The sequence below is a fragment of the Zosterops lateralis genome, assembly GCF_965231275.1.
Source record: "Zosterops lateralis genome assembly, chromosome: 3".
In the NCBI taxonomy this organism is placed as follows: Eukaryota; Metazoa; Chordata; class Aves; order Passeriformes; family Zosteropidae; genus Zosterops; species Zosterops lateralis.
The window spans coordinates 104,899,520-104,971,608 of NC_139764.1; the positions used below are offsets into that span (position 1 = coordinate 104,899,520).

A 72,089-nucleotide genomic window follows, 5' to 3' on the forward strand; every position below is an offset into this window, starting at 1 on the left:
GATGATTTTTAACTTTTCAAGGTGGTGAGATACCTGCACAGGTTATCTAGAGAACATATGGATGTCCCTTTATTGGAAATATTCATGGTAAAGTAGGATAGCACTTTAAGTAACCTGGTCTAGTGGAAGGTATCCCTGCTCACAGTAGGAGGGTTTGACTAAATGGTCTTTAAAGGTTCCTTCCAAGCAGGAGCATCCTGTGATTCTGTTAGGATATCCATCCATAAATGTTCATCCTGAAGCCTGGTGACAATTTGTAACATCAGCATGTGATGGACATTGATCACATGGAGGTGTGATGGATATGATGCCCAATTGATGAGTAGGAAGAACACTAAATTTTGTTGCTACCAGCATGGTTTCTTATCTGAAGGCAGGTCAGATTTCAACTTCTGGTATTGAGCTTTTCAAGGTGGGTCTCAAAGGTCTCTGTGGACAATGTCTCATTATGCAGACACTGTGAAGCAGCCACTGCCAGTCATGGGGACTTTACAAGGCACATTAGAAACCATGTTAGATGTGAGGAGAGACAATTTAACTTCTCATATTTGGGAAATAAGATTTTTACTGTTTTCTTTTCTTTTAGAACAAGATAAGTGCTAAGGTTTTTTCTCTACCACCTCATAAATATTAGATAATTCTCAAAACTATCCTAGAAAAAAATTCAGAATGAACCACAAGCAGTAAATAATATAATAATGTTTTTAAACCATGTTTATTCCCATCTGTAGAAGACAGAGCAGACAAGCAGAGAGATGGACAAGTAATACTTTAACAGTGACACATTCACAAATATTCCTAGAAACACAGAGATTGAAAGTGTGTTATAAGTGTGCTGTTAAAAATGCTGAAAAGCCTGCTCATTTCTTGACACCATATGTCTGTTTCTTGTATTAAAGGGTTCAGAAACATTGTTTATGGATATTGCATGACCATGAATGCCAAAAATAATAATCCTATTAAGTTTAGTCCAAATAGCATGTAATGAGATTCAAAATGATATGTTAAATACACATTCTAATAATGAAACTCAAATTGCTTTACAAATAGCATCGGAGAACATTAGCCTATTTTGATTCTAATAATTACTTGCATCCTGTGTTCCAAATCTATTCAATATGCTTTGCGTAAGAACAAATATTTGTTCTACTAATTGTTCTGCAATTCTCCTGGTTATTTTTAAAAGGCTAAAGGGCTACACAAGACCAGCAGTTGTCTGTTAGAATAAGATCTGGTTGTTTTTTTTACTTTAATCATCTTACAGAATTTGAAGAAATTAGGTTCCCTAATACCTCTGTCTTTTGTCCAGATTTCAGTTGTCTGTGTTTTGTATACTATCATTAAACCACTTTTCAAGTGAATCTTTGCCAGACTAAACATAATTTTTCCTCGTAGAACATTCCATCCAAACCACATACAACCACCGTAGCTCTTTCTGGATTGTCCTAAGATATAGATTGTTGATTTTTAGGCTAGGCATTATTTCTAGTTTACATATTAATTCTTCACTATTAATATATTATGATCGTATCGTATTGTCAGTTAAAAAGGAGCTATCGATACATTTTTGACTGTAGAAAAACGTAAACTATCTATAAAGAAACTATATGGTTTAAATGTTTCAAAATATTGTTTTAAATAGAAAGAGAACAACTATGAATGGGAAAGGAGCTCAGTTTTCGTTCACTTCTGGCTTCACAATGAAACAGCCTGGGATCTCAGTGGGTATTAGAAATGGACCAGAATTGTATAAATGCTACTTTATCCACCCCTTGAAATATTTATTCAGGTTTCTCTCCTTAAGTCTTTTACAGATGTGAAGTCGATTAGTCTTCAGTCTCACTGCCACAAACTCAAAGACCCAGTGTGTGGCCTCCAACACATGGAAAGATGACCAATGTGCAAGATGCACAGGGGACTTTTCAGATCTGAAGCCAGCAGTCTGAAAAATAAAGTACCCAGGGAAAGTGTGTCTTCTTTCCACTGACAGTGAGATCAGGTTCAAGGAGAAGCTAAGCATGCAAGTTAGACATCAAGACAGAAGTTAGGCAGACAGAACACTGTTGTCTTTATTTTTCACCACATCGTATTTGTGTTTTGTTCTTTAAAAAGTACTTTAATTTTGTTTTGTACCATCCAGATCAAGATTGTCTGAAGACTACTTAAATCATAATTTTTTGATATCTTCATCTCTTTCCAATTTCCCTGCATTCTACTTAAAGAAGGAGAGGAGAAATATTCAGATAGTAAAAATGCCCATTGCAATATCCTGCCCTTAAAAATATCCTCTGTTTGAATGGCAATTCCTTTTTTCCTTAACTGAGTTGCGTGTAATTCTTTTCACATATATGGAATAGTCCTGGGTATTGAGTACAGCTGGGATTTCTGAATACAAATTCAACCTGACTGCATACCATTGAAACAGAACTCAGTTGCTTGGAGAGTCTATTGGAGAATTCCTTAAGTCTCATTAATCACGTATGTGGTGACACTGGAGGGGGCTCTTTATTTTTTTATTTCTCATTTGTCTCTGATATTCCCTGTTTATTACAAAATCCCTTCCTTTGCTGGATTTATAATATGGCTATTTTCCAATACAGTTGTATCCTTTCACTCCCAAGTGGAGCCACCCATGTGTGAGAGCTGGGAACCTGGAGCTTTTTGATGAATATTCTTATTCACCATAGAGCAAAGAGACCATGACAGACCTTGGAGATGCTTGATGGTGTGGCCCACCAGGAAGATGACAATTACAGATGGAGTTTGCTGATGCTGCTCTGATTCCAGTTCCCCCTGCAGCAGAATGTGTCTGTCCCTCCACTATTTTTCTCCAAGAAACTTGTCATTTTTTAAAAGAAATATGCATGCGTAATTAGGGAATTTATGAATGAATCCTGTTTGCAGAATAGTTTATCTCTTTTTTTATTGATGCTAAGATGAAAATTTACAAAGATATTTAGGTTCCAAGATGTCCTTGAGGGTCAGGCCACGATTGCCTTATGGCATCCAGCTACCGATCCCTTGAACAAATGATCTTTCCCATTTCCAACTTGCCCATGCCTTCTCCTGCTCTCTAATCCAGATTCCTCTCTTGATTTGTGCAGTGGCCACTTACTTTGAAGGTCAGTTGTTCCAGTCAGCTTTTTTCACAAAGGTGAGATGCCAAGTACATAGAAAGGATTTGCAGAGGGGCTTCTCCTTGTGTTGGCAGTGTGGCAATTGAAAACCCTCCAGAGGTCTGCAGTACATGCTATTGATACTGTACAGTTAGAGCTCTGAAACTCCACTTGATTCTATGTGTAGAGGAAAAATTTTCAAGGGCACATGAAAAATGTTACTTTTTGTATGTCTAGTGTTCATACCTCATGTGTCCAGAGACATGAGAACTGAGCATGAAACCATAATTTGCTGTTAGGAGGCACCTAAGGTTCTTTTCCTCAGCTCCTAGCAAATATTCTTTGTTTGGAAAAATGTGATATTTCAGATGAAAAACTATGTGAGGGTACAGAGACCAAGTAAAAGTTGCAGATGTACAAAAACTTACTAACCTTGGAGAAAGGAAGGACTAAAGAGGAATTTTAGTTCTGTTTTAAAACATGCACTGATATATATGCAGCATATGGAATGTCTAAGCATTACTCATATAAAATCACCAGAACAAATAAATTTCTGACAGTATTCATGGAGCCTGACACCTTTTCCTCTCATTCCAAACAATACTTAGGCAGTGTTTCTTCTTTTCATTTGATGTGGCTAATTCTCTTTCTGGTTTTGTGGTAGGAATTTGACATAAAAGAAAAATCACCACTGCAGTGATTTTTACTAATTGTCATGTTAAGTAACTTGATGCTAAGAGCTACCTTAGGTGTTAACAAAAAATTGCTTCCAGAACATAAATGTGTGCTGCCAGCAGAATTTAACCTCAGGCTGTAAGAGTAATACTGAGACATGAGGAGGCTGAAGTGGAGTTCTGCCAGATTTCCCTGTGCAGATTATGCAGGTGTTTCCCTAAAAAGGAAAAGTTGATAATAGATACGATGGCAATTTATTTCCTCCAAATGATAGCACAGGCAAGTAGACTTTTTGGCATGAGTTTTGACCAGGAAATAATTGTGATCTCCTCAGTATTACTTAAATACATTTTTATAGAATGCATAAGGAAATTTATGTTAAAAATATATCGTGTGTCAAAATCCCTGTATTTGATAAATGAAAAATGTTTGTGGCTGCTCCCATAATGCCTTTTGAATTATAAATATGGGGAAGAATCAAGAAAATGGAAAAGAGAAATACTTCAAAATGAAAATATTTGAAATAGAGAAGGTTTGGGTTTTCTTTTTTAGCAGCTCTTCTTGGCAATATCAGGAAGATTTTGTTAAAACTTAATCTGCTGACTCCGCACTCTAGGATGGAAGATTATCTTCTACTGCCTCAGTTGTCAGGGTCAGGCCAAATAGATAAAGGACTGTCCCACCCTGTCCTTAGTTACAGTAGTTTAAGACACCAGCTGAAGTCACACCTTGGTAGAGAGCAGAAGTGTAACCTGTAGAGTGGCTTCTCTCATTTGTAACTGTGCAAATGAGTTAAAAGCAATGGAGGCCTGATTCAGAAATGGTAGAAAGTAGGAGCTGAGCTTCTAGATTTGACCCTCCCCAGAAGCCCATAATATTCATAACAGAACCAGATGACTCAAAGTTGCTAAATTCAGATGCTGAAGGACTCAGTAAAGCACACACCCAGCACTTTGCAATGACAAGCACTCACTCCTGGAGAGACAGATCGACAGGGTGGTATTTGAGGGCAGGGTAAAACAGGTGAGATCAGTAGCTGAGTGACCCAGTGAGCGTGGACGTGGCCCTGGCTGAAGTTACACCTCACTCAGTTCACTCACACCCTCACCCACCCAGCCAGCTGCCACAGACAGAGGCAGACACAACAGACCCCTCAGCCCACTTGAGCTGTTTTTATTGAGCAAAGCAGAATGCAGTTCAAACCCACTGAGAAGGCTCCCAAGCATCTGTGTGATATAGGATGAGGAATACAGAAGTGGTTTGCTTTTGGAAACAACATTACTGCATGAATGTATCCTGGAGTGAACCAGCTTGGAATAAACAGTCTCACAGCAGTGATGTTTGAGTGGGATCTTCCTCTGCACCTCCTCATCTATTCCCTCTCCACCCTGCCATATATGTACTGTAAAAGACAATTGAACTCAGTGTTGAAAGCTTGGGAATATTGTGACAAACATTATTCTTGGAAGAACATATGTATGCATTGAGGGATGAGTGACTGTGTTCTAGTGTAGGGTTGTTAAGGGGGCTGCAACCACATTTAGATTAAGGCCAGATTTAACCTCAGCCCATGAACTTGCATGAACATTTGATTCTTGTTTGCCAAAACTAAAAGCTGAAATGGAGGACAGTCACAGAAAAAGAGGGAAATCAGCACATTTACAATGTTAAATCTATGTGGGGTATGAATGAATAAGGTTAAAAATGGAGGGGCTTTATTAGTAAAAAATATAGATTGAACATTGGCCAATATTTGCTATAAATGCAATCACAGTTTAACAGCATTTTGAACTGGGCGATCTGCAAAGCAAAAGCAGGCCTGGGGCTCTTGTCTGTGTCCAGGTTTCATCCTGTCTTTAATGGGAGAATAAACGTGTATCAAAGTCAAGGCATAAACTCTGCTAATTCTTCAGTATAACCTTTTCACATCACTTGGCAACTGCCCATTTAACTGAAAACTGCTTTAGAAATATGCTAACAAGGAGATTTAAAGGTGTTTTTTTATAAGATCAACATATCTCTCCTCCATATAAACTCTGGGAAAAAGAGTAATTTTTTCCCAGTAAAAAGAGTAATAAATAGAGCTGTAAATCCTTCTCAGTTTTTGAATTAAAATTTTAGCTTTAATAATGCAGCAATTTTTCCTCTTCAAAATATGACAGAAGTACTACAAAAAGTATGATAATTTTATTTTGTTAAAAAAAAAATTTTTGGGGTTCTTTCAGATGTTGTTTTACTTTCTTAAAAAGGAAATTGATTATGAGTGGTACTGTCAAAACTTGCTTGTCTTTAATTTTTCAATGCAATTGTAAAATCGAAAATGTTTTTCATGCAAAAATGTTGGCCAACTATAACAATGCAATGTTTAAATAACACCTTTTTTGAAAAGAGCAATGCCACTCATGATGATCAGTCAGATACTGATATTCCTTGCTGCTCCTTGTTTTTGCACTGTGTGGCATAGGAAAGAGGACTATTAAAATTCAGCAGATATTCTAGAATGATTCCTGTGTTTTATCCATAGGGCTGCAGATAAAGAGAGCTTTGATGCTGCTAAGAAACATTTATCTTGGATTGTATCAAGCCAGGTAACTTCAAGAACTAAAAAATAAATCTCTCAGGCTCTGCTGAAATGTTTTTTTCCCTCCAATTTCCTTCACAATAAAAACCCCCACAAAATGGAGAGCCTGAGTCACGCACAAGTTCAGTGAAAAGATACTTTTTAGCTATAGGAACCAGCTTGTTGCCAATTTCCGTCAAAATAATTCTCCAGGTTAAATCCTGGTCCTATTGAAGTCATTGTCCAGATGCTCATTGGCTGTGAGGGGAGATCAGGATTTGTCGCGTTCAATTCATTAGTGATGGTATGAACCCCAAGTAGTATTACGCTTCCTTTAAAGAAAGAGAAGCTCCTACTTAGTGTTTATATACTAAGGTTATTTCTCACACGTTTATTGTGTTACTCTCCTTAATTTGGTGCCATGCTGGGTCCCTGTGGGATGCCACTCAAACATTATGTCAATGTTCTCAAAATTGAACTCCAGTGCTTTATTTTACAAATGGCTTCTAGCAGATGTGTGGCACACTTTATTAACTTAAGTACCCATTAGTTGAAAATTTCATTAGTTTGGGGGAAAGGGATCAGTTTCATCAATAGATCTGGTATGGGTGGACCCTTTGTGTCAACCTGACCCATATCAAAACGGATTATTGTTGTAAGTGAGACAAGTGACCTAATGTTCTGCCTATTATGCACACATGATCTATAACCTTTTAAAATACTAGTGTGGGAAAGGAGCACACTTCACTGCGTCCCCGAACCATGGATTCTTAACAGGTGGCAGTCCCTCTCTTAGCAACGTTTGCCATGGGCTGTCTGCGCCAGCGTATGAATTATCAGGGGGTACAGTTTCTAACCAGGTAACCAGGGGAAATCTGGGATGGAGAATGAAACCAGAATAATGAACAACCAAGCAGAAGTTTTAATGAGTGCAGTGGGTGGACCTGGGTCTGTAGTGCCATCATCTGACTGACCAATGCATTTCAGCTGAAGCATTCTGTGTGCTGCCTGGATCTGTCAGGCTAATAAAGCCCCAGAGGTAAGGCTGGATGTTGTTACAACAGGAACATATGGTACATTTTACTCCACAGTTTTAATGTTTTGATGCTGTTTGTTCTTTGAATGATGGCAGCAGTAGTTTCCAATGCATTCCCTTGACCTTGTTTTGGAAACCATTTTAGGGCCAACTTGAAAGTCCATGCAAAAATATTTGGTGGGACCACACACTGAAAGGTGTGCTATACAACCCTCTGGCTGTTTTGTGCAGCAGTTCTCACACCTGCCTTGAACTCATTGACCTTCTGAAGAGGAAAAAGTAAATCTGTCTGGAAGCGATGAATCATAGAATCACTAAGGTTGGAAAAGACCTTTAAGATCATTGAGTCCTGCCATTAGTCTGACACTGCCAAGTCCACCACTAAACATGTCCCTAAGTGCCACATCTAAATGTCTTTTAAATACCTCCAGGGATGGTGACTCAGCCACTTCCCTGGGCACTCTGTTCCAGGGCTTGACAACCCTTTCTGTCAAGAAATTTTATACAAATTGCCAAACTAAACATCCCCTATTGCAACTTGAGGCCATTTCCTCTCGTCCTTTGCTTGTTATTTGGGAGAACAGACTGACCCCTACCTGGCTACAACCTCCTTTCAGGCAGTTGCAGAGAGTGCTAAGGTCTCCCCTGAGCCTCCTTTCCTCCAGGCCAAACACCTTCAGCTCCCTCAGCAGCTGCTTATAAGACTTGTGCTTCAGACCCTTCACCAGCTCCTGCACCTTTAGGATCTCCCTATTTCAGAATTTCCACTCTTCCTGCACTTCTTTGCCCTTCAGGACTGCCTGCTGATGCAGGGAAGGTCATACTGCTCACTTCTCCTGAGCTCTGCATTGTGGGGTGGGAAGCAAGAGTTAGGCTGGGTGAACTACCAGTGCCATCCTTGGGGCAGACATTTCCCTGCCATATATTCAACACCAGAATGCTGGTGATGTGATTAGAGGTGTGAAAAAACCAGGAAGATACCAGCTGGGATAAACTGGAGTGATCCTGTTGCAGTCTTTGACCTAATTTACAGCCAGTTCCTCCCAGCATTGTCTGGGTAGCCCACAGATGGGATCAGCCAGACAGAACTGATGTGGAAAAAAGTCTTGCTTTCAATGTTCTGAATTTGGAATGCAAAAGGAGGGTTGTGCTCAGTGTTTGTAGAGAGAAAATTGGTCATATGCTCACCTTCAGTAATAGAGATAGATTTCCTCTTCTCTCTGTTGTTAATTAAAATCAAAGGCAAAACATCGAATCAGTGGACTCCAAAATCAAAGGAACTGAGATGAGCAAACTAGATTTCCTAGTTTTCTGGTGGCTTCCTTTCTCCTTCTGCCAGCTTTGATTGATTCTCAAAGTTTGGGTTTCTGTCAGTCAGCTGAACCGAGGTTGTCTAGCTGCTGCAGACCTGACAGGTATGCACTTATTCCTTTAAGAGACACAGGTTAGGTACAGAAAAAATGGCTGAGAAAATCAGAAGGATGGAATATGTACCTTGACCAGCATACTCCCAGTTTCTAAGTGGTTGTGAATCTAGCTGGGACACTTAGTTCATTTTTAGTTGCTCACACTTGTTTTCCTTCTCTAAAATTTAGGTCTATTTACCTCCCGTGAAAACACAGAGAGTGTTTTCAGGTAGACTGAAGAAAATTTTATGAGAGAATGAAGTATGTCAATTCTTATACAGTGTCACATCGCCATAAATCATGTTCTGAATCAAAACCATGCTAATGTTATTATGTTTAATCTTCTGTGTAGCACTGAACAGACAAAGAATTTATGGAGATTTAATTCCAATCACTGATTCTGCTGACAAGTTGAGGTCTTCCCTCTCTCAAGTCAGTAGGGAAACACGCAGTTGCTTCTTCAGCTCAGGTTTATTGCAGTAATTTCAGTATATTTTGCTGGAAAGTGCTTTCTTACAGCCAGGTCTCCCGTGATACCAATATGAAGTGTACACTATATTCTTTCCCTGTTTCCTCTAGAGCCTAATATATCCTTTGCAGCACTTTCAGCTTGAAATGAAGTGTATGACCTAAAGTCTATAGAATAACATGAATCACTGTACAATAATTTATAGGGTCACCTCATAATTACTATTGAGTATAACATGACTCCATTTATTGGAACATGTACAGGAGAAAGGTAATTCTTGAAATTTTTCTTGTTTATTCAAGCCAACATTGCTCCAGATTTGAATGGATTTATTGACAACACATTAAATGTAATCATCGTCAAAACAGCTGGGTGAAAAAAAATAGAAAAGGTAGAAACTTCCTGCTCCTGAATCTTCCTTCAGAGAGGTGGGGAGCAATCTATGGCCCTTGGCTTTTCTGTGAAAGGTGATTTTTTTTTTTTAATATCTAAAGAATTGAGATTTACTCAAGGATTGGTAATAAGAATGGACTAACTGAATGATAACAGAGCGTGTTGCATGGTAATGTTCCAAAAAATCGTGTTTTATTTGGAGGGAAAGCAGATTAAAGTGAAGAAGAAGCCAATGATTTAAAGGAGGAGAGTTATATTTTGGGTTTGTTTTGCAGATTTTCAGGTTTCTACACTAACTATCCCTAAATTATAATTCTCCATGCCTTTGTCCATGGGAAAAGACAGGGAGGGGTAGAAGTGTGCTCTAACCAGTGGTGCCCTTGGTAGTAAATGGAAAAATCTTCAGGCAATTCCAGAAGTAGTGTTGTATAAAAGGTCTACCTTTGGCACATTTTTGTGGGACCAGAACCAGAGACCTTGCTGAATTTTACCAAAATTTGATGGGTTAAAAGGCACCCATACCCTTCACACCACAGTGGTGTCTGTAGAGGTTGACAACCAGAGAATATCAAAGCCTGTGCAATAAATATAAGTGCTGTGTTCAGAAGCCCAACTTGTTGCTCTTCTGGTATTTAGGATCTCTTAACGCCATCACATATTCCAGATGTGCATTCCAGACTGTGCCAGTTCTGAATGTATGCTTGGCTTGACCAAACATGGAGGGTTTTATTCCAAGTAGAAATGTATTCATTTGCAGTCATCAAAAAATGTATATTTATGGAGACAATTTTGGGTGCTGTATGCCAACACACCAATTAAGAGTGTGTAGAGTAAAGAGGTCCTGTCAGGCTGCATATGTTTCAAATATATAAATTCAAAGACCAAAATACCTAGAGACAGAAGATGGATTAGTGACACATTCAGAAAACTATGGGTACATGTATTCTAGTAAATTAAACAGTGTCAAGGCATGGGCACAGGGACTGGGATTTACTCATCCACACTATTCAATTGCTAGAAGAGTGCCTGGCGTGGTTTTGGCCTAGATCAACTGACAACCTCCCAAGCTATTCCTGGGTATGCCTTGTGAGCTAGTTCAGGCCAGGGACCATTGCCAGCAGGCAACATGCAGGCAGCTGTCCTGTGCTAGAGGTTAAGAGAGTTTAATATTATGGATGCGTCAGATTGTTCCAGATGGCTTGATGGCCCTGACACTATTTAGTTTACTAATATAGATTTAACCTTTAGGTTTTTATTCTCATCCACTTGGACCTGTGACTCACGCACACCAAACAAGCAGCTGTGGTGATTTAAGATGTTATTGCACCTGAGCTCTTTGTTACTGGCTCTTGCTGGAGGTTGCTGACCCCACTGTACAGCTGCCAAAAGTAAAGTACTTCAAGTGTTTCAGGACCAGTGAAGGTCAAGCCACGATGTGAGGTCTGTACATGTACTGACTATGGGGAAAAGATCAGTTTAAGATTCTTTCCCCACGCCTTGAATCCATGTAGAGCCCAAAGTAAGACCAGGGCTCTCACTGCTGCTCTTGCTCTCTCACTCTTCAGCACAGGATGCCCTTAATCATGAGTGGCTGTTTGGATAATGACCCTGTCCTTGAGCCACTATTTGGCTTCCATAGACTGTATTGCTTTTTGTGAATCTGTGTTTATCTGTCCTTTGTCAATCTGTCCTTCCCTGACTGTTGTTGTGCAAGAGTTTTGCACGCTGAAATCTATATACCAGTGGTATTTTCCCCATTTGCAATCGCTCTTACCTGTAGAGACAAATTAGCTTTATAGATAATTAGTTTAAAGACATCAATTTGATGTCTGCTCAGTTGTTCCAGGCAAGTTTTTTGTGAATAGAGCTTCCAGCCTCCAGGAGGACTGTAGTGGGGTAGAGAGATGCAAGGTGGTGCATGGCTATGAGAAACTGTTAGCTGCTGGTACCAGCTGGGACTTTACCTCTGCCTGAAGGACAAAGAAGTGCAGGAAGAGTGGAAATTCTGAAATAGGGAGATCCTAAAGGTGCAGGAGCTGGTGAAGGGTCTGAAGCACAAGTCTTATAAGCAGCTGCTGAGGGAGCTGAAGGTGTTTGGCCTGGAGGAAAGGAGGCTCAGGGGAGACCTTAGCACTCTCTGCAACTGCCTGAAAGGAGGTTGTAGCCAGGTAGGGGTCAGTCTGTTCTCCCAAATAACAAGCAAAGGACGAGAGGAAATGGCCTCAAGTTGCAATAGGGGATGTTTAGTTTGGCAATTTGTATAAAATTTCTTGACAGAAAGGGTTGTCAAGCCCTGGAACAGAGTGCCCAGGGAAGTGGCTGAGTCACCATCCCTGGAGGTATTTAAAAGACATTTAGATGTGGCACTTAGGGACATGTTTAGTGGTGGACTTGGCAGTGTCAGACTAATGGCAGGACCCAGTGATCTTAAAGGTCAAGCCCACTTGCCAAGGAAGGGCAAAATTAGAAAAATCTACTGTGGCTTCCTACCAGACACTTCTAGGGCAGTATGTAAACAGACATGAAAAGGGCATAAAAAACATTATATAGAAGAGACTAATTTCTAATTTCCAGCCCTCTGGAAAAGGTTCATGACCCCTGGTGTACAAATAGCAGTGCTACAGACACTCTTAGGAAGAGGTGCATGTCTGCATGAATGTTCTTTTTTTGTTTATTTTTTTCTCTGAGTGAACACCATCTCAAGAAAATTATACTTGACAACCTGATAGCAAAAGGCAAGCTCAGAGGTAAAAAAAAAAATAGGCTTTTTGTTTTGATCAGAGTCTCCTTGTTTTCCTACAGTGCTTCTTTGGCTGGAGAAACAGAGCAGTAAATGTAATTTAAAAGGCATCCTTGACATTTGTGAGATCCTTAGCATCATAGCACATGCCATTCTTGCCCTCCAAAATATGTAGGGAAAGTGTGGTCATCTCACACAGTGCATAAGAACAGCTGCTGGTTAATGGTTCTTCTAATCACAAGTGCATTCTAATAACAAACAAATTCTACTACTTCTTACTTTAAGCCAAGTTTATGTGTTTATTTTAAGAACAAAGGCTCAAATGCATAAAGTATCAGAGCTGCTCTAGCCAAAAAAATTGTAGACATCCCATCCTTCCCTTCCTCAAAAGAAAAAGGAAGCCTTATCTGGTTGACTGCAAGAGCAACATTCTTAGACTAATCTCAAAAAAGCATCTAAGGAGTAAGAGGAATGTATTGCATCAAAACAAAAGGTCACATTTACTGGCCCATCTTTCCACCAAAACAATTTCTACACGTGTTGAAGTTAACAGCAGCAAAGCAGGGACTCTATGACTACTAAATGTTGTGTAGGGCAATTTTCTGTTACTTGAAATGTTACTGGAAAACAGTTCACTTATATTACAATGAATAGCTTTGGGAGCACAAGAATTGCTGAAGTTTAATACTCATTTTTGTTGCATGGTCAAATGTGAGTTCCACTGGAAAATTTTCCTGTGTAGGACATTCACAACTAAGGTTTTCTTTGAGAAATCTCTGTCATTAAATAGGTGTGAATTGCAGCCTTTCAGTGGTTTTGGGGTGCAACCCCCAAAAAGGGTTTAGATCCGATCATGAAATAGAATAATTCAGTGTAAATTACCTCTTGCAATCATCTGATCCAATACCCTACACAATGTAGGACTAACTTGGAAGTTACGTTGAATTTTGGAGTCAGATGAAGTTGTTTGTGAATGTTCCCATCCGAGTTCTGAATTCGTCCAAAGAAGAACATTCCCCAACCTCTCCTGGATCTGTGTGAGTGTTCAGTTATTCACAGGACAATATTTTTTATCCTTTATATGACTTTTATTTATTGCTTTTTGTCTTTCTGCTCTGAGAAGAGCTTGACTCTGTCTTCTCTATAACCATGCAACAGGTCATGGAAAACAGAAATGATGTCTCTCCTCAGGCTTTTCCTCCTAAGACTAAGCAAACCCATCCATCTCCCTCTTGTTTGCATGCTGTGTGCTCCAGCCCCCTGAGTAGGTTGCTGGCCACTGCTGAACTCACTCTGGTATGTCCATGGTTCTCTTTCACTGAAGATCCCCAAACCAGATGCAGTAATCCAGATGTGGTCTCACAAATGCCAAATAGAGGAGAAGGATCTCTTCACAGACCTGCTAGCTACAACTTCCCAGTGTGTGGCTGGGCTTCTTGGGCAGAAGACCCATACTGCTGACTCCTGTTCAACTTCTTGTCACAAGGAGAGTACAGACAGGTAGATATAACATGTAAATGTATATATTAGACATTGCACATTACATATTATATCTATATATATCCTAAATTTTATCCTCCCCAAAGGAACAAAGTGGGCTTAAAATGTTCTCTTGCAACCTTATCCGTAGCGGAACAAATGGGCTATCTGCTAACTACATTATGGGGGATATCAGTAATCACTGTGGGAGTACTCGACTTCAGAAACAGAGGCTGGCTGCACACCAGACCCAGAACAGAAGTGGAGACGGGGTGAAGAAGCAGCTGAGCTTAGCATCAGACTTTCTAATATGTGCTGACTCTTCAGTATCAATCTTTGCAGGCTATGCTTTTCTACTTTAAACACTTTTTTTTGGTTACAAGTATTTGTTTTTTTAATGAAAAAAAAAAAAAAAGGAATGTAATTTTATTAAATAAATCATCTTCTCCCTGTAATATCAACTAGTTTGCATGCCTTGCTAAACATTAAACCAGACGAAATGGGACTTAGTTACATACAGTTAAGTAGCACACTCTTCATGCACGGTAAATGAGATTACTATTTGTTATTTTTAAACAAATGTTCACCCGTAAAAAGAAATATCTCTATTAGACAGAAAAGTGACTTCACAAAGGTGCATTATGTGGCAGCCAAAAACTGAAACGGGCGGCAGATTATTTCCAAAGTTAAAAGTTTATGGTGAAACCACGATATAAATTAACTGCTAGCAGCCGTTGAGTCTATTCCTCGGATCATTTATCTGTACGAGAGTGTTATATGTTTGATGCCTGGTATGTATGGTGGTTTTGGGGTGGACTAGAGTGTTTCTGAGTGATTTAGCACCTGAAATCAACTCCAAGTTTCTAAAACAATAAACATGATGATGGGAGAGAGAAGTCAATACAAGTATCTTGATTTCTTGTTGCCATTACAGTGTCTCTATCTACTTCAAGGTCTTCAGCACTTTGAGACTTACCAGATTATCTCCAGGTCGTGTGTTAGTTTAATTCTGACAATTCCACTGAAAAGCAGAGAAGTACAATTCCCATTCTACTCAGGGGAAACTAATATATGAGAAAATGAGGTGAATGAATGATGTAGTGGATAAAAAACTGGCCTAGGAAGTGAACCCAAATCCAGAACGTGAGCTGTTAAAAATCAACCATCTCTTCAATGGGTAACACACTTTAAGGGGAGTCAGGCATGGGATATACATCAAGAAGATTTGTAAAATGCAAAAAGATAATGATATTCAGCGGAACCCTGAAAATGGACAACATAGAGTGCAGATGACACACACACACACACACGGCCACAAAGAAGTCACTAGGTCAATACTGGGCTAGCAAAATGCCAACAAAAATTTTCTTTAAAAAAGTGTATTTCTAAAAGGACTGGAAAATTTAGGCTCAAATTTTTTGCAGGAGGAACTGGCCATTGTTGAATAAGATCAACTGTATCACTTTACAACACTGTGCAGTGAATTCATCACATATTTCAGCTGAAATGGAGCACAAAAAAAAAAAAAAAAAAAAGGAAAGCTTCCTCCCTGCAGGTCCAAAACTATAACTTTTTGATTCTGTGTTTAAACAAAAATTGAAGTGTTGGAAGATGAACCTGGTGGAACATCACTGGTGAAACTGCTGAATTAATGGGTCCTGAGTGGGAAGGGTTACGTCAGCTTACTGCTGACAGGGATGTTGGGAAGGCTTGGCTGGCTCAATGTGCTGAAATGAAGGGGATGACCTAAGGATTAAGGACTAACTTTAGGCTTTTAACTTGACAGTAATGTACATAGTACGTGTGCGTGTGTTTGCATGGACATTTGCACATACAGACAGATGTGTCTGAGAGAGAGACGTTGTGGGGTTTGTGCTGCTGGAATATGGGCTATGTGTGAGAGATGTGTGTTCCTTCAGATTTGGCTGGTTTTTTGTTCTTCAGCTTTAAAATGAAATGCTTTTGCATAACTGTCCATATTGTTTGTAAGTAGTTATAAGGCAGTCATTTCCATAGAGAAAAACAAAGGCTTATTTAATAAGTAACAACAGAGAAAGAGCATATGGAGAGACAAAGAGCCTGCTGACAATGGGAAATGTCTGTGCAAAGTGTCATGCAACACAGAGATACTAGGTGTTGGTGAGAGGGTTTTTTTAATCCAGCTTCTCTTTGAGACCATTCAAAGGTAGCAATTTTGAAACAAATTAAATTAACACCTATGCTGAACTTGGGAGGCAGTGATGCCACCTTTCCATTTTTCTTCCTATTTAGCAGCATAATATAATGGGGTCTCAATGGGATTGTGAAGTGTAAATGAGTAAGCATATACCTGGGAAATGGGGAGTTTCTGGCTAAATGCAGAAGTTTGATCTGCTGGCCTTAGTGTAGGGATGTAAATAGCATCTTGTAACTGGCTTTGGATCTTTGCTTCCATCCAGGAGAGCCACTTATTTAAAACTTCATAATATTACAGGTATTAGAAGGAAAGAAACAAATGACCTTTCAGAGTGACTGGTTGGCACTGTGTGGGGCTGTTTATGAGACTGGTGACAAAACAATATGTTAGCAGATGAAGAAATTTCTGAGGGTTTCAGTGCAAAAGCCTTCCACAGATGAAACTCACCAAGAGAACTACAATTTCCACTGCTTTCAGAACGGTAGTAGAGATGAATGCAAAGACATCCATAAAACACTTTCTACAGAAACCAGTTCTGAATGAAAGCATTATCAAGTTTTTAGAAATAAAGTCCTGTAGTCATTGCAAATACCAGAAAATATACTACAGCAAAAAAACCAAGTTAACATGTATATTAACTTTTTTTCCTCTACTTGGCAATAACATTGGAATACATCTTAACTGTGGCAGAGGTAGTGGTAGCAGGAAAAATGAGGGGAAATAAAAGTATAATTTGGAGGCTAAGTGTTTCCTTTCCATCCTTAGTCAAAGCTGCACAGAAACCAGAGCAGAATGTTATCCCTCTAAGAATAACCAGGTTGCCCAGAAACCCAGGAGTCACCAGCCTCTTTCAATAGCGTAATAGAAGTGGCAGGCAGCACTTAAAAAGTTGTAGGTCTGATACTTTCCCCCATGCATGGCCTTAATTAAGACCATCTTTACTCATCCCAGTGGCCTCCTCTAAGTATCTTCCCATGCCATTTGTCTGGTAGATGCAGTGAATATTTTTGTTCTTCATGCTCTCTCTGCTGCACATTTGGTTCACTCCTTGCTCCAGACCAAGTCTCAGGTTCCCCAGGCACCTATGCTGCATATGGCTTTTGGCTCACTCTTAGAGGAAACTTGGACACTTGAACAGAGAGTCGTTCCAAGTCCTATTTCCTATATGCTATATAATGTTTGAGCTAGTTCGTATCACTTGTTCAGAGACCAGAACTTGCTCCTTGAGTCTCAAAGGCAGTGTGGATTAATAGATTTATCCATAAATTCAGGATTGTTTTTAACATGTCCTCTTGAATTCATTTGCTGGGAAATCAATATGAGGTTATAACTTGTGGTGAGTCTCTGCTTACAGCAAATACCTGGCAAATTCTTCACAACAGATGCATTGTGAAGGCATTTGACCTTTGTTACCTCCTCAAGTTCGTGGTGTATCTGCTGCTCATATACTTGATCCTCTCACTCTGAGAATGCCCAGCCTAGCAGAGAACCCTTCTCCAGCCACTCTGAGAAGATGTCCATCTTTTTCTACTGACAGCTACCACAACCATACTGTCAGAATATGAATGGTAATAACCACAACATCAGTTCCTGCATGTTGGGGAAGCATCAATGGTTTGGTACGAGAGAGGTATTGACATGAAAAGCATAGAAGAGGAAAGATGCAGAACCAACTGAGAAAGCTTCAATTGCTGGAATGCTTCAGGGAATTTTAGGATGCCTCATGGTTGCAATCAGAATGAGGATGTGTTTACATGCAGGGATACCATGAAAGTTTTATGTCTATGTAAAATATATTACAATAATGATGTAGCCAATTACTCATGAACCATTTACCAAAGGGTAGGCACAGTGTTAGAGATGGAAACCTAAAGCCATGTCAAATTAGTCACAAGAGTAAAAAAGTAACACAAAGTAACTCAAATTGTAGGGGACTTTGGGAGGTCTCTACCACAACCCACTTCTCTAAACAGAGGCAAGCTTTAACTCGGATCATGTTTCTCAAGAATTTGCCCAGTTGGGTCTTGCAAACATCCAACACAGCCTTTTATTCTGTAAGGTCCCAGTTTCCCTTAATGCCTTGAATGGATATGAAATGAGGGAAAGGGTGATGAGATGTATGTGTATATTTCCATATCTAAGGCCTGGGACTAGAACCTAGAATTTTTGGCCTTGGCGGACTTACTTTGTGATACTAAGTAATATTGGGTAAAAAAATTAAGAAGAAGCGCTGGTTAATGTTGTACAGGCAAGCTTCATTCTGATCTGTCTCAAATTTGTTAGTGATTATTTTTCTTGTCTGCATGTTTTCTTCAATGATATTTTTGTGTAGTTTTTTATAGATAATAACGTAGCTTTGTCCTACAGGATCCCAGAGTGCTTCTCAAGTTATACACCTAACTGGCCAAAACCTGCTCCTGCTGAGGCCAATAGACATTTTGCTATCGATTTCATTTGGGCCAGGATTTGGCTGTGTAGAAATGGAATACAAGAAATTCTGTATGTCCGCATGGCCTTTAATAAATTCTGGTTTCCCACCTGGCCAATAAATCTGCCAGCAGAAGAGTAGTACAAATTTTGGTGTCACTTACTGAACAACTAAATATTTTAATATAAATTTTGAAAGGTATCAGTAGGCCATAATGGCAGTTGCTCTAAAAGTGTCAATAGCACAATTTAGGACCAGAGGTGGATGATGGTGTGTGTGGACGTGGATAAGTGTGCAGAATCTCTGGATATGCAGAAAAATATGCATGTACTTTTAAATCACTTAATAAAAGATCAGTTCTAGTTGGTTGCATAATCTAAAATTCTGGAACATTTTTGCTGTCCTACATCTGCAAAAGTTTTTCATTTAGGAACACACACATTTCTTGTCAATGTTATTTCTACAATCACTTAGTTAGAGCAGGGCATATTGTTCTCTCAATTTCTTGTTAAAATGTTTCATGTAATTAAACTTTTACAACCAGTTCTGCTCTATGTGTGATACCTTCTGTAAATTATAAAGAAAAGCCCCTCTGGCATTTATGAGAATTCAGATGATGAAGACTATAGAGAGAAAAGAAAGGAAAAGAAATGAAGAAAAGAAAAGGAAAGAGAAGAGAAGAGAAGAGAAAAGAAAAGAAAAGAAAAGAAAAGAAAAGAAAAGAAAAGAAAAGAAAAGAAAAGAAAAGAAAAGAAAAGAAAAGAAAAGAAAAGAAAAGAAAAGAAAGAAAAGAAAAGAAAAAGCAGTGTCACTGAGCCCCACATAGTTGTTGATTCCCTGTTATCTCCCACACAATTTGATTTAATGAAACAGAATATTTTTTATTATATAAACTAGAGTGGAAAGAAGCCAAAATAGAACTAATAGTATTACAAATTATTATACTGCAAACGTTTCATAAGTTGCAACACAAATTGAATAATTATGGTTTTGTCTATATTTCTGTAACTTACTACATGGGAAATAAGGCTAAAATTTGCTAGATCCTGAAAGAAAACAGCAAAAAAGACCAAACAGCAGAAAAGGAATGGAAATTAAAGCGACACCTGGTTGTACGTGCTTGTGGGATGCACACACACACAAACATAAACAACCTCTTCCTGTGTCAAAATATTGCCCAAGTTTCCAAAGGGTGCTTGAGATGACCTCTCTGGTGTGGGGATTTACAAAACAGGTAAGTTCCAGTAAGATCAATTTTGAGAGCAGTGTTCTGCTTCCAGGCCCTCCCCAGACCAACTGTGGGATGGCACATGGATTACAGGATTGAGAGCTTTAGTCCAATTGGCGGCAATGCTGCTACGAGACTTGGAAATCTCCTCTAACCTCTAACCACAGTTTAGTGTGCAAACTATTGTGTTTGCTCTTGGGAAGTGTCACTCTTGCCAATAAAAGCCAGTATTTATACTATTTGGCATATTTATTATTCAGTTAACCTACTCCTTATAAGTAAATCCTTTTTAGCATTTATATTCCTTCCAAGAATGATGGATGATGGGCAGAAATAAATAGACATGAGGGGGAAAACAAAAGAAAAAAAAAAAAAAAACAACCCAAACCTTTAAATCTCTCTTCTCCCATAGCTATTATAATTTATTCTATTGTCCTTTGTTTCACAGGGCTGTTTGTCATGACAAAGGGAAGTAACAATCAGTCAGTGTCTGACAAATCTGGTTGTGCTTAAACATTTGTGAAATTCAGGGAAATGAGTTGTGCAATCTGACATCCAATAAAGATCAGATGACCCATAGGCTTCAGTTTCTTTGTGAATAAAGGTGAAAGGGCTCTTTAGCCAACATCTTTTTTTTACCGGGATGCTCAGTAGAACATGTAAACAGGGATTTTGTACCTTTGGTTCCCCTGGGCAGAGAGACATATGCAGATTAGTTTTGCTCAGAATCAAAACTTATTTTATATTTATCACAGGGGACGATTCTATCTCTTATTCTGAGACATTTTTTCTGTAATTGTGATGGCTGAAATCACTGAAGAGAAAATGGATTTACTTTACTTTCTAAGAGATAACCATTTGCTGACAGCTGGGTAGGTGTGTGCATAATACCATGCTTGTGAGATTCTGATTTCAGGATTAAAGTAGCTTATTGATAAGAATCATTACTGGCAAAGTTACTCAGGTAATAACATTATCTATCAATAAGGATATCAAAGTCTTGGTGCTCCATTCCTTCATGTATGTACTCCATCATACCAAACAGATTCTCTGTTTTCCCATTAATGAAAAAGCAACAAACACGTTAGAGAGTGAACTGATTGTACCAAAATAGACATGTGCACAAACTTGCTAGTGTTGTTTGTCAAAAAGTTTATTCTCAAAGAGGCAACATTATTTCAGCCTGAGCACGCATTTCTCTAGGACTGTCTATATAGTACACCACTGCAGGTCAACATATTTTCTAGTTAAAAATACTCTTATTTAGTGTGCGACTTCTTCAACATGCTTTAAACCCATCTTTAAACTGAGAATTCATTTAAATGGTCTAGGCTTCAGCCTAGGAGGGGAAAACTTTTTGACTCCTATCATACACAGTGATGCCTGTGAAACTTCGACAGTTAACTAAACTCATAGTAAGTAAAACATAGACAATTTAAAGTGAAACCAGAAATATCATGGGGAAACAGGTAAGAAAACCCTGTATTTCTGAAATATAAATTAGCCAGTAGAAAGAAAACTTATATAAAATTCTTAGCATAGTTGTCCAAAAACTGACATAGGCATAAATTAATTTTTATTAAGAAAACCTTTGTATTATTATCTGCAATTTTCCAGGAGTCAGATTTCTACATATGTTCATATTTCTATGCTAATTTTCAAATTTTGATGCCATTTTCAGAATATATACTTTTTTTAATTCATGTTTTTATACATGCTTTTTTTCTTCCTTATCTATGAAGGTGTTTCTATGCTGGGAATTAGACGTCCAAGTCTTTCCAAGTCTTCTTTCAACTGGCTTATGAATGTGACCTTTATCTTAAAACCTGTTTATTCTATGTATTCCATAGCTTTTGTGACTATTTACAATATGCATTACACATTAATAACTTGATTCAACATACTGTGAAATCAAAGAAAAGACTTCCCATTGACCTTGAAAATTGTTGGATTAAGCCTTACGCTCCAAGTAAAAGTAGTTGTAATGAATGACACAAAAATGTTATAAAGAACTCATTTATTGGCTTATTAAGCTTATTAAAATAACCTAGTGTAGATTATTAAGTTTTAATTTACAAATTCAGATTCAAACATATCTACCTGAAGCTCCAGTATACTGATTGCTGTTATATTTAAATACATTTTGGTAGAAACTTGTTATTTCTCCTCTTCTCCATGTCCATTCAGGTGTTCATGCACTGCTGAATATTTTCCATAATCTCCTGAGGACTCACTTCCTCAGTGTTGAGTTGTTCATCAGTGAAGTGTTGCATTTCTTTCCATTTCCAGGAGCCTTTCTCAATGCCTTGCTGAATAAGTATGTGTGTCATTTCCACTTAATTCCTGAGTGCCTGTCTGCTTTTTTGGGGCATTTGGTAAATGGACTGCCAGTCACATGGGCACCTGTATTTTAAGCTCTCCTTCATGAACAGCCACATACGGCTTGATGCTCTCAGCTGTTATTTGCTGAAGCCAGCGAAGAAGCTCTGAGATATATTGCAGGAAAGCAGAGTAATTTTCTATAGATAGATCAATTAACCTTTTGGCTTCACTGATTAGCTTTTCCTGGGACTGACTAAGCTGCTCAGAGATCTCCCTGAGTTTTTCTTTGAGTTGCTCGTTATGTTCATCAATTTTCCTCTTAGCAGCTGCAGACCAATATCGGATTTTTTCCTGAGCAGCAGATGAGAGTTCCATGATCTTCTGTTTTCCTTTTCCTTCAAAATCAGTTATAAGGTCATAATATTCCTGACTGTAGATTTTCACCAAATCTCTTACTCGGTCTGTCAGGCGTGTAGCAGCACCAGTAAGATATGTAACATAATGGTTGTGCCAATCCACAACAAGATCTATGAAATCCCTCAGCCATTCCAGTACCTTGTCTTCCACCTCATAGTATTTCACTGACAATCCAAGCGTAGTTGGATCAAAATATTGCTCCCGCAATGACTTTACGTAGATGAGCAGCTGGTGCAGCTTTTCTGCAAGCTCCTGAGATGTCTTCTGGCTGAAGTCTCTCAACTGAGAAATGTATTTTTTAACATCGTTTATCAAGGATAACAGCTTCTGGGAAAAGTTTGAAGCCATTGCATCTTTGTACAGCTGTTGCGTTTGGACTTTAATGTCTTCAAAAGTTTTGGATTGCAAGCTTCTAACCATTTCTTCTACCTTCTGAAAAACTTGTTGCACTGCTTGTTTCAGTTGCTTCAGCCTTCCCGCAAAGTCAGCTTCCTGAAGAGTAGCAAATGTCTGCCTGATTTTGTCCTGCAAATCTTTCAGCATTTTTTTAATTTGATCAAGTACATTACGGCCTCTAAGAATTGTTTCAGAAGCAGGAAGTTTGACTTCCAGCTCATTGATAGCTGCAATCAAGGCATCAAAGTACTCCTGAAGTTTTGAGAGGCATAAATCAGCAGTTTTTGCTACCTTCTCTGTAGTCATGAGGTATATTTCTGCACCACTGTATTTTTCAGACAGCCCAGGGACCTGAAATTTTGTGGTTTTCAGGAATTCAGTGGCTGAGTCAATTACATGTTTTATTTTCTGGTGGTACTGTTCTAATATGTCAATTAAAACATCCAAAAGTTTTGCTTTTATTCTTTGATAGTCAAGCTGTCCAGCCTCATCTGCTGCTCTTCGATAAAGCCGTTTAGCATTGAACTTCAGCTCCTGATATTTGTCAGAGGCCTCATTGGCGGCTGTGCGAAGCTGAGCATCTATTACATCTATTTTATTTGCAGCAAAAGTGTATGCTTTTTCAACATTATTCTGCATTAAGTTCTTCATCTTTAAGGTGGCAGCACTTATTTCCAGTCCCATATACTCCTTATGGTACCGGTTAGCATACCCATAGACTGCATTTGTCATTTTAGGCACTCTGTCTTTCAGACCCAACAGCAAGTCTTTGGCAGCATCCTTATTCCAGTCGAATTCCATTTCAATGTAGTCAGGATCCTTGAAGGATATCTCACCTTTTAGGATGTCAATTTCCTCCTGGGGAGCAGACTGAAAATACAAAACAGGATAAGAAAACTGCAGAATTACTTATGAGCGTATTTCAATATTCTCATTGTTGCATCTTTAGTTTTATTGTTTATTAAGACAAGAGCTCTCCATTTTTTTGCCCACTGTCTGTTTACTGTCTGCTCTCATCTTGAAAGGTTGTTTTGGAAGAAACTATCTTGTACCAAGCTACTTTGAGCTTCTTCAAAGAGCAAAACTAGAACATAACTTAGTGTGGTCTTTAATACCTGACTGCAAATAAGATGTTTTTCCTTCCTCTGTATTAAATGCCTATCATGTCTCATAAGGCAGGTGAATTACTCAAAAAATGAGCCTTCTACTCATTCCTGAAATCAATTAAAGTGAATTCAAAAAGCATCTTTTTCATATGAAAATATTAGAGGATTTAATTTTGTAATCATTTAAATAAATGAGACAATTTGGACAGTTACTCAAAGTAGTTAATAAATCCTCAAATGAGAATATATTTTCATCTATATTTTTTCCATTTTTATAATAAAAAGTGAATTATGAGTTGCTTGCAATCCCTAAATTAGTATATAATTTTGGAAAGTAAGATTTTAATTCTGGAATTATTGGAGTAAGCCACTAATAAGAGTATGTATTGTAACATATCAATGGATTAAAAAAGACACTTCACAGATGGTCTGACCTCTTCTAGTTGCCTTATTTCTGTAATGGTCACTTATGCAGTAATTCTAAGTAGCCTGATGGCTATTTATTAAACCTGATGGGTAGCTTATCTAAAACTGACTTTGTACGTTCTTCACTTTCAGTGGGTGTGCCTTCTTGACCATAGGAGATGGAGAAAATAACTGCGAAGAAGTTGAAAACACCTCTTTATATAGATATTATTTTTAGTACAGGAAAGGCCAGTGTAGGAAATAAAACCTTTAATTGCTGATAATATAGTTTTAATTTGGTGGTTAATTTATATCTAACCTCAACCTCACAGGTGTTAATTGAGGTGTTAATTTATAACACACACAAAATTTAAAAGGGAATTTTTCCTCTGACCGCACCAAATTTTTGCTTTTTATTGCTCATATCAAGCTTACCTGAGTTTGGTAGTAAAGTCTGGCAAGGAAAATTTCATCGTCCTCTTCCATGATATAAGCAAGGGTCCCAGTTGAGGGTGAGGATATTGAGCCAAATGATTTCTTTTCATTCTCTTGGTAACGCACATGAACATCTGTGAAAGTTGGGCTGATGATGTCTAGTGATAAAGTGTCCTCCAGGGCTCTGCAACCACAGCAAATACACACATATGAAGCAATGCAGAAAGCACAAGCCCAATGCTTTATGTCTGAACATAGCACCACCCCTAATTTCATGTATATATATATATATATATATATATATATATGTATATGTAAATAAAAAATGCCTTCATGATGAAAAGAAAATGTAGGGTTTACTATCCACATTTCTTAGAATTTAGCCTGACACATTCAAAACTTCAGGTCACTCCAATTTTCCTGTTTTAGATAAAACTGTATTGGCAACTATTGTTGTGAATTTTCATTAAATTAGGGCAGCAAAACAAAAACTGTAGCTGTATTGTTGTAAGATTTCTACAGATTTCTACAAACTGACTGCAATTTTTCCACGAACACAAGTAAAGGCACTACTGTTCACCTGCATTTGTACTTGCCTTCACCGATTCTGTCCCTTGGATGTATCAACACAACACTTGCAGATCGAAACAGGCAGTAAGAGAGCCCGGTCTAATCCCTGGTGTGGGCACTGAATAAAAATTACTCTATAGTAATGTGGCTTGTGGTGACAGAGGGATCCACTGGGAAGAAACTCAACTATGTTGATGGTTACATCTAAAACTGCTCTGATTATAAAGTACTGTGTTTATGTCTCAGCGGTTTTCTGACACGGGGTTGGTGAGAAAAGCTGTTCTAGAAACCCTGAGAGGGAACAGTTTTCAAGTTACCCTGAGGGGGAAAAGGAAACAACCAATAATTGCAAGGTAGATACACAGGCTCTTATTAATTACGGCAAAGAACCCTAGGGCATTAGAGATCAAATCAACAAGACATCATTTGCAATTATGTCTATTATAAATTACATTATTAGAGCAAATCTTTACCCAAATCCTGAAAGAGTCAGATTTTCCTTGTAGTTTGCGCTCAGGTCACGATGTGAAAAGCTGCCAGTTGTTGTCACAACAAACACACCTTCATTATATTTGTAGTTTGAAACAACTGTGAAAAAGATTTCAAATATGTGCATTACCAACAAAAAATACAAAAGGCATAACCATTTGTATGTTAGATGGCCAGTTGGGGTGTATTTCACTGATACGTCAAATTTGAGAAACTTTGAGAAACTGACTACCCATGAAACTGAATGCCCAAATAAAAAGACATGAAAACATTTGCTTGACTGGAGCATTTTAAAATTCACATTATATCTCAACATGGATATGACACACACATATATATAGTCATTAGCCTTCAGGGTGAATGACTCAGACTCTGATAGTAATTTATGAAAAAATGCTACTGCTGATAAAAGAAGTGCCGTCTAATGTCAATGCTAAATAGATAAAAAGATCTTCATATGCAAAGCTCTGGGGAAAAAAGATCTGAAAAATTCTAGTCAACAATAATTTTTTTTCCCCCAAAATCATAGCATATAGAATTCTAATGTCTTACCATTCAGGTCATATTCCAGGAATTGCAATGTTGAGCTGCAGGTAGAGTCAATGGAATGCTCAAAAGAGTCCTTCTTATTTGTCAGATCTGTTCTCCAGGTGACATTGTACAATGGGGAAACAACTTTGAAAGATCCAGTCAAGGCACCAAATGATGGGATGTAAATTCCAGCAGGCAAGGATATTTTCAGAGGGGGGATCTCAATTTTCTGTTCAGGAATGGTAATTGTAGGCATTTCAAAATCTGCAATTTTATTAGCTACTTCATCTAGATCTACAGAGAAACTGCCAAATGAAACACTCTTTGGTAAAGTGAATTGAGACATGGTTATTTGGTATTCAGGTATTGTCATCTCAAAAAATGGCATTTTATATTCTTCTAATGTAATATAATTTGCTCCTACATCCACTTTGGGGAATCTTAGCTTTGGCAGTGTGGGTAAATGGACATCAAATGGCATTGTGCTTAGTGTCTGTGGAATTTTTATGTTGCGCAAGTCAATGGTGTATGCTGGGACCTGGAGAGTGGTGAAAGGAAGGCTGAACTCTGGAGTGCTGAGGACAGGGCTTGGAGCCTTTAGGTGTAACTCAGGAATAGAGACAGTGAAGCCATCGGTCAGCTTGTTCACAGGTATGGGGAAAAAGTAACCATCCTCACTCTTTGTGTACACGAAGGATGCCGAGCCATTCAAGTACTGTTTCCTGTAAGCACTGGTAGTGACGTCCAGCTTCAAAATATCCCATAAGCTCTTCTCAGAAATGGGACACTTGATGACTTTGAGGAAGTCTATGTATCCTTCCAAAGATCCAGAAATAAAAAAATCTGCCTTTGATTTTTCATTTGATAACTGCATATCATGACTGAGGGATAGTGAGTGAATTTGGCCCTCACCCTTCCAGCCAACTTTCTGGTTTGCAGGACTGATTTTCACTACAAAAACCTCATCAACTGATGCCATGCCCAGGTAAGGATTTGGCTGAATGGCTTGAATCTGAAGATCTGCTGATACATCCCAAGGAGCCAGCTCCAAGGTTGCTTTGGATTTCTGAGTCCCCGTTGTTGTGAAACGAGATGTACATTGTAGATAGTTCTTCCCATTGTGCTCCCAGACTGCATAAATGCGACGGGTAGATGCTTCAACTGCAAGTAATTCTTTGATTTCAATGACCCAGAGTTCATCTGCTTTAGATTGGGCCTCAAACTTGAGGGATGACCGAGCTCCATTAGCATTCAAATAGGCATTTGCCTCATGGTCTAAACTTCCAGAAAATGCATTTCCAGTGTAAAATACTCCATGAATATCCCCAGTTGTAGAAGATTCTACTGATATGTAATATGTAAGACTCTCTAAAGCAAATTTGTGAGCAATTTCTCCCGCAGCACTGGTACCATATTTAAGAGTATTAAAATCATACATTAATTTTATCCCCGAGGAAAGAGTGGGTTTCGATTTTGTATTTCCAGAAAGTTCTTGGCTGAAATTCACTTTTAAAACCGGTGTATCAACTTCTATATTTGTTACCACAGCAGCTTCCATGATTCTCTTTAAAAGAGTGATAGTGCTATCATGGTTTCCTCCTAGATACTTGTTATTACTCAGGGACAATGCTGTGGCCAGCTTCAACCCTCTTTTTCTTGTCAAACTTGTTGAACCATCCAACTTAAATTGCAGAGCCTCAATGACAGAAGAGGATGAGACACTGAGATGTCCAACAATATCTGACTGATTGAACACTCCAGCATTTGCAGTTAAAGTGATTACACTGGATTTAAAAGAGAAATCATAAGTAATGTTACCCATGGCAGGAATTAAGATGTGGTTTGCTGAGCTGTTGATTCTGAATCTAGGAAGCTTTAGAGTGCGTAGATCCTGGGGGATATGGAGGACTGGAAGCTCAAAAGAAGGTACGACTAGTGTGTAAGATGGAACTGAAAAGCCAATTATTGGGACTGTGAATCCTCTTGTGCTTATTTCTTTTGGAAGTGTGAAACCAAAGGCTGGCATCTCAGCAGTGAAAGGAGAAACTTCAATATTCACAATTGGAATGGTGTATCCTGGGATTGTGAGGGTCCGTGGTATTTTGTTCAGTGATGTTTGTATTTTGTATTTGTCCAGTTTTGTTTTGGCTTCATTGTACGACTTTGTGAGAAAATCTAAAGCTGCATTTCTCCCTTTCTCAAAATGCTTGTTGAATAAAAGGATGTTTCTGTTAAGTACTTCATGCAGTTTTGCTAAAGGAAGTGGGATTGCATGCATGTCTTTGTTTTTCTCATACTGAGCATTCAAATTTAAATCAAAGGATTGTCTTGTTGTCTTCAGTAATTCCTTCAGGCCTACCTGCTCCCACAGTGAATAATCTTTCAGCTGAGGAGTTTTGATTCCAGTGTAGGGAATCTGAATCTGAGGAATGCTTAGAGGAATGTTTAGGAAGTCCAGGTTGGCATCTCCATTCATTTCGATATGAGCTTCAATTCTGTCATCATTGTTGCCAGCAGACATATTATGGAAATATCTATACTGATTGAATCTGCCAGTAGCTTGCCAGTTGACCTGCTGAACGGAAGAACTGAGGGCAAGCCCATAGTTATTCAGGAAGTCAATTTTGCCAGTCAGTTTCATTGGGAAGCTGATTTTCACATTTCCATCATTGTTTGTTGAAAGACGAATTTCAGAAGGGTTTGCCAAGAAGGAAAGCTCATTATTTACAGTTCCAGTAATCCGTCCATGGAGCCGAGCATTGTGAGAGCCTGTTAATTCTACTTTCATTCCTAGAAGCTCTCCTGTGCCTTTCACATTCAAAAGGCTACGTCCCACACGCTGTGACTCAATTTCAGACTGAATCTGAAGTGCTGCAGACATTAAGGACTGACATTCATATCTCATAGCTTGGTTGACTTTCAGGTACTTATCATTTATTCTGTTGTTGGCAGAAAATGTAATAGTGGGGCCCTCAATCTTGAAAGTGGCATGTGACTCATGAGTGCCTTCATCAGAGAAATTAGGTGAAGCCCATTTCCAGTTTCCTTTACCAGCAGAGGTAAATGATATGTATCCTGCTTCTACTTCTGTTGTCATGTTATTAACCATATCAGCCTGGCTGGAGAAATCAGCTTGTGGAATATTCAGTCTGTGAGAATATGCCACTCCACTCTGCATCCAAATTTTCCTTTGCAGCTTGACCATTAAATTATTCTGCAGTTCTATGGAATTTTTCTTTGTGTGTAAATTTGCTCTAGTTTCAGCTTCACCTTCTACTGAGGTCCCTAAAAATACCACTTCATTGGTGTGATCAACTTTAAGGAACCTATGATTGACTTTCATGGCATTTTTAAGGTTCAGCTGCTTCATGTCAGGGGCCAGAAGACGTGAATCTGCAATAACACTAAAAACTAGGAAGTCTAGTTTGGATGTTGTTTGAGCTGAAATGGAGGTAACAAATTCTGGACTGTTTGCAGATGTTGTGGTATTACGAAGCTCAGCTTGTGTAGACAGTGTGAAGAATGGAGAGGTGACTCTGAAAGCACCAGACAGTTTGCCAAACGTAGGGACAGTCACAGTATGTGGGATATGTGGGAGCTGGAACTCTGGTATCTTCATGTTAGGAATCTGGAGCTCATTTAGATTTAGCTTTGGAATCAATAATTCTGGCATTTGAAACTGAGGCATTTGTATTTCTGGGAAAGAAATGTCAGAAAAAGGCATATCTCTTATCTTCATATCTTTCAAATAGACATCGATAGATGGTAACTGAAATTCTGCAGACATGAATTTGTCTATTGTTCTCACAATCTGAAGCTTAATTTCAATCAAGTCAATTGTGAAGGAAGGAATTTGAAAGGTATTTAGGATTTTAAATTCTGGGGTAGTGAATTTCATTGGGATTTTCATGTCCTTGAGTCTCTTAATATTGATCTCATAGGAGGGGATACGAAGATCAGTCAGTGGGACAAGGAATTCAGGTGTTCGAAATGTTGCTTCCCGAAGGCTTCGGAGACTAACCTCAAAGGCAGGAATAGTGACTATAACTGTCCTGATTTCAGGGACTTTAAATCCAGTTTCAACAAACTGTTTTAAATTTTCAGCCCAGTTTTTTAGATCATACTCTTCAGCCAACACAGTGATTTTTTTGAAAGCTGTGTTCCATTGGTCAGAAATGTATATGACAACAGAACTGTAGAATTGGCTTATCTTCTGAAGACACCACTGAAATTCCTGGGAAATATCCATTTCAGAAATCCTCTCTCGCAGGTCCTCCATATGTTCATTTACCTTGGCTTTGAGATTTGCAAATGTTGTTGAGTCTATGAGCTCCCTGAGCCAGTTAATTATTGCAGCAAGCTTTGTGTCCTTTAGCTGTTCCATGTATTTTGAAATCACAGATCTAAAATCTCTTATGTATTGTTTCAGTGCTTCTGCTTTCTGTGGAAGTTCTAGATTTCTGAGTTCCTCATTTATTTTCTGGGTCACTTCTCGAATTTTGTTATTTGTGTCATCTACAAATTTGTTATAGTCAAATGCCTTGAGCTTTTTAATAACCATGTCAAGGAACTTGTTGACTTGCTTTATCATCTTTTCATAATCAAAGGTTTGCACTTTCTTGACAGCATCATCAACAAAAGCAACAACTTTATCAAAGCATGACTTCACATCAATATTTTGCAGGTAGATGGTCAGTTTCTGGGCAGTTTCTTTTATTCTGTAAGTTTTAAGCAGTTCTGTCATTCTGTCAATTAAAAAATATATCTGCTTATCAATTTCATATTTTACAATCAATTTCTGCATACGACCATGGAAAGCGCTGATCTTCTCAGATAATTCATATTCCTCTATCCAATTTAGAATAAAGTCTTTGATTTGTTCAAGAATTTCATTAATTTTTTCGATTGGCAAAGATTGTTTAAATTTTTCTAAGCATTCTTTAGCATCAAAGTCTTTAATCTGTAGTTTCAAATTTTCCGCAATTCTTCTGACATCAATATTCTGGATCTGAATCTTGAGTAGTTCTAGATTTTTCTGGATTTTAGCTGTAATCTCGTACTTATCATCAAAATTTTTAATCCAAGCCAAAGTGCTGCTTCTGATTTTGTTAAGATCATATTGTTGGAAAAAACCCCGCAAATTTTCAATGATGTTGATTACAGTTGTTCTTACCTGATATTTGTTATCTAGAGCTGTCATTGCTTCAACTATTTGATCAAGAAGCTGTGCAATAAGTGCTTTAATGTCATACTGCTCGTAACAGTCTTTGATGTATTGTTCAACTTCTATCAGATAGATCTGCAGCTGAGACAGTATTTCTTTAAGATTGTCCATAGCTTTTTCTAGCATAATTTGGAGATCATCAGATGATATCCTGTAGTCCTTTGTGAAAGCAACAAGATTATTTTTCATGCTGCTAACTTTGCCTTTGATATCCAATTTATCCATGTAATCGTTAATATCCTGTGGCAGTTTGTCCAAAGTTGCCTTGTATTTTTTCATGTGTTTTTCTATGTCTATGTTCTTAAGATAACTCTGTACGGCCTGGAGTGTGGATAGAATGGTGCCTCTGAGTTTTTCAAAGTAAACTGGTAAATTTTCCAGGAAGGGTATGTTAATAACCTGCATATCTTTATTTTTGTCATACTTCACAAAGCCAGAGATGCTGAATTCTTGAGGCTCCGATACTCTGTCCCTGAGACCCAGTACATCAATTAAATTAACTTCTTCAGATGTTAATGGTAGTATGACTGATGTGTCCATTACAGAGAGATCTGCTAAAGCTCTTCCATTAAGTTCCACACCAATCTTTTCTGGATTATTGTAAGCACTGAAATCTTGTGAATATACATTATTGTTTAGCTGACTTTTCAATTTCCAGGCACTTGACTGCTCTGATGGAGTAAAAAGCACATGAACTTTATTGTCAAGCAGCGTAGTGTACCTTCCCCTAGACTTCAAGCTATGGCTGGTGGAGCCTCTGTAATCATGGGAGAAAGTGAAAGCAAGAGGCTCTGCTTTAAACAGGAATTTGCTGTACAAGTCTCCTGTGTGTTCACCTGCAGCAACCAGCTTTCCATTGGCATTGGTGTGTATGTCAGTGGTGATGACAAACGGGGTCAGGGTGGAGCGCACAGCATTGCTGAAACGGAGAGGTTTGGAATCACAGTTCGTGTTCATGGTAACCGAGGAAGAAAGTCCTGCCACATCCAGGTGAACTCTGTGACTCACTGCTGCGCCTTGGATGTTTGCCACAGTGTCTGTTTTCAAGTCTGCAGTTACACCAGCACATGTAAGGGTGTAGGTGTGCTTTATTTCATCTGATCCATGGGCTCCTCTGATATTGCCACCCAAGTTCATATTCAGAGGCTCAAGAAGGAGTTCTGCTTTGTTGGAAACTTCCGTTTTAGTGTATTTAAGATTGTTGCTCAGTTTAGCTGTTAGTGAGCTAGGCTTCAACTGAAGGTCAAAAACATGTTTGTGGAACTTGTCAAAGCTGAAGCTGTTGTCTAATTTTGAAACAAACGCTAAGGATAAGCCCGGAATATTTAAATCATTTGTGTACTCCAACTTAATCTCTTTGAATGATCCCTGTAAATTATTTGAAAACTTGAGTCCTTCTCTGTTAACTCTGAAGTTTAACACATGTTTGTTGTCCACACCCAGAACCGTACTCTGATATTCACTTCCCAGTGTTACTTCTGTTAGGCTCACTCTTCCACCTACATTGAATTTTGCATTGTTTTTCCCATAGCGCCCGGAAGAGGACAGTGACATGGAGCCTCCAGCAGTGTCGAGCTTGGCATTCATTTCACTCTGCATTGCCAAGGGACTCAACTGTACATTGGTGGTTGCACTACTGGCTAGACCATACCGATTGACATTGAGTGATGACTTATGTGCAGCTCGATTCTTCTGGTCAGTCAGGGAGATATCAGTGTTTAAAACAAGATCCTGGGAATTGAGAGAACCTGCAAATGAGGCAAAATACTGGATTTGCTTGTAAGTGGCTTGATATTCAGATCGAAGTGCTGCCATCTTCTTTGACAAAATTATTTCAAGCTTATTGACACCTGCAGTATGTCGATACCTCCCATTGGTTTCAGATGAAATTTTCAGCTGGCTGTTTTCACACCTCAGTGAAGCTGTGTTCTTCAATAGCCCATTTTGTACATCAGAAACTGAAGAAATGGAAAGCAAACCATCACTGTATCTGCCAGACATCTGATTGGTAGCCTGCAGGTAAGAAGAATCCAACTTCAGATTTGATTTTCCTTCTAAAACCTGTCTCTTCTCATTGTATGTGGTAGACAGAGTGTAAATGCTTCTTGCAAACAGGGAAGCCACTTCCAGCTGCCCTTCCATTTTGACATTATTGGTATTCATGTTATTTATCTTTTCAGAAAAAATGTCACTGGAAAATGAAATCTGAGGACCCAAAGTGCTTGATGCTGTAAGAGATAAGGTGTAGTTTGCAAGTGGAATAGGTTCATAATACTTTCTGCCGGACAACTTAAAAACTGATGTTAAGACTCTGTGCTCCAGCTGATTTTCATATGCACAGATGAACGCATTTCTGTTATATGATACTTCTCCAGAACCTGAAATAGGAAAAGAGAGACAAAAGGTAAGTGCAACCTTTTCATCTTTGAGAATTTGTCTGATGCCACTGAACTTCCATGTTACTGCTTGAATTGCAATTCCTGTTATACCATTTTGTTTCAAAGGCCTAAGTGCTTTGGTAAATATGGAATATTTCTGTAAAAATGGCTACTATTTTGATATTTAAGCTAAAGTTTTGAACTACAAATAAATTAAGTTTCTATACTACTCTACTAAATATAATAATGGACTCAAGAATAGCCCATATCTAACATTTCTGGATTTTAGTGTTTCCTTTATCATGCCTCAAGTTACAGTGACAAGTTTAGAAGAAAATGAAGTCAGGTTGGTCCTTTTGCGGTTTGAGAACCAAAGTGCAATTTTAGGGGAACTAACTTAAAAATACCTTATTATGGCAATATATGGACATAATAAAAGATAAGACAATTTTTTATACATATATACATGTATTAATAGACTGAGAAAGAAATTGGGGGTATACCTACACATAGACTTGCACACCTGATTTGGAAAGGAGCTGACTTATCAGCTGCACAAATGTTTGTAGAATCATGCCTTCAGTTTTGAAGGACATTTTCTTCAGCAAGGAATATCCAGGAAAATATAAAATCTAGAAGACTTTACTGAATTAAACTGACTTCACTTTCAGTGCCTGAATAAACAGACACATGTAATATCTTTAAAATCAAAGGGAAAGTGATTCGAGATTGTACAACACCTGTCTTTAAATAACTGCAGGCAAACAAATGTACTGTACCTGGTACAAGGGATATAAAATAATTAAAGTAGGTTTGCAAACATTGCAGTATTAGCAAATGTTCTTACCTTTCACATTGTAGGAAAGCAGCTCAAAAATGGAATCAGCATTTGTGTTGTAGGTGGCTTTTACGCTGGTCGCTCTCTCTGTGGTGCTGTTAGTCACGGTGCCCGCGGCTGTCCAGTTGTAATAGTTGCTGTACACACCAGCAGAGACCTCTAACTTACCCAGCAAAGGCACACGGAAAGGATAGGATTTTGGAACAGTAAATGTTGGGATTCTGTATTCCTGAGATGGCACACTAATTCCCATGGACTCCAGTACCAGAGGAGGTGTTTTAACAGTCTTCGGCAGCCGTATCTCATCGGATGATCTTCCCGCAAATGGCAGTGGAATATCAATTACAAAACTGTTTTTATTTAAGCTGTATCTGACCCGGCCTTCACTGGAAAATAAAGATAACTATGTTAGAAACTGAGGTCATAAAGCATATAAAGCTTTCATGATTTCCTCCTCTACCCATGATACCAAGCATACTTACATGCTTATATCAATTTCCTGACTTAAGTTTTAGAGAGAAATGTGATGCCCAAATATTAATATCAACGTTTTTAAGAACTCATTCATCAGAATTTATCAAAAAGTACTTTTGGTATCAGGGAATTGTTTCAACGTTTTTTTCCTCTCATTTCATAAACAAAGGGACTTGCAGGTAAAATTAAAAATAAAATCCTCAAAAATCACTGGCACACTTGTGGGATGCTGAATACTAGAGAAAGGAAATTATGTTTTTTTAAAAGTGATGCATTCTTATAGAAATGCATGAAATCAGCATTGGACATGGAAAGGATCTAAAATTAAGAATTTTTCTATCTTTCTCATTATAAGTATTTCAAAAGTTTCTTCCAAATATTCAGTTTTTTTTTTATTATTATTCTGCATAAACGGTAATAAAAAATCTAAGCATGTGACCAGGAACTAGGACTTGAAAGTGGATTGTTGGCTGAAAAAGTGTAATTAGGAAAAGGCAAAACAGAAGGAAACTTGGCCTTAATTTCTGAATGAACAATAAGCTGGCAAAGATATTTTTCTTGTTTCCCTAACTGGTCTTTCATATTGCAAAATCTTGAATTTTTACACTTGGAGCTTCCCCCTAAGATGGAAATTAAGCAAACACTTTTGAAATTTGTTCCTTACATCAAAAGATTTTAAAAGCTACATAAAAGAGTAGTAAAAAAACCCTATTATTATTATTAGCACAGATGATAACAACCTACGAGAAAAAGCAGTTTCTTCCTTGCTTACACTTAGCTCAGAAGCATAATGGCAGCAATAGAAATACACAATATCATATTAGCACAATGAAAGATAATATATGGAAAAACAGACCTAAAAGAGATACAAAATTCAAGACTCTTCTCTATTTGTTTTTGGAATCCAATCTTACTAGCCTCTGTTGTCTTTACATTCATTTCAGCATTTCATTTCTATGAAATTTGACAGAAGGGTAATGACATTCATATAAGTCCTGTGAAACTCTACTAGGTAGAAGAGGTGGGACCAAACTAGTGCAAGCATCCAGTCCGTATGTGTACAGATGCCCTCTGAGCACGTCAGGCATGGGAGGAGCTCAGGTTGCTCTACTGGTGGAGGCTAACCAGTATGGGTAGGGGGAAGGGAATAACTGTCCAACAGGACAGCACAGGAAAATGTAGAGCTAAGAGGGTTATGGTCAAAGCGTCTGCAGGGATGTAGGACACAAATCTATGAGAAACATGGTTTCAGTAGTTCTGTGGCTTAAAGAATGTTGAATGCTGTGGTTTTATTCAGTACTCCTTATAATATAATACAATACTTTGGGATCTATTCACTTATTACATGACGTCAAATTTGTACTACATATGTGCATCAATTCCTCCATATAATTTAATTTCTCTGACCTTAAAGTTCTTTGTTATGATTCCAATTTTATGCTTATGTTTACAGCAATTCCATGATGTTTTTAAAACCAAAGTAAAATAAAATAACACTAAAATGTGAACAAATATCTATTTTCAGTTTCCTGTTTCACTGTCCCAATTTCATTCCTTACCTTTTCAGGAAAAGTTCTTCAGGAATGGTGATAACAGGCAGGTTAAGTTTCTGTATGTCCAGTTCCTGCAGTGCACTTAGTTTGTCTTGAAGAGTCTGGGCATAAGGGACATCTTTTGATGTCTTTTGCAGCCAGGTGTTGGTTGCCTGCAATAAGGAGAAAAGTTTTTCAAAGTAAATAAAAAGTTTTAGGACTTCTCAGTGAAGTTATCTGAAAGTTATTTGAACTACCCAAATACTGGAGTCTAGGTATCTGCTAAAGTGACTCGTTCTATTGAAGCTGGAAATACACAGCTTATTCAATCTGATGAGTGATTCTACAAGTTGTTCTTACTTTGTATTTCATGGGGCAGAGCTAAGAATTCCTCAGGGCTATGTACTGAAGCTGTACTATCTACTACAGGTTGAAAACCATACCACAATAAATTGTGACACAATGTGTCGCAGTGTCATGTCTGTGTGAGCCACTTTCCGATCCAGGAGTTCGTTGGCACGCTTCTCCAGGGTTTTTGGATAGTCTGAAAAGTCAGCTGGGAAGGCAGAAGACAGTTTTTTCACAGCAGCACTGGCACCTGAATTCCACTCCAGCTCAATTTTGTCAGCATCTAAAAATAATGAATTTAAAAGAAAAGGGTAAAATTAATAAAATTCTTATTTTGAGAGATACTATGAACTAATGTAAAAAGATGTTTAAATTTACAGATTCTGTATGTGGAACATGTTTTTGCCCCTACCATATCTGAGAAGAACTCTTTTTGAAATTGAGTTTCCATGAACTGTTGCAGCTGAGCTGATCTGAAGATACGCTTTGTTTGGTGAATAGTTAACCAATGCTTCACTTTTAAGTTCGGTTTCCAGGCGAGGAAAAGAAATGGTGCCTCTTAACATTGCCTCTTCCACTCCAGCATATCTGTGAAAGAAAAAATAAATGTGAAGAAAAATATCTAATTGTCTTTTTTCAGGAGGAATTTCAGCATTTAAAACTATAGCAAAGGCAAAATAGGTTTTATAAGAAAATTAGATTGAATCAAACTTGTAAACACTGTTGTAATTCAATGAATATTTTCAGCTTCTGCTTTGGAAAATCTGTAATAGACTATTATAATGCTACTGTGCAGATATGCACAGTAATGAGTCTGTGTTAATTTTATAGGAGTGAAAAAGATGGAAATATGTACCTGTCCTGGTAAACTTGTAACCGAATCAAATTCTAAATGCTTTACTCAAGCTGAATTCTCTACTCAGGATACAGACTGTGGCCATGAATCACATAGAAACAAAACACTTGGCAAAATATATTGTGCCAGTGGGCTTCATTTTCCTTTATTCACATTTATTTTATATCTCTATAACTTTGTTGACATGAGCAAACTTCTAATGTTATGTTAGTGCAAATGAAAGGGACTCAAGGTCCCTGACATCTGTCCAAAGCTCCCACTGATATCAGAGGCAATTCTACATGAACAGCAAAGACAAAGACTCCCTGGGGCACCATCAAGATCACAGAATTCCATGGAAGATTGAGGTTTATTAAAGAATGTGATCAGCCCATTTCACTATGGGCTTGTGAGGCAGACAATTTTAGAAACCCTGGCAGGCTGAACATTTTTGTTAGCTCCCCTGTAGATGTTCCCGGAAATATTCTCATCGAGAAGCGTGGGAATTTTTACAGGAAGCTCTCAGTTATTTTTGGTTTTGTTTCTTACTGAGTGCCATTAGATTTCTTCATGGGGAGATGTAATAACTTTTTTTAGAGCCAAGCATATCCAGTAAAGGGTAATACCTCTCTGAACAAACCTTGCCTTGTTTATGTCCTTGGATTATCACACCTGCAATAACAGCAGTACAATGCATTCTTGTAGTTGTATGTGCAAACATGGAAGAACTACCTCAAGGAGCTTATAATACAAATTATATATATACATATAGTAGGAAAGATCAATCAATATATGCATTTGATGTATTACAAATAAAATGCTTTAAGGTTTTTTAAGTGGGGTTTCAATGTCAAGTTTACCTGTCTCTGTATTTAAGAAATTTCTCCAAAACAAGATAAAATTTCCCCACATTTTTGCATCCAATAAAACCTTTTCAAAGGTAGCTGTTAAATTCTAAATGTTTTCCTGAGTTACCTTATCTGGCCAGTAAGAGTAACTTCTGTAATCTTCTTGTTGTTGATGTCTAAGACAAAGGTGTATGCTTTCTTCCCAGAAACGGATTCATCAGTAATTCTGAAGTTTGTACCAAAGTCAACATCAACATCTGGAATCTGGACATCACTGGTCAAAATCTTTTTGTCTCTGTTGTACCTGAAGGTCAATGTGGCCTCATGCTGGTTTGCACCTAGAAAATATAATGTATTTTGGTTATTCACAACTAGGGAATCTGTCTGGACTTTTCTTAAATGGAGAACAAAAAAGGATCAGCTGAAAATTACATCCCACTGAAGATATTTTTTCTTCTCATCTTCTAAACACACCAAGGGCTGACCCACCAACCCATCAATACTTTTATTATTGAAATGATCTCACAGATGTTTTGTATGCTTCCATTCCATATTTAATAAGAAACACATATTTCTCTTGCCTATATAAACCGCCTGAATATGTCTTCTTCCTTGCTTCCATTCACCAACATCACGTTTTATTAAAATCATGCAAAATACAAAATCAGACTCTCATCATGAAAATTTTGCATTGAGATTGCATACGTGAAAGGAAATGTAGTTAAATTGTTGGCCCGTTTGGGTGTGAAAATGGTATTCTACCTTACAGTGTTAAGAATATTATTAAGATTTATTAACAAAAATGTCTTTTCTGGTAAATGACAATTCAAACCTGAGCAAAACCCCCCAGATTTTTTTGACACTTACCTTCTGCCTGGACAGCAAACTTTAGGGTGTCTATCTGGTCATTTCCCTCTCTCTGCAGTTCGTAGTTTGCACTTGCAGAGTATTCCTTTACTTCGCCTGTGGACACTAATTCAACCTCGAATCTACAGGAGGAAACAAATGCCTTGTGAATAACGTTTTTGTCCATGACCACAAACAGAAGAAATCATACAGTTCTCAACAGCTCTCTTTCTCAGCTGCTGCTGCCAGTAAGTTTTGAAAGTTTTTTAAAGGTAAGCTTGATGTGAGAGACTGCTGGAGATTAAGAGGGAATGTAGTTAGCACGAAATACACATAGTTTAAGTTGACATGACTTACCTGGACTCTCCAGACAAGGGAAAATATGGAACTGCCTCTGTGTCAGTGGAATTAGGGTACAATACTTTGGTGCAGAAATTTAGACCAGGAATGAAAGACTTGCAAGAAGTCGAGGTTGCTTGCTTCTCTGTCAGAGTTGGAATCTCTTCAGTTTTGGCTGGAGACACCAAATGCAGCGTATTGCTGGAACAGAAAAACCAGTAATTTATTCCCAGGACAGGTGCTCAGACATCCTATTAACACAGTTACTCCTGAATAAAACTCACTTAATAATGTAGGGGCTAACTGAAATAACATCTGGCTTTAAATGATGTAGGCATTACTACTGATAATTATAATTTAGTGTATTGATCCATTTGCTCTAAAATTAATGTAAGTAGTTCATTTAAATTCAATCTAAAATATGTATTGCTAATATAATAGTTTTATGTGAAAGAAAACAAAATAATGGAAATTGTAAGAGTCTTGTATAAAATTTCAAAAATAGTGACAGATAATCTGTAAGCCATGACTCCAAGACATCACTTATCTGGCATATTTGCTTGTCTTACAAAAGAAGTTATACAGTTTTAGTGTCTGGGATTTTCCTGAACTGAAAATCTCTCCATGGCCACCCTAGCCTTTCAATTCTACCAAATAAAAGCCAAGAAGGGAAGGAAGAACACAGCCTTGAAAGTTTTCATTCAGTTCTCATTACCTGATACTGAGGAGTTTTACTGGAATCTTTGGAGCAGGAATGCTGAATTTGAATTGTCCAGCTTTTACACTAACATGTGCTTCAATTCCAGATTCATGGAATATATTAGAATTCATCTCCACACCACTTTCAGCAAATTCAGGCATGTTTATTCCCAGGTGTGTCACAAACTCAACTGCTACGGAAGGTTTAGCGATGAGATCTGCTTGCATCTATGCAATAAAAACAAAATATGGTATTTATTTGCCCAATACTTCTTGATGGTTATACAAAAAACCCCATACCATTCCTGATAATACAGAGGTAAGTTTTATAGAATAGATTTTGCTATTAAAAAAATCTGATTCCCAAATCACATAATCAAATGGCCCATATAAATGGTAACTGTAATATAAAAAAACCAGCAAGATAATAAAGCCAAGGATTCCTACCTACTTTAATGTAAAAATATTCATGTTACAGAAAGATTTTATACACGGAGCTACTTGCATGTGTTTTTAAACCTGAAGACAAGAGCCAGTTTTCCATTGTAAGAAAAAAAAATAGCAGTTTTCATAGACAATGAACAAACTGTTTGACAAAAAAAGAAATGGATCCAAGATTTGTTTAGATTCTCTAAACACAAACCAGCTTATTGTCAAGCTTTTGCTTTAGCCATTAAAAAAGAAGAGACAGAAGGCAAAATTTTGGAAAAGATTCCAAAGCTAACTAAATGGCAAGAAGTACTAAATTTGAGGATTTATTCTTATTTAGATCTTGTATATGTTAGAAAATTAAAAGTTTAAATAAACTGAAACTACTAAGAAATTTTTTGTTGACTAGCTTAGAGCAAGGTACTTATTAGAAATGTAAAAAGGAATAGATTTTTTTAAAAAAAAATTTAAGCGGATAATTTATTTTGTGTCATATGCTTTTTCCTTGCTACGACTTTAAGATGTTTCCTCTCAGGTGAAAAAATATTTTACTTGACTCAATTTTCAATATTTCTTTTAACTGCTAGTCATTTTTTTTTCACTTTGAATTGTCCACAACAAAATGTTTTGCTAACTTTTTTGCTTGAACAGCAAATTCACGCACTGTAGCTTTTCTACCATTGTCATTTGAGTGCGGTGGGAGAGAAAGAAACAGATCAAAATGTTTTATTTTTGAAAGAGTGATTGAAATACTTTTTAATTCACAAATTTTATTATGTCTCATTTGCAATTTATTATATGCATTATTTCTTAATCTAATCTAACTGTTATCCACAAATTAACCACATACCTCTAATGAGTTAGGGTTTTTAATATTGAGAACATTTTGCAATTTTTAAAATGTTTCTGGTGCTAGAGTTTTATCCATAAATGAAAATGTAGATTTTTAGGAGGAGAAAAAATATAGACAACTATTGGGACTTACACTTTTTGAATGAAGTTTCACAGCTACTCTTGCTCCGGGTGTTGCTATTCCAGACAAGGCAAACTTCAGTTGCAAACCTGCTCCGGTTGGAAGCTCAAACTCATTGTCCATGAATATGTAGTGGACAAATAGATCCCTGTCAACACCTTTTGAGATGGCTTGTGCAATCTGTGAATCAAACAAGGAAATGAAAGGTAACAAATCCACACTTTGGAGTATGCACATTTTGTACTTTTCAAACTGATCAGGGAATGATTGCAACTCTATAATCCAAAAGTTAATTTCATATGGAGTAGAGAATCTAATTCCCACAGATTCATTGCTTCAAAAAATATACTAAAGACTGTCAGCAAAATCTGAAGTTTAAATCAATACCAAATCTTTTACGAGCTTTGATACACACAGGTTTTCTACCTTTACATACACACACAAAGGTGAATTGGTTTAGATGCCACATAACATTCTGGTTTCCCCAAAGTCAATGGCAAAGCAGTATTTTACCTCAATGAAAGAAGGATATTACCAAATATTCCTAACATGTGCTACATCTTTTCTTTTTAAGATGACAAGGATGAAATTTTTAATATTAACACATATTTACATAAGTAAAAAAAAAGTAGTCATATAACTTAACAGCCAGTACTAAAGTGTTGGGAATTGTTCCAGTAGATATCTCAATAATAAATATGATCTGAACTTTCCTTTTTTCCTTCCCCTCACCAATCTTTCAGGAGTACTCCACTTGGTTATTGAGGAGTCTTCATAGATTTCTCAGAGTCCTTCAACATAAGCCTAGACATTTTATTTTAAACAATTTTATTTTCATGCTGGTATCAAATATTTTTAAATTATAGTTAAATACAATCTGAATCTTAAAAAATCTGGTTAAAAAAAAAAGTTGATAATTCACAGTGCTGTATCAGAAACGTACCATTTCAGGAACAGTCTGAAGAGTTTTAGCACTCTTTAAAATCAAGCTTCCCAGCAGTTTAAAATCATTGAGTTTCATGTACCCAAGTTCTTCTCCCAGGATCCTTAGATATGCTCTTCCTTCTGGAGCTTCTTTGCTCCCCAATTCTTTTATCAGTTTTTCAAGGTTAAGTAGTATTCCTTTCATGATATCCTGAAAATTCAGTCAGAAAGCAATAAAACAGTTTTATTAGTTTGTAAGGTCATATATCTAGAACAGGTACTTAGTGAATGTCAGCTATTCTGCACATGCACTGAAAAATTTCTCTCCAGACAAAAACCCCTCCAAATACAATTAAGAAAACTCGTTGATAAATAACATTAAGAATTTCTGTTTTATCTCACCAGAGAGGAGAAGGAAGGTATAGAGTAAAGCAGTAAGTCCTGTAATTACTGTGTAAAAATAGGAATTCTGTGCTGCACAGAAAAGGTTTTCAAGCTGTACCTGATCCTGCTTGTCATCCTGTGAGTAACCAAAATAGTCAAAAAGTGCCTTGGAAACCTGCTCTGGCACTTTGCCATCAACCCAGTACAAGGCCTTGGTTGCAGTGTCAGGGAAAAATCCCTTCTCTCCAAACAACGCTTCCAATGTTGGTTCAAATCCCTTTCCATCCAAGCCAAGCTGAAATGAACAGAAAGACAATGCATAACTGAGACAGTTGCCCCCTTTTCTTCGGAACTTTACAACAAACAGCTTTTACAATTTTTACAACTTTACAACTTTCTGGGGAGCAAAAAATGCATTTTAAGTGTATCCTAGAAGCCCATGACTTTTAAGTGAAGATATGGAACACTATGTATTATAATTAATTTTATCTCTCTGATGATGTTCAACAAAAAACTCATGCATAGGATGTATCTCACTTAAAATCTACTATGAGTGTGTGCCAGTAACGAGTCATTAGCACAAGGTCAATTTGTTACAGATGGGTTCATTTTTCCCTGAGCCCTTTAATAACTTCAACAAAGTTGTCCATCCAGTCAGTGGCAAGTGACATCACATAATGGATGGCTTGCTCTAAAGCCCATTGAGACCAAATCAAAGTCCCCTTGTAGTCACAGTGATCTTTAGATTTCTCCCAAGGCTTGTAAAAAAATACATTATTCACAGAAAGTTGTTATAAGAAAACAGAAATGAGAAAGAAAGCAGCTGAATACTAGCAAATGTTGATAATTGTTCTACCTCAAAGACATCGCTTGGGTCGAATCCATAGGCATGCAGGGTGGTTTTCAGCATGGTCTCTTTAGGAATATAGCTGTTTGGATCAAATATCACATTTCCTTCCACTTTGGCAGAGATGGGGTCAATTCCAGGTACAGAAACTCTTTTTGAAATCTGGTAATTTTGTGAGAATTTTCTGAAATCTTTGGCTGTTGGGAGCTGATTTCCTTTCAGAGCTTCTTCAACTCGGCTTTTTAGACTAGGGAAGAGGATAGCAATTAAAATATGATTTGCATATATTCCAAAGACTCACTTAGTCTTAGTTAAAAGATTTTTTATTCTGCTTGCAGACATTCATACAGCTGTACTGATTGCTAATGGATAGCTCTCTGCACATATTTAACAGTAAACATAAGACTTAAGGGAGAAACTATCATCTGGCACTGTTCTGACAAAGCCAGTTTACTCAGCTGATGTGCTTGTTCAAATAAACAGAAAAAAAAATAATCAAAATCTCCACTGCTAGATAACTACTACTGCAACTACGGTCAAAACTTTTTTCTTCCAATAAGACCTAAATTTCCAATACACCTAAATTTCACTTACTCTTCGATGCCCAGTTCTTCAGAGTCCAGGATGTTGGCAATGTGTGAGGCAACAAAGCTTTTCACTTGCTCACTCTTCTCCTTTGTGAGGACTCTCAAAATCTTTGCAAGATCACTTGGGGAAGGATTTTTCATCACTAGGAGATAGGATGCAAGACGTTTTTCTGTGGGTGCATCTGGTTCTTGGAATACTTTGAGAAGTGCTGAACGGTCCTATATGAATAGAGAAAGGTTTGCATTGATAAACTGGCTCATGGAGGATATTGCTAAACCCCTTTGGGAATATATAGGGCGAAATAATCACAGAATATTCTTAATTGGAAGGGACACATAAGGATCATTGAGTCCAAGTCTTTAGTGAATGCATTTTTTGCACCTTATTTCTGTTTTTGTACCTTATTTCTACAGCCTATCACAGCAGATTTTTGCTAAACTTTATTTTGCTAAAAAACATCACAGAAGTTATGGCTTAATTAAAACCAATTTTCATAGAATCAGATGATCACAGAATCGTCTGTGTTGGAAGGGACCTTAAAAACCATCTATTTCCAATTCCTCTGCTATGGGCAGGGACACTTTTCACTGGACCAGGCTGCTCAAAGCCCCCTCTAACCTGGCCTTGGACACTTGCAGGGATGGGGCATCCACAGCTTCTCTGAGCAACCTGTTCCACGGCCTCACCACCCTCACAGTAAAGAATGTCTAACCTAAACCTATTCTCTTTTAATTTGAACCCATTTCCCCTTGTTCTGTCCCTAAATGATCTTGTAAATTGTCTCTCTTATCCTTTATTTTCTTATATTTTTAATTTATATTTCCCCTCTTTTCTTTCCCTTATTTTTTTTTCTTTTTTGTTTGCCTTTTTTTTTACCCTTTATTTTTTTCTCTTATACATACAGGTTACAGTTTTACTTAAGAATTCTGATTTTTGATTGTTGGGAATCTTATGTGCAGACAAATTCTCAAAATTTGGAAAAAAGATCATTCAATTTAAGAAAAGAAGCTGAACAAAATTTACTGCTGTGGGAAAATTAAAAACTTAGTTTAAAACTAAGTAATAATTTAAAAATTTAAATGTATTAAACTGAATCTGAGGATATCATTTTCAGGTGTTTCCAGTCTCCCAGACTTTTTAAGCCTTGTCTGGAAACAAAAGCACATCTTTTAGAGAAGAAATTTTTTAATATTGAAACTATCTCAGCATACTGAGCATAATGATATAATGAGTATAATGATACCTACTGAGTATACATACTGGGTATACATACTGAGTATAATGATACCTATTCTGTAAGGGATGCTGTAATATCACTGAACTGTAGACACACATCTATCCAGTATTGTTAACAATGACAACAAAATGCCAGTATAAAATGGGGACATGATCTTTTTCTTCGTTAAATACGTTTAAGACCAGAGTAGTTCACTAGTTAACACCACCTTTAAATAAGCAGAATAAATAATAACACCACCTTAAATAGGCAAAGCTCCATTTAAGACACGAAAAGGAACAGATCCGAACTTGCCATTTAAACTGAGACTGTCTATACAAAGAAACTGCGTCTCAAAAGAGCAACACCCACTAAGTCAGGAGGTTTCCCAGATATGAGTATGGAAACTTACTAAAGGGGTTCTGAAAATCTGGACACAGCTAAAAGGGAGATAGCAGAACTGAAACAATGGGAATAGCTTTGCATATTCAATAACTCCTGTGAACAGTCAAGGTAAACTGAGTTCTTGTGACCAATTTACCTCTTCGGTAATTGTCATTTTCCTGAATGCCTGGATGGCTGCTTTCTGAACTGAAAGTGATGCAGCTTCATTTCTGATACATGTCTTCAGAGAAGATTTCACACTGGGTTTAGCACTCTCCATTACTGTGCCCATGTTTCCAATAGCCTGGCAGCGATGAAAAGAGAGAATGATGATAAAAACTTCCTCTCCACCAAAAGAAGTAGAGTGATATAAGTGATAATATAATATAATATTAGGATTATAATAATAGCCTGCGTAAGGAAACAAGGAAATAAAAATACCCGAAGTGTGAGGTATGTGAGTTCATCTTCCCCAGAACAATCAGTGCCAAGCAATGATACCATGAAGTCTGCAACATCTGCTATTTCCTCTGTCACAATCTTTTTCTCATTGTAGAACCTAAAGAAATAGATAAATACATCAGAAACAGGAGAGAAAAATGGAAAATATCTATATTTTATCCATAGAGAGCAAATACATGAAAATAAAAATATCCTCCAAAAGTGAACACTCTTAGGGTTTACTCTAAGCACTGTAACTTCGTACAATGGCATGCTATCATTACTTACTTAGTAACAGAATGACTCAAGCCATAAAACGAAGCTCTACTCGGCAGATACTGGGCCATGTTAAGAATTTCCCGTATTCTTTGTGGAGTTGGAGAAGGCAACAGCCCCAGGGTGTATGTGACCAGGTCTGCCACAAGTGGATTCACGTTTCCAGTTCTCAGGATTTGAAGGATTGCACTGTAACACTCTGGAGTCCCACACTGGGCCAGGGCCTGGACGGTGATGGAGCTGAAAGGAGAAGAGATGACTTTTTATTAATTAATTCTCTGTTTGCAGTTATGGCTGCATGTTGACTGTTTGAAACAAACACATGGCAGGTTTATTAAGATCTTTTAATACAAATTATGTGATCTTTTGTGTGATCTTATGATGTGGTCTTATGCAATTTCTTACCAAAAAGAAACTTCTTAGTTTTACAAGTTATACTAATAACTCAATTAAATTAGAATGAGTAAGTATTAATGATATGATCTTTACATGGATATATCTTTTTTTTTCCTTCACAGCAGACTTTTCCACAACTTTAAGTATTATCATGTAAGATAATACCAGACTTGACCCAGACTGAGGCTCTAGTTCCTTTACAAATGGAGGACATAAAGTATATATAAACTGTCTCAATTCCAGCTTGGACAAAAGAGTAAGACTAAACAATAGCACTCTTCCATCTCTACAGAAGTCTAACACTCAAAACTGTGCTCTTTCTATATGTCACACTTGCAGTTTGGAATTACAGCCATTGTCCTTGAGCAAAGCTGCATGAAAGATATTTGGCTATAAAAATGCATCCAAAGGATTGTGTCAGGCACAGAGCTGTCTTGACACTCCCTTCTGTATTTCCCTCTCCTAACTAATGTATAGTTCTCCTAACATTAACCTTTCTGAAAGCCACTCTTTACCTCTAATACACCTCTAATTTAAAACCAATTGCAGGAAACCATCAGCATGGTTTTGCCATGGCATTGATGTGTGGTGTCCTTGCACTGTGAACTGCTGAAACATACCTTGAGGTTTCCATCATCTTTGGAACAAGAGAGCCAAGAGTGCTGTTGTGCAAACTTCTCAGCCCAGAAACAAATCTGTAAAAGAGTCTTGCTCTCTGCTGGTTCCCCAGGGAGGCTGTAAGTTTCTGCATTTCCTGCAGGGTTTTCAGAACGGCATCACCCTGCCTGGGCAGTTTGGCACCTGTACTTTCCAGTTCAAGCCCCTTCTCTTCCAGTGCATCTAGAAATTGGAAAAAATTGCATTCTTTATGTCTTTATCAGGGAGCTATGTTAATTTTTATCTTCTGTCATACATTCAGTATAAATACAAAGTCTGTACATTATTTTATATAACTGTTGAAGTTTAACAGCTGAACAGTTTACAAAAATAATGGCATAGAATTTAATATAATTGTTCCAAAAGTTGAATATTTGAATACATTCAATTTTATATTTTCATGAAGATTATTCCTTAACACCTCTCATATTAGCATAGTTTGCCTTTTTGACTTTTAATAAATATATGTTATAAGAAATATTTTATGACTGGAATTAACAACTGCAGGCCACAAAAATATGTTTCAGGAAAAAATATATAGTAATAATGGTTTGTTTATATTTGGCCCTGAAGCTAAAAGATGCATAAGAAATTATGGGTAGCTGAAAAGATTTCACTAAACTAATTTTCAATAAGATTAAAATTACTTTTCAAGGAAATTATACATTTTTAATTATAAATAATTATTTTAAATTTAAAACGAAAACACAAAAATTATTTAAAATTAGTGGTGTTTATAAACTTCTCAGGTTTTCCCATTTTATATTCAAACTTTTCCTTACAAAGTAATCAAAATTTCATCTAAAATTATGACTTTATTTTAGTCCCCTCATCTTTAATAATTCACTATTAAAAATTCACTAAATACAATTGTCTCTGTATTTATATTTTGTCCCTGTATTTATAATATTGAGAACTGCAGCTATACCTCCATCAAAATTTTTGTTAGTGATCTTTGGGGTATCTTCAAGCTTCAGGGTCTGGTTGACCTCTGTCATGACACCATAGCGATTTCTAGGAAAGAAAGAAAAAAATCAGCACTTTGGTTGACTCCAAGTGCCTTTACAAGGTCTTGACAGGCCTCCTGCCTTTTTAAAAACAAAATGTCTGTTTAGGGATTAAGTCAGGGCAGAATGTGATACACCACCATTTAAAATGGATATTTATAAATAAAGGGTAACGATAAATAGTGAGCAACCTACTTGTATGAGGAAGGCAGAAACAGGTGTTTCTCACTGCAGACAGCATCTCTTATGTGCCTTTTCTTTCCATCAATATTGTAATGACAGAACTGAGTGCTCTTCAGAAGGGAAGATAATGGGCTGTTCTGTAAAATAAATAGTTTGGCTGTCAGCTGACTGAGTAGAATAGGAAGCAATCATAGTTTTGAAGGCTGACACAGTTTTACTGTAAGATTAACAGTTACATATTGGAAATGAAGGTACATAACGGAATCATTCTTACACAAAGATAAAATTGTGCCAGTAACAATCTTTGGACTTAAGTTCCTTCTAAGGCAAAAATCCCACTGAAGTGTTCCCTCAGGCCTTATTGAGGTGTTTGGGTTAGTAGTTACTTCATGATTGATCCCCTGCTGCCTACAACAAAAGCTTCTTTATAAAACCAATTTGTAATTTTTGGAATAGTTCAGTCCCCTTGTAAAAACTGTGATGCTCTCTTTAATTTAAGTCTTATGACACAAATTTTAAAGACTTCTACAAAACGCTGCAGAAGTGGCAGAAATTATAAAATGTGTTTTTAGCATTATATGAAAGCCTCTTTCTTTTTTTTTAGTTTAAACACCCAAAAGCACAGATATTGTCATATCAGAAAGGAATCTGACAATATTCAGGCAAACAACTGAATCTGATCATTGTGGATTAAAAGGTAGACTGAACATTTTGTTAAACAACTTACTTCAGGGTGTCTACAGCCGTCTCCTCCTGGACCTCACATACACTTTAGAGGACTACATGTTTTAGATAAAATTGCAATTTTGAAAATTTTGACCCGCAAAACTAAAAATTTGGCTATGCTCTGATAGGTTATTGGATAATTGACAGTACTAACTCCATGTATGAAAATCTCTCCTTTAAAATAGAGAACATTAAAGAAGGTAATTACACTTGCTCGGCATCTGTTTTTCTCTATTGACAGCCAACAATACAGCAGTCTGATCTAATGGAAGGGTGCAGAAAACTACATTTTCAAAAAAATAAATATAAAATGTAGTCATGGTAGTGGTTGTTTATCATTTTAAGTGCTGGTGTGAAAAATGTTACATTATATAATTTTTAATATGATACTTACTAGTCCTTTTACAATGGCAAAAGGGCTGACATGATCTCTGATGGGACTGAAGTTGTCACAGCCTTTCAGGTACCTTGTAATTGAAATATCTTCTGCAACATTCCCTTTTCTGGATTTGAATTCAACTTCACTGTCACACTTTCCATAGACAGTATCCTGGAAAGAAGAAAGAAGTCAGTGCCTTTGCTCATGTTGTCAGACATTTTCTGAATGACTTGAAAAGCACCCTTTCTGATCTGAATGTCCAGGCCTTTTGAAAATGGTGTTCAGGAGTAACTTTGTCGAAGTGAGCTTTTTTAAATTGGTTAACGCAATAAAGTGAATGCTTTCAAAAGACCAAGACCTACCATTGGAATTGTTTTCATGTTTTCCACTGTTTCTGTTGGCACAAGGAGAGCTGAGATGATGCCTCTCTTGAGATTTAGTACGTTCAGGGGCTCATCTTTCTCTGGATACAGCTTGACTTTTGTTCCATCCTGAATGCTGAATTTTAGCTCATTCCTGTACCCCAGAAAAACAACATTAGTATGAAATCATATTAAAGCCACACAGTGAAGAATGTGTTATCAATAATCTGCTGGGCAAGAGATAAAGCATCATGTTTATCTTGGTCTCTCATTATTTACAATTCACTGCTGGTACTAACAGAAAGCATTACTATTAAAGCAGCAAAATTCTAACCAAGGACATTTTAATTTCACCAGATTACGTCATCGAAGGGCAAGCAAATACCAAGAGTAATGGCTGAAAGTTGGAATTGCATAAATTCGGAGAGGAGATAAATAAGTTTTTAGAATGAGTTAATTATTAACTATTGCAATAGGCTACAAAATGATGGGAAGGATTCTCTACTAGTAGGAGTCTTTAAATAAAACCTTAATTGTTTTCTGTAAAATATATTGTCTCAAGTTGTTTGAGATCTATAGCTTGTGAGACAACTGATGAGGCACTGAAAGAAGCATGGAGGTGCATGATTAAAACATGCACTGACAAGCACTAGAGACTTGCTGGGTGGAGGGTGTAGAAGAAATTAGTAGCAAAAGTAGATAAGTAAGGAAAAGGTTAGCTAAACAGGCCATTAGGGATGATTGGGATTGGAAATCTGGACTTCAGTCTCAAATGCCTTTCTATTGCACAGTCTGTTAGCAAAGGAAAATTACCTTAAACGGGCTGACTGCAGCCATTTGAGAATGTGCTTACAAGAAGGAACAACAATGACACTTGCAATAATCTTTTGGGGGACTACTCAACAACTTCCTGATGTAGATGACAGAAATGAAGAAACCATTACAAGTGAAGATGTTGTATGTAAATTTCCCTTCCCTACTGGCAATTAAAGACTATGTTAACTCTAAAGTGTATCAGGGAAAGTTTTGCTGTGGAACCAGTTTATAAATCTACCATGTTATTATGAAATGTGTTCCATGCCTAGAAAAACATAATCAGGGTGGACTGTTTACACTGCAGCCTGTTACATGTTAAGGTCCCAAGTATTGATGATAATTGATATTGCTTACTTGGACATGGCACTTGCAAAGTCCTCAGAGTTCTTGGACTTTTTCAGCACAGCCTTTCCCTCGGTGTCAACACCAAATGTCTCCCTCAGGGAGCAATGCATTGTCCTCAGGATGAAGCGGCATATCTGGGGTACCTCCAGTTCAACCTGAAAACACAAATATTACATGTTATTCTTTTTAGCATTATCACATTTCCAGGATCTCCCTGTTACTGCTTTGAAAATTCCTTGGGTTTTGTAAAGTTTCAGGATCACTCTGCCACCAGCTCTTGGGAGAGACTTCAAAGTGCTCTAAATTGCTTAAGATAACTCCACAGAGGAGATAAGAGGGCAAGTACTTGCTTGGCTAATAGCATGGATCATACTAAATGAGCAACTTAGTTTCTGAGAATTTTGAGTATTAGGACTGTGTGAAAACTTGAGCCATTACACTGATCAATGTATTTAAACTCTATAAGAACAGTATGTGCTAAATAAAAAATATTTTCCCCAGTTACTCCATTTCAGGGACAAAAACCCCTCCAAACCAACATCATGATGAGAAAGTTTTGGGTAAGATAAGGTGACATTGGGTAGTTAAATGGTCCATAGGACCCTTTACTCCTACAAGCCTGGTGTTGTCTTGAGTCACCATCAGCAGGGTCTCATGTGATCTTCATGGCATCGAGTTATTTTAATTCAACTCCTAGAATGTTTGATGGACACTGGTAGACTGAGCCTGGGAGCTAAGGAAAACTTAAAGAAGAACCAGGTCTTGCCCCTTTCTCATGTAAAAGTACAGCCAGACTGGGATTGAAATGCACAAGCACAGAGGTATGAAGGACTTCTGCCATCCTCAGTGCCCTCTGCCTAGAACAGGGAGGGCTTAGTCTTTATGATTCTCAATAAGTGCCCTTCAAAAGGATGATCTTGTTTGGAAAATCTTTGAAGGGTGCTCCCCAGCTGCCAGATCCCATGTTAAGTGCACAGTCCCCATCTGGGAGTATTTACTCCTCTTTGCCTACCTTGCAAGTGATCTTTGAACCACTTCGAGAATCTGCTGTTCCTGTGATCCCACTTGATGTCTCTGCTTCATATGAGTAAACATACTTTCTGAGGGGTTTAAATCTGGTTGCATCCTCTGCAATTGGGAAAATGAGAGTGGTTTTATGACCTGGGTAGGATATACATATGTAATCCTTACAGTGCGGGCTTAGTGTTGTTTGACTAAAATAAATGCCAGAAAAAGGAAGCCTGAAGACCCATGCTCCCACTATTTCCTTTTACAGAATGTGTTTCAGACAGAGAAGTGATGCCTTCATGTCAGTTGGATACTTTCTGAAGCATAGGATAAAACCTGTGAGAGCAGCATAAGTTTTGAAGTCCACTACTCAGATTGGATCTGACAGTATGCCCCACCTGTCCTTCAAACCATGCCCAAAAATCAAATGAGAAAAAGAGGAGAAAACTTGAAGTGTGAAACTGTGTTAAAAACTACCCTATGGCTTCTACATTGAGCCAATCAAATTGCAATTTTCAAACTGATAATAAAAAGATTCCTTTTAGCTCAGATTTTTCCATCATGCAATCCATTTCCATCATGCAAATACAAGGAGCAAATTACCAGTCACATGACTGAGATGGAAAGAAAACAACATAGAAATAGACAGAACACCAAAACTACTATTCCTCAATACAATTTCACCTGAATTTATGAAGAATTTTTCTATCCCATACGTTCTGAAATATGATTTAATCTAATTCATTTATTAGATCAGAAAATTTTACTAGGCTAGGTTATTTTTAATGGACATAAGCTTTAGTTACATGAAGAACACCCAGAACAAGGGAAAAGCACTAAATTATGACTAAGACTGTTGCAGGATAGTCTATTTCCAGAGGTGTTTCTCTTTCTATCAAAGCAAGCCCCAAACCTAATAGGCTTCCTCAAAATAATGAATTTCACCTGGATTTAACCTCTCCCAGTTGCTCTCAGACCAAATCGTCTGTAATTTTAAACTCTGCAAGCAGGAATGAATGTGGTAATGGAAATGTAGAGAAAAAAATAGTCTCCATGTCAAAGACAGGGATATAAGATATTCCTTTATTGTCTGGAATGAGTAACATAAGCTAAACAATTCAATCACAATTCACTCCCACTAAAACTGCAGGCATTGTTTTAAACTAAAGATGATGATCAAGCACCTGAAGTGTCTGTGCTGGAGCAGTCTAGATCAATCTGAAGAGTAGAAATTACTGTTCCTTTGGTTTAGACTGAGCAACTCCCTGGTACTGATTCTGTAATGATGCTGAATAAAAGGCAATTTCCTAGATTGCTCCTCTCTTCTTATTTATGACTGCCCGACCACATACAGTCCCGATCTATTTCTTTGGAAAAAATCAAAGACAGGTAATCCTGGTGTAAACCCACATGCCCACCATCAAATCTGTATGACTTTGCCTGCCTATGCCAGCAGGAATGTAGTTTACTGATCTTTCATCAAAGCTTTGTCATGTCAGAAACCAATGGCAATGTTAGCATTTCCCTTTATGTCACACCTTTTCATACAAAGGGAAGACAACAAATTAGTACTATAAATCTCTTATTTCCTCATTGCACTATCACTTTTATAAGCTTTACATACTTTAATAATGTTTTAGATGAGCTTATTTTCATGTAATTGCTAAACAGAATTATTGCAATAATAACTAACTGTCATACATTAATCAGAATCTTAAAAACATTTGAAAACTTAGTTATCTCTTTAACCCTAAAATTAGCTGCTATTAAAAGATTCAACACTAACCTTGTTACTTTTGGCTATCCTGGTCTACAACCCTACTCAAAAAAATTTACAACACTAGTATCTGCATTGCTATAGTGAAAATTATTGTTTCATATTATGCTTTTAAACAGAAATCAATGAAAAAGGAATAGAGAAATCATAAGCTTAGAAATACAAATAAGTAATTGCATCAAAAAATAAACAAGAAATTGGCAATGAAACCCAGCAGCCTTTGAAGAGGTTCAGGCATCTGAAGTAAACCAAATCGCCTGGAGATGGTGCTAAAGCACCCAACAAAGGGAAAACAAACCACTGAAGGCTAAGAACAAAGCAATTCATTCAGTACTTTGACCCTGTGGTGGAACATTATGTATCTAACCGAGCAGTCAGGGCCAGTCAGAGTTCATTACAAAGATAGTGCATAAAGTCAGCATTTCCTGACTCTTAGCTTGTTTAAAAAAATTGCTGTCCTTGCTGACAGAGTTGATGATTTATTCTACAGGTATTTAGCTGGATATCTAAGTGCAATTCTGTGGGCTTAGCAGCAGCTGTGAAGGGTAAATAAAATGTGAGCTTCAGTCCACACTGAAGTGTAGTGTACATAACCTCACTGTTAAAGCTTCACATTTGATAACCAGGGATTTCTAGATTAAGGAATTTGCATCTGACAATTAAGAAATAAATTTTAAAAAAACCCAACCAACCAAACAACCCCCAAAACCCAATGGAAAGTGGTTTCTTAATGGGAGATTTAAACAAGTTCAGAAACTTAACTTCAGCTTGTCCAGTCTTAGGAATGTTTTAAAATTATTTGAACCAAGTCTAATGGATAATTGAATACTTAAATAAATGGCAAGAAGGACTTAACAATATTACCATCACTTTCATTTAGATTATTTCAGAAGAAAATATTTGGAAAACTCAGGCTTTGTAAGGTGTGTTCAGTTAAAATAGTGACATAAGATAAGAAAGGAAAATGCAAGAAACCACTTACTTGAACACCCTGGATTTCCATTTTCAGATAATTCTTCTTCTGTAAAGATCCCAAAGAAACAACATTAAAAGTTGGAAAATCTGTTTACAAAAAAGTGCGTAAAACAAGAGCGATAAAACGTACCATATTTTGGTACACATTTTGCTTTTAAATTTTAGTGTATTTGACCACACAAAATACTGCAAAATGGATGAATAGCTATACTCTGGTTTTTGCATGTTTAAAAAAGGACAACTTAGAAGGTTAAAATTAAATTTCTCTGCCAATAAATCCTTTCTGAATATTGAGAGTTCATTCTTCGGAGGAAAAGAACGGTGGAAGCCTATTCAACTTAAGAAGAGTCATTTGCTCCAATCAGTCTTAGATACGATTCATATGACTCTATTTAAATAAAATTAAATAAAATTAAATAAACATAATCTAGTAAATTTTTTTGCATTTATGGGATGCTATGACATTCTTTGGGATATGACACAGGAAAGCCAGCATTTTTCACAATGTTCTCTGCACTCTTTCCAAATTTTCATTCTGGAAATTCTAACTAGACCACTCCATAGAAATAGACTGTAACATCAGTCACAGTAACAACAATAGCATCAGAAATACTACTATTGCTATTAAAATAAAATTACTAATATTAATAATAACAACAATAAGAAACAAAGTTTATTGTATAGAAATACATTTGTGTAATATCAGTCAGGAACAGAATATTAGTTCAACAAAGATGCTAATATGATGAATTAGATCTTCATATAAAACCAGGCCTGCATAATTACCTCTAGATTCACTTTTCTCCTTAAGCTCCCTGAAGCCTAAGACAACACTACAGAGCTGTGTTAAAAAAAGCCACTTCTTGAGAAGCAAGGATAGCTCACAATCCATAGCATTATATTGATCCCAGTTGTCTTTTCTGATCTTAGGAAAAAATCCCTCTACTGGCCTAGTCCTTTTACTGATGACTGTATCCCTTCAATACAAAATTGCATTTAAATTGCCAGTCAAATACAATTTGCTTTACTGATCTCTCTTCACATTTGCTGCAAAATAGGTTAGCGACAGCAGGGCCAAGTCTGCAGGGTATCTCCAAGCTCCATGAGGGTTTAAAAAGATAATGCTACAGAAAAACAGTAAATGTCTTACAAGTTGCAGAATACATTAAATCTGTTCAAAAGCCATCAGGCAACATTCATGACTTTTCTATATTGGCGTCCTCCTATGACTGCCCATTCTTATGAAGGGAAGAAATTATATCTTTGCCACACTGAACCCTTCTAATTCTACAAGCCATGGTTCTTTTGATTTTTTTTTTTTCAATATTGTTGTTTTAATGGGCTCACAAATAAAGCAGTAGAAAGAGCACTGACATAAAAGAGAGTACTTACGTGCAAGAACACCACTGCTGAGCAGCAGGGACAGCAGCAAGAGCTGCACAGGGCCCATGGTGAGCCCCGGTCCCTCTTACTGCTCTTTCTTTTCCTCTTTTTTCTTCCCTCGTCAAGTCTTCCCTGCTGCCTCAGAGGGAGAGTGAGCCTTCTGACTTGGACCTCCATTTATATAGTCTGTGGCAAGCAGCTGAGTCAAACAGTTTAGAAAGCTCAGAGCAAATTGCCAAAGGTCCAAAGGTGAGAGTCCCAGATCCTCACTGCACTCCACACCATGCCCTGCTTTGGTTACTGATAGTCACAGAAACATTTAGGTTGGAAAAAACCTCTAAGATCATCGAGCTAACCTCCAGTAAACTGGGGATGCTCCAGTTAGTCAGGACTGTTCATAAATGATTGACAATGGCTCAGTGAGTATTCCTGCTAGCTCCCCATCCTTCCTCCTCTGAGAACCAAAAACTATCGTTTCGTGAACGCTATGATTTCAGGATGAATCCAAACACTCCTAAAATACATGGGTAACCAAGTGCCTCTTCTTCCTTTCCTGCCCCTTCTGAGGAGTTCAGAGCCCTCCACTGTGGTGGCCCAGTAATTCAAGTCATCCCACCATGCTTGCATGACAGTCATTCTATATCACAGAATAGTGATACAGCTGTGCTGCACCACAGCTTCCTGCTCCTCCTGTTTGGCATCCATGGTGTGTGCATTGGTGTAGACACACTTGAGATATGCTTCTGGTCCTGCCACCATTTGAGGGAAGAAGCTCTAATTCCTATGTGATTGTTCTCAGGTGCATCTACTGTTTGTAACACATCAACTCTTGTGTCTTTGCTGCCACAAGAGCGGGTCCCCATGTCCTCCCTCCGCTGGGACGGCAGATCAAAGCACTGTGCTAGGACATGGAACCTCAAACACTGGCACGCTGCCCCCAGCTTATCTGAAGGCAGAAGACTGAGCTGGAGATAAGTCACTCATCCAGTTCACTGCTCTTTTCCTTGGGCAGAGTTTTAAGAGCAAAATCTCCCAGCTAGAAGCTTTAACAATGTATTCAAATAAATGCATTGCATCTACATGAGTGATTACAATGCGTAAGTTAGAGATGGAAGAAATTATCACTGCATCGTGCTTTAGTATAGATGTTGAGAGGCTCAAGAATATGAGTACTTGAGAAAATGAGAATATTGTGCAACTACTGGCAGGAGATTGAATTTTTTCTTTGGAATGAAATTTGTCATATGCTTTTTAAAAAATACTTTACTTTGACTTACAATATTCAGGTAAAAGAGATTGAAAGTAAGCTCTGTATAATTCTTTTGTTTCCTTATTTTTAGGTTCAATTTTTGCTTGCTAATAATAGCAAAAATATGAAAACAAGATGATAAATTTATCTGAATGAAGAAAATAAACCCTCGGAGAAGATAAACTTGATTAAATGCAAACAAATCCCCCTTTTTAGGGTTATGTGTATTGGCAAAAAACTCCAGGGTTTATGTAATGAGAAATTCTAGTAGTTTGAATACTTTCTCTATTCATATTTATCAAAGTTAACTGTAGTAAAAAAATTGACTATGGAAATATTTAAGAACATTTTGTTCAGTAAATTTAATTTTCATATATCTGATCAAATGGAAATGTTTTGACATTTCACATATTTAAATATTTTTCCTTAGCTTGTTGAATCAAAAATCAAATTTTGGCTTAGCTATGCAGTAATTTCTATAACCCTGCAATGTTAGTCTTTTACCATACATCATGGTAGTTATCTTTAAAGTCTCATATTTCTTCATACCCTTTCTCTCTTGGACTTAATAGCTGGATTACATTTCCCAGGGTGCACTGAGATCATGAAACTCCTAAATCAGCTTAGCCAAATTGATGTATGATTGCCTGTATTTTCCAATAAGGGAGGCATCTTTATTGTAATCAAGATTTTATCTGATGACATTCTCAAAAGTATGCCATTTCATAGACATTTCTTGCAAAAATTCCTTTCATGGATTCATCAGTGTTGGAGACACCAGGAAGAAAGTGGTTCTTTGATTTTGCCATTCTGGTTTCTGTCCTTGGCTTCTACCAATAACAGATACAATAAATCAATAACAGATTTTTACTTCCAAAAAGCAACATGTTTTTATTTACTTTTGTGTTCACAGCTGCCCCAATATGTGCTATGATATGTAAAAATTACTTTTTCTTATGATTTTACCAAAGAGACTGCACAAAGATTGCATTTTGTTCATAGCATTTGATTCATTTCTGCATGCAAATTTCCTAAAATTTATTTACTTGTCCGCTGTAGCACTGCAGATAAATAGAGCTCTGGAGTGCCCAGAATTCAATTAGCTATTTCCCTATTTTGCCTGTCTCTTCACTGCCTTCATGTGGTTATTTGGACTAAAGTTGCATCTGAATATATTAATATCATGTTACATGGCCATAAAATGGTTACTAAAGTTATGACTCAGCCCATAAGCATGAAAGTAATGAGTGCACCAATCTACTGTGACAGTTTTATACTGCTGTATTACCTAGTGTCCTGCTTTGGGCTGGCATAGAGTTAATTTTCTTCCTTAGTAGCTGGTGCAGTGCCACGGTTTGGATTTAGTATGAGAATAATGTCAACAACTCACTGAAGTTTCACTTTTCACTAAGTAGTCTTTACCCAAAGTCAAGATCTTTTCAGTTTCCCTTATTCTGCCAGTGAGGAGGTGTGCAAGAACCTGTGAGGGAGCAAGGCCAGGACAGCTGTCCCAAGCTGGCCAAAGGGATATTCCATACCAAGGAACGCCATGCCTGGTCCATAAACTGGGGAGAGTTGGCTGGGAGCTGCCAATCACTGCTCAGGGATAGGCTGGGCATTGGTCAGTTTGTGGGCAGAAATTTTATTGAGTAGCACTTGATTCCCTTGGGTTTTATTTCTCTCCTATTTATCACAGTTCTTCTGGGTGACAAAGCCTATTGCTTAGTGCATTCATCAGACATACTGTATGGACTGAATCAATAGTCTCAGGAAATGCAGGAAGTAGGACAATACTTCAGACATGCTGAATTAATTTTATACAGAGAGATAATTTGTGTAGGAAGTAGGACAACACTTCAGACATGCTGAATTAATTTTATAGAGAGAGATAATTTGTGCGTGTATCTTTTGGATGTGCAAAATCTCTGATATGCTGTGGAAGCCTCAGCAATGGTGGAATTGTTAAATGTATAGAAAGAAACAAAAACCCCATTTAACACTCAAACTTTAACTGAGCCTATTAAGCTGATTTGGGTTTAAACTTTTTTTCTAAATCATATTGTGCATTTACACTGTTTTTTGAAAACTCTTAGTAGTAGTCCTCCTGATATTCAGAATCCAGATTTGTTTCTTAAGAGAACAATTTATTTTATGAAACTCTGTCTTCAGACTTCACCTTTTTCTGCAACTGCACAGAGATATCTTCATCAAATCACCCATCTGAATTCAGTCCTTCCTACACTTGAGTCTTCTAGTGAGGAGCTACTTTTGTCATGCCTGTTTTGGCATTGGCAACAATAGTTTTCTTAATAATGATATATTTAGAGAAATTCCATTAACTTTAATTATGCATTCTATAGTGTATATGTAAAGAATATTTTGTGTACATGTATGCACATCTATATATGGCATGATATATTAATGAGTGTAGTCTTTTAATCTGCTTGGTGATACTGAGAGTTTCTTTGTGTCTCTAGAGATTGGTCAGATGTTCTGACAGTATTTTTAGGAGAGGTTTTCACATAGTCTTAGAATAAGATTTTAATTAACTCATTGAAACACTTTATTAAGTTTTTGCATCCAATTTTCATTCAATGACTTTTGCAAGACAACAAAACAGTCAGTTTATAGAAGCAGCTATGGTTAGTACTGTTATTATATTCCTTATATTCCTTCCTACTTATATTCCAAAGAATCATTTTGTCTTTCTTTCTGTCCCTCTCTCTTCACTTTTTTTTTATCCTTCCTTCTTTTCTGTCCATTTTCTTCCTTCTTTCTTTCCTTCTGTTTTAAGAAATATACCCACTATGTGGATTCACATTTATTTTTATCTCATTCAGGTCAAGGTCCAGAACTTCTGTTATTTGGGAAACATTGGCCTTAGCCTTCTACTCTGTTTCCCAGTTCACAGTGTCATCTGTTTAGGTCTTAGCATGTCCCTCATCAGAGAAAAATGCTTGTATTTTCTGGTGAAACACCTATGGTGCTAACTATAACCCAGTGGCAATTGGGGGAAACTGTGTCTCCCAAAGGAGGTGTTGGAGGTGCATAAACATACCCTCTGTTTGTCTAAGAAATGCTGCCAGAAGCCTGCTGAGGCATCAAGAGTAGAAAAATATTTGGCATAAGCCATCTCCTCCAGAATTTCTCTCCTTGTAGGTAGTGGAAAATGTTTCCTTTTTACATATTTATTTAGCTCTTTTGAGTATATTTTTGGGCAAAGGGTCTGACTTATTTTAGTACTAACAAGAAAATGTATTGAATCCTTTGAACCTTTTATTCATACTCTCTTTTTAAAGTATTAAACCTCCTCAGCTACTTCATTTTGTTTTGTCATTAGGCAAAGAAATCTGCCTTTTAAAACTCTGGTAAGTTGGATCTCTAAATTTAGTTTCGAATTTTGCCAAGATATTCCCACAAAGATGTTGCAAACCTCTGATTTATTCTCTCTCATCAACAAGGTGACATCATGACGTGCTTGATGTATTTCTAAACCAGTATTTTTTTCCCCATTTCTTTCTTATTTGTCCATACTTTCCATTCAAATGCTTGTTTTTTAGCTTACCACTGGAAGATGGATCATGTGTTGTCTCTTTTAGTATTAATAATACTCTTTCTGGTACAGATGTTCAGTGCATCTGCAAAAAAGGTAAGACTAAGAAAGAACCCATTTACTCTCAGAATGACAATCTGGGGATTTCCTGTAGTAAAATTACATGCTGCTGTTCTAGTAACTTCCATTGAACCAGTGGCATTTTGTCATCCTTTCTGTCCAGGTTGTAATGTTTCAGTATTGCCTGCCCTGCCAAAATATTGTATTCATGACATAAGTGGTTCAGTGAGCCATGGTTTTTGAGAACTCAACTTGAAACTCTGTGCACCTTTTTGCTTCATCTCTCCCATGGTTTCAATCTCCATCATTTTCATACTGCTGGAGCTCATGCTGTCTCCACAGGCCTTCATGTACACAGGATGCTATCCTTGCCTGCAAAATTCCAACTGCTTTCCCAAAATTAATTCACACTACCACTGTGCTTTCTATGATGCTTTTCCTCATCTCTGCATCTGGCCACTTCTCAGAGTCTCAATTTTTTTTTTTCCAGACTTACAAGTTGAATTTGTCAAAAGAGAAACAGTTTCTTCCTTTAGGTTTTGGAGTTTTTAAAAAATGCTTATTGTTATTTCTTTTCAAATATTAATCTGTCACATGTCAATTTGCTATAGAATACCATGTTCCTCAAAGAATCATACTATAGTAAAATGCTGAGCCTTCTGCACTTCAATTAATGGGAGCTTTGAATGTAAGAATTATCATTCATGGTAATAGTCCCTTGCTGTTTTTCTTTTTGCTGGCTTCTGCTGCTCACAAATACACCAAGGAGTAATGTTTAAACATTTTCCAGTTGTTTTGGGAGCTCATTTTTTCCATCACTCTGAGTAGTTCATTTTTCTTTCTGCTTTTGAGAGCTGTTCAATAGTCATTCAAAGTCAAAGAGTCTGACAGGTTGTTTTCATTCTCTCTGAGCCAATCCATCAATTTGATCCATCAGTTTCAACTGATTGATATTGTGTAACACAGGTTTCTACACAATATTATATGAAATTTTACTAGATCATTCCTGAGTCTTTTTAGGGTACTGTTCTCCTTGGAGAGGGAAAAATACCCCATCTCCATATTAATAATAGGGAATAAAACCACAAAGAGACTAATTTGCCTTACAGAGCATAGGAAGCCCTCACCATCAACTTTTTCCTGATGTTAGATAATTAAATCTGCAGAAGATGCCCCCTGTGACACACCAGGTGCTCAAAGGACACAAGGAAGTCTCTGTGGACTGAACTCACACATGACAGCTAAAGAAAACGGCTTACCCAGTGTCTCATCTGAGGAGGAGAAAGAGGTATCTATAGATAATTTTTCCATTTACTAAGGTGCAGACGCTATACAAGGAAGAAAAAAATGAGTCATTTCTTTTGCATGATGTTACCAGAAGTGAAAACGAAACACATGAAGTCACAGGAATGACAACAGTAGATATGGCTTCAGGTGGGGACCGAACTTTAATCTCTATATTGACCAGGTTATAATTCTCATTCCTGAATGATGAACTGCACCTGTTGGGCTTGAGGCTCTGAAAAGTTAGAAAGAAGAGGGACATGTTCTGCATCTTATTGGTACTGACATCAAAGGTTTTTCACTTTCTGATCACCTTTGAAAATGTAACCTTAATAAACAGTGGGTTCAGTTCCCTTCCCTGGGTTAAAAGGTTTTCAAAATTAGAAACATTATTGCAGTGGTTGTGATTTTAAATTCTAGGACAGGCCAAGAGTCATAAAGATTTGAGAAAAAAACCTGCCTTTTATCTCTAAACATAGATTGTATCCTTGAAATATCCTCAACTTACCCATACACCTGAGTATTTTGATGATTAAACAGCACAAATCTACGGAGGATATTCAAAATTCTTCAATTTTAGAAAGCATCTGAGAAGAAAGGACTTTTTACTCTCTGTCTGAGTTCCTTTCTAAACTCAATATATCAGCCTAGATTAACATATAACTAACAGGAATGAAAACAATATTTTAAATATCTTTGAATACATTTTAATACTAAGATAATATAAATATTGAATGAAATAATTGTATCCTTACTTGTCTGGGACAATATATGGGACAATATTGTGGTGCATAAAAATACTACATACTTCCCGATCACAGGAACAAGTCATCTGAAATATACTGTCAAATCTAAAATTTTGCAATGTATTTTGATGTACATTTGTAAGTAAAGCATTTGCTTTACTTAATTTTATTTATTTATTTTATTTTATTTTACTTCTTTGATTCTATGTTTCTATGATTCTGATATTACCTGTTTGGATTTAAAAAAAAATAAAAATCAGTCTTCTAACTAGGATGAGCCTTTTTTGTTGTTACTGTGTTGCCAAAGAAGGAAATATGTCTTCTAAAAGCTATATTAGTAAGACGTGTATGTTTGCAAATGAAGTTCAGTTTTGATGATTCATAACCTTGTGGAATACAAATCAGCATGAGAGAGGGGTATATATTCAGAACACTAACAGCAAATGGGAGTTCTGTGGTAAACATCTTACATGTGGAATGGTTATTTCCTCATTTGTGTACAGATACACACTTCCATATACTGATTAATACAGACTCCTGACAAAATCAAGGAGGCTCCAAGATTTGGTTAAAATTTATTTTCAATATTACTACATTTTTCTCAGTAAAATCTGTTATTTTTTTAACTCCATCACACAGTCAGAAGGAATGGAACTGTAAAAAAGCATGCTACCCTTTGCTGGCCCTGCCTTGATGATGTCCCAGGGGCTAGACTGACACCGTAACAGGATTCCAATTTTAAGTATCAAATTATGTGGTTATAGTCTCACATTGGGCACAGAATTCCTTCTGTATAGAGCTTCTGTTTTGAGGTCTAAGGGATTGGAAATCAGTCCATGACATTTGTGGAAAACACACCTCTCAGGATAATAATGAATTGCAGACAGTTGCCACTTGAGCAAAACCTCTTTTATTCAAAGATTTCAGCGAAAATGGAGCATTTTCTTATGTTTGTGCACATCTGTCCAATTGTTTCTGCTATCAACCACGTAGTGACTCAGTATGCTGATTACTCAAATGAAACCAAATGTCATTTAACACTAAGATAAGGTATAAACTGTGAAGATGGGTTAAGGTTTATCTTTCAATAGCAGTTGGAGCTCAGAAAAGAAAAAAAAAGGGAACATCCTGTTGTTCAAATAGTATTTAGTTCAGATGTTATTTAGTAACAGAAAGAAAACGTTCAGAAGTTAATTATTTTAAGTTCTTTGCAAACATGCTTAGCCAAGGTAAATAAAACATCTTACTATTTATTTAGTTGGCAAGAGTGAGTGAAGATTATTGAGTTAGACTTTCTGACCTTCAACATATAAACATGCCAATTATGGCATATTTTAATGAAAAAGGAAGGGTTTCTTAGAGACACTAAGAATCACTTTATCTGCAAGAATGAATTGGTTGAGCATGACAGAGTTATGTTAATCTATTTGATATGAGGACTGGACTCTATTCTGTCACTGCCTCTTTGTTGTCATCTGATGTTCCCAGCAGCTATTTCTCTGTTGACTGCTCCACATTTTGCTTTCTATCCCTTGACCTTTCACCATCTTTCCCCTTGTGTACAGTATTTCTGTTTAATTTTTCTTTGCCACAATTGCACCTAAAAAACTTTATTTTCTAATGCTGTTCTTTCATTTCTTCTTCCTATTTTCTGTTTCAGCACATTACCCATTCTACACACTATCTCATTGTTATCTTTACTTCTTCCTTGTAGCTAGCATTTTGCTAAGTCTTGCTATAGTGCTGTACTGCTGAAATCTCCCCATTTCCCTGTTCACTAAGCCCTTCTAATCCATTATCATCTCCGGAATTCCTCTGCTAGGACAAATTAGCAGATTCTTATCATACACCACTTCAGCACCTTAAAATACCCACTTTTGTGGCATTAAACCATGCATAACCTCAAAGTGTTTTACTGCGGGGCTTCCTGAAATATCCCTCTGCTCATTTCCTAAGCTTATGATGCCACATTTGTGCCATGTTTTCTAGTGTAGAATAGACTTCCAGCCTACAACATTCAGATGTAAAATTCAGGTAAGATGAATTCCACTGTAACAGTAAGGATTTGGTGGGCAGAGGACATGCATATAGTTGTGAGCAATTCAGGATTGTGGTCAATGTGTAGAGGTGTGCAAAAAAGAAAAGAAGTAACATAATGAAGGAAGAGAATGCAGAACGGTATTAAAATATTATATTATATAAAATATTATATCAGTACTGTAGTAATGCAAGAAATTATATGTTCTCAGCAGCAACAATAAAAATAATAGAAAGCAAACAGAGCTAATATTGACTTCCAGTGGTTCCAGTTCAATCAACACTTAGTGGAAGTCAAGAAGGATCAGAGAAACACAGGTCAGAGCCACACCATCTCTTATCTGAGAGAGACTGAAGAGGCTCTAATTGTGTGCTTTGAAGAGGAGATAAGAAGAAGTAAGATAAAGGTACCCAAACCAATTAGAAATACAGAGAAAGATGAAAAGCACTAGGGTCTACTCTTCTTGCAGTACTAGAAGACATTTGGAGGGTGCCTGTGTGTGAAATCCTTTCCTGACACTGTTCCAGCCGAATGCATCTTTAGCTCCTTGGCTATCAAGGGCACTTGTATGGTGGCTGGAAATAATATATGGATTTTACAGGAGATTTTCAGTCATCTTGGCTAGCAATTGAAGCTCAAACAAGACAATCCACCATGGATGAAAGTATACTAGATGCATAGGCCTATTTAATCTTGCATTCAATGAACTTGAAAATTTGCAATATATCTGAATGTAAAAATCTAATCTAACTAAACAAAATCAAATAATAAATATGAGCCACAGGTAGCTTTTGAGATCTCTGGTTTAAATATATTTATTAATGTACTTCCTGGTTTTGCTTACCTCCTGGAAGTCCTATTCTGGTTGGACTGTGAGATAGTGTTTTAGAACATAAAGATGACATAGAAGAAGACTTCTTTCCTTGACTGAGCTAGTGATCTGAATACAATATAAAGACACTGAAGCAGGCAGATACAACAATAAAAGAATACAGGAAGGATGTAATTCATGTATTAACAAACTTGAACACCTAAAGTAATTTCACATCCTAGAAGATCTTGTCTGGTTTCTAGCTGCCACATCTGAAGTTTATGAAGTTTAAGTTGTTGATAAAATAGCTGCCCTTATTGAGGAACACAAGGAAACTTAGATAACATCAGGTACTCATCTGATTAAATATTTATATCTCCACAGAGAATAATGCAAATGTAAACATTTAGATTATCTGCAGACACTAATATCATAGATAACATTGTTGAAATGTCCAAATTGTTATGCTTAAGCATGTGAACTAAGAATTTCCCTTCAGAGCAAAATAATTCTGTACCTCCTTCTGATACTTTCCAGCATATCTCTCTGAATCACCTTACATTGCTAGGGAAAGAGTGTAGCTTTTTCTGTAAGTCTACTTTATATTCTATAGAAATCCATTTAAAAATCCTATTAAAAATTCAACCGAAATACTAATTCATAAGGCCTGATTCTAGTGGGAAATAAATTTAAAAGATTCAACTATGTCCTCACATAGAATTTTGTCTTAACAGGCTTACATACATAGACATTTGTTTTCCTGTACCTTAAGTGGAATAATTCCTGATGGGCCCAAAAGTGTAGAATGTAGATTGAGGGACAACATGAAGGGTAGAATGAAGTTACTTGTTGATTCACGGTAGAGTTTAAAGAAGGTAAGTATGAGAATGTAAAACTTCTCCAATTCTTTGAAATGGGAAGTTGTGCTTAAAATTTCAAGTTAGCATTTTTATTATTCAGTTTCACGGGATTAATATCATGCCTAATGTTGAATTTCAGTTACCTGAGATTTATGTTGGGAAAGTGCTTGAAATTTTCCCATGAAAAGTCACACTTTGTTATAAAATTATTCTGAGGTGAAGTTACACATGGGCTTACCAGCTCTTAGCTTAACTGGTGCGGGAAATTTTCAGCTTTTAATCACTGCTGATGGACATCCAACTCAGCCAAAGCAGAGAAGTGGGATTAGATTGAAAAACCAAATGGTCAGCTGTCAAATAGTCTATAAACAGGTTACTTTGGATGGGATTTCCCCCTTTCTTTAAAGTTAGGGTCCGTGGAGAGAGGGTGATGATGGTTAGAACAGAGTAGGTCCAGAAAGCTGGAATGTGTATTATCTTTGGATGACTACCTGGATGAAACTACATATTTGAAAAAGCAGAATACAAGAGGAAAAATGTCTTAGGAGTGGAAAGATGGAACACAGGGATGGACCATAGAATTTAGGAGAGTGAATGTGATGCTCAAATATTCACACACCTAACGATGCCCAGAAATGCAGATAGTGACTTGCATGAAGAGAAATTCAGACACTCCTTGCTACAGAAAGGGTGCTTTGACAAACAGATTTGCTGTAGTGGAGAATGAAAGATGCAAACAGAAAGTGTCTCTCGGGTTTTTATGGTTCTTTCTGCCCTGAGATTCCAAGGCTGGTGGTTTGAATGGGTCTGGGGGAGTGTTTTTCCCTCCTGATCTCTGAAGGATTTAGGTCTGCTGTCTGACTGAATCTCTGTGCTCGGTGCAATGCGAGAATGATGAGGAGTCTCAAAGTCTTAGTTTTCTTGGTTTCTTGCGTTGTTTATTAATTCTTATCTTACGGTTCTCTGTGTCCAGCCAAGATGTTCACAGCAGCTCAGACACGATGTAACTCCCCCCATGATGGGAGGTCACTCTGCTTTTATACAGATCACTATGTACTTATTATTTACCATTTCATACCAATGCCTATCACCTATACTAACAGAGTTGTTTCTACTTTGACCCAATCCACTGAAACTACTTTGTGCCCACGTCACTGCAGAAGATGGATGCCAAGGGAGAAGAAGAAGAAGAACTCAGGGCATTGCCCTAAAATCTCCCTCTTGTCCCCTTGCATCTACATTCTAAAAATCCCAAAACTACAAAATCTTCTACCTAGTGATAACTACACTACTGTCTGTTATACATTTGTGACTTGCCATTCTTCTCTCTGTTGGATGTTTTTCACATGGACCAAAATCAAAGTCTGTGTCCTCCTGGGCTCTGTGCCAGGCAAACCCTCCCTGCACAGACACCAGACCCTCTTTCTTGGGTCCCAGGACTCTCCACCGAGGTCTGTGACCATCTAGGGTGCCCAGAGGGATGCCCTGGACTCCAACAAGTGTCTGGCAAAACTCAGAAATTAAACCAGTTTCAGCAGAAAAGGATGATGAGGACAGTTGAGTTTGTTTGTACTTAAAAAATGAGCTCACACATAAAATGGGCCAAGGATAATTTTCTGGGTCAGAGTCGAAGGGTCATAGCACAGTCCGTGCCCACCAATTTAAATCCTCTCATTGACATGAGGTGCTCAAATGGAAAATGTGTACTGGGAATGGTTCGTGACAGGTGAGAAGTCTGAAACAGTGCCCGGGCACTAAACCCTGCTATTGGCTCTGCTATTTAGCTGTGAGAAAAAGTAAGGCTCAATTGCCACTGTTTTGTTTAGTTTCCCAGTGTAGGTGTAGCCTGAGAGAGTAGAGTCCAAGGAGACATGAAGATAATATACAGAGAACTGCAATGGAATGCCGTGACCTAAGGACCAAAGAAAAGCAGGGAGGAGAAATGCTGGAATTCCTCTAAAATCCAGGAGAGGTCAGATCTAAAAACTTGGGAAGCACCTTACCTAGAATTAGTCAATAAGCCATCAAATCATCATATTTGTCATCAAAGTGTAGGCTGTGAACAAAAGTATGCAATGCTAGACAAAAGTAAGGTTTGAGTGATGAGTCTGAGGAAATCTGGAAAAATTTAGATTAATTTTTAGGTAAGGAAGTGGAAAGCAATAATTCTGCGCTTCATACTAAAGCAGGTCTATTTAGTTTATTTTAGGGAAAACAGTCAATAAAGTGTTATTTCCAGTGATTCTTCTAGAGCGATTTCAGAGACCTTTAATTCCAAAGAAGGAGAATAAAGACTTGAGAAGGAAGGAAAATAGCTGGATTATTGATTATTAATTCCTAGGAATCAGAGAAATGTTCAGCCAACAATGAGCATTTATGAAAAGAGAATGTTGTTAAGGAAAAAAAATTAAATGAAGAGACTAATCTGCAGCACATGGAAGTAGAATGTAATTTCTTTAGAGCAATACTACTCCAGATTTTCCATTTTAAACAAGAGGACAAAACTTGAAATTAAGAACTCCCAGCCTAACTGAAAAAATCATGTCAGAAATGTAAGAAAATATTTTTAAAATAAACAGAACATTAACAATGACTAAGAAAAGGAGGAGCAAAAATTTCTATCTTGGAAGGTTGAGGGGGTGTGTCAGAATTCCAAAGGGAATGCATGAATGCTGCAAGAAAAAAAACAGAAAGCAAAGGAAGGAGAGGAAGAAAGTAGTTGACAGAAAGCTACTATTAAGCTTGGTCTGAAAAGTAATCTGGCATCAAACTCAATTCTCTATCAAAGCTCAGGGCACACACAGTAGCAGAACTGCTGTGACACTTTCTAGTAATAAAAGAGAGACACAACGACACTGCCATCAGAGATGGGAAGCAACCTAGCACAAACAGCAAACCTAAAACTGAGACTGAATCCTATCCCATCTCTCTGTGGATCTAGGCTATAGTGAACATGGAAGAGATCAGAAAGTGGCCCAGGAAGGAACTAAATTTACTTAAGCATTCAAATATTAGGAATAGCATCAGTTTTTGTAGTACAAAGGGAAAGGTCATTAATTTAGGAACAGATAGGAGGAACTGAAAGTATTGTACTGGTAGTATGGTGGTAGTATTATGCAATAGAAAATAACAGTATTTACTGTTTATTTTCCCTAGGTACTGCTGGGATTTCATGTAGAACACTAAGCATTTCTTGTTCTTTATCTTCAGCAAACATGAATTCAAACTAGACGGGAATGGAAGGACTATGCAAATCAATATGGAAGCAAAAAGTTTTTTTTCAAGAAGAGAGAAAGCAGCCCAACACTTCTATCCTGGAAAAGTCTAAGAGGGCAATTACTGGTCCCTGTAAATCCACAGAAGAAGAGAAGAGAAGAGCCATAAAGCTTAAAGATTGTGTTGTTACAGGCACAAAATAAAGCAGAAAATGGTACATCAAGGCTGAAGACTGGAAACTATGCATCAGTCATGAGCCTTTGTGGAAAAACAGTGGCATTTAAGGAACCAAACCTAAATACTTTTAGAGCCTAGTTTAATACATTTATGACCAGCATAAGAAAACACAGTTGCTTGTGATGGGAAGTAGTACTATGATTCTAAGGATTTTGATAGTCCTTTCCAATTTTTTTGGCTTCAGAAATGCTGCAGAGCTTAGCTTAGCAGAAATAATTAAGAAAATGATGAAAATATACATTCACTGCTTCATAGACTAAAACTGCAGAGTTCTTACAGAAAAACTTTTCTGTTTGCGTACATTTACACCTATGGTTAAACATTACCCTGAAAGGTGAAGCCACTCATTGCAACATCAGGTAGTATTTTTCCTCAAACACAAATGGGTTTTTAGAAAAAACAAAAAGACAAAAAAAATCCTACTAATAACCTACACCAAAGATTTCAGGAATGCTTCTAAAAAAACCAACCAACTCTCTATGTCTATGGCTGACAGCTATGCAGAAAAACACACATTATTAAAATCTTAGGACATTGATACTCAGGTCCAGTATTGTACTTTTAATGTTTCATTATTAGATGCATGATTATATCAGGGAATACACAACCAAAAAGGAAGACAAAAAAAAATGTTTTCAAAGGTACCGAAAACTGTTTATCAATGGAAATCAGGTGCCTAAGGGTTATTATATCTCTACATATAGGTTCCATAATTTCTGCCACTAGTGATGTACATAGAGTTACCTGTTATATACAAAAAATGCACACAATCACAGCAATAAATCTAGGACTTCTGTCAGACCAACTCTTCTAAAGTTGGA

General features: G+C 37.2%; 1 protein-coding gene across 1 annotated transcript; it reads right to left on the bottom strand.

The window, feature by feature from the left end:
* Nucleotides 1-20,838: 20,838 nt before the first annotated feature.
* Nucleotides 20,839-57,354, bottom strand: APOB (apolipoprotein B). Its single transcript, XM_083857514.1, has 29 exons — nucleotides 57,224-57,354; nucleotides 55,839-55,877; nucleotides 53,084-53,199; nucleotides 52,081-52,226; nucleotides 50,911-51,064; nucleotides 50,564-50,719; nucleotides 49,456-49,580; nucleotides 49,182-49,267; nucleotides 48,217-48,436; nucleotides 47,213-47,440; nucleotides 46,925-47,042; nucleotides 46,641-46,787; nucleotides 44,890-45,101; nucleotides 44,305-44,542; nucleotides 43,567-43,743; nucleotides 43,084-43,275; nucleotides 42,153-42,320; nucleotides 40,755-40,966; nucleotides 40,058-40,240; nucleotides 39,722-39,843; nucleotides 38,982-39,192; nucleotides 37,584-37,759; nucleotides 37,267-37,454; nucleotides 36,851-36,996; nucleotides 34,827-35,203; nucleotides 26,399-33,979; nucleotides 25,831-25,945; nucleotides 24,788-24,971; nucleotides 20,839-23,711 (listed from the first exon to the last, which is right to left on the bottom strand). Exons 1-29 carry the CDS (start codon nucleotides 57,279-57,281, stop codon nucleotides 22,098-22,100), a joined length of 13,689 nt encoding a protein of 4,562 aa, XP_083713640.1. The 5' UTR covers nucleotides 57,282-57,354; the 3' UTR covers nucleotides 20,839-22,097.
* Between the last annotated feature and the right edge of the window lie 14,735 nt (nucleotides 57,355-72,089).

Bases quoted from the DNA above. Each gene is read 5' to 3' on its own strand.
- APOB (XM_083857514.1), bottom strand. From the start codon at position 57,281: ATGGGCCCTGTGCAGCTCTTGCTGCTGTCCCTGCTGCTCAGCAGTGGT. The intron at 45,102-46,640 runs GTAAATTGGTCA...CTATTCATATAG, and splicing joins AAATGACAATTACCGAAGAG to GACCGTTCAGCACTTCTCAA. The intron at 37,760-38,981 runs GTAACTCAGGAA...TTTCTTTCACAG, and splicing joins ACTCTTACTGGCCAGATAAG to ATATGCTGGAGTGGAAGAGG.